The sequence below is a fragment of the Canis lupus genome, chromosome 9 (genome assembly GCF_011100685.1).
Source record: "Canis lupus familiaris isolate Mischka breed German Shepherd chromosome 9, alternate assembly UU_Cfam_GSD_1.0, whole genome shotgun sequence".
Lineage (NCBI taxonomy): Eukaryota > Metazoa > Chordata > Mammalia > Carnivora > Canidae > Canis > Canis lupus.
Genome location: NC_049230.1, coordinates 54,535,559 through 54,604,922, shown reverse-complemented (window position 1 = coordinate 54,604,922; position 69,364 = coordinate 54,535,559). Strand labels below are relative to the sequence as shown.

At 53.6% G+C, this 69,364-nt stretch overlaps 1 protein-coding gene and 3 long non-coding RNA genes across 5 annotated transcripts in view; 2 read left to right on the top strand and 2 right to left on the bottom strand.

The window, feature by feature from the left end:
- Positions 1-4,315: 4,315 nt before the first annotated feature.
- IER5L (immediate early response 5 like) lies at positions 4,316-7,029 on the bottom strand. Its single transcript, XM_038546175.1, has one exon. The coding sequence runs from the start codon at positions 6,818-6,820 to the stop codon at positions 5,591-5,593; it is 1,230 nt and encodes a 409-aa protein (XP_038402103.1). The 5' UTR covers positions 6,821-7,029; the 3' UTR covers positions 4,316-5,590.
- Positions 7,030-20,314: 13,285 nt separating this feature from the next.
- Positions 20,315-21,756, bottom strand: LOC111097494. The gene is made up of 2 exons (XR_005364941.1): positions 21,211-21,756; positions 20,315-20,820 (listed from the first exon to the last, which is right to left on the bottom strand). It is a non-coding gene; the product is annotated as an uncharacterized LOC111097494 (long non-coding RNA).
- A 52-nt stretch (positions 21,757-21,808) lies between these two features.
- LOC111097493 lies at positions 21,809-30,806 on the top strand. 2 transcript variants are annotated; one of them, XR_005364940.1, is made up of 4 exons: positions 21,809-22,209; positions 22,683-22,893; positions 22,992-23,137; positions 26,555-30,806. It is a non-coding gene; the product is annotated as an uncharacterized LOC111097493 (long non-coding RNA). The 2 variants fall into 2 exon arrangements; XR_005364939.1 differs by lacking the exon at positions 22,992-23,137 and having other exon boundaries at positions 26,555-27,871.
- Positions 30,807-67,608: 36,802 nt separating this feature from the next.
- Positions 67,609-69,364, top strand: part of LOC111097492 — a 2,534-nt gene continuing 778 nt past the window's right edge. The window contains exons 1-3 of the long non-coding RNA XR_005364082.1: positions 67,609-67,885; positions 68,011-68,121; positions 68,534-69,364. The exon at positions 68,534-69,364 is cut by the window's right edge and continues 778 nt beyond it. This is a non-coding gene — a long non-coding RNA (uncharacterized LOC111097492). The remainder of the gene's footprint in view (positions 67,886-68,010; positions 68,122-68,533) is intronic.

The following is a 69,364-nucleotide window of genomic DNA, read 5'->3' as shown; positions in this document are numbered from 1 at the left end:
ATCTGTAAAGTCCCCACCTAGTAATAATCACTAGCATTTCAGAGCTCGTAGTCAGCCTTTTTTTCACCTGCACATGAGAAGAGATGTTACCTGTACCCCAGATGTCCCCAGACTGCACCAGCTGGGGGTATGATTCACCTAGGCATGGCCCCTCCCTCTCCATCCCGCTGGCACCCCTTGATCACCCTGGCCTTTCTTTCCCCAAAGCCTTTGCTGTTGTATCTGGGAGTGCTTGGAGGGGGCACATATGAGCTCCAGCCAAGTCCTTCCAGTTTGGCCTCCCCGCAGCTTGCCCACAGCTCTTAGCCCCTCAAGGGTGGCCCTTGTCACTGTCTCTGTCACGGAGCCCACTGGCTCCCCCAAGACCCTGCCCCCTGCCCCGGGGGGCTGCAGGCTCCCCTCTCCTGGTGATTCCTGAGTGGCAAATCTGGGAGGCACCAGATGGCCCTTGGAGCCTCATTACTTTGGGTAGGAGCTAGGAGAATGTTCCTTCCTCAGGGGCAAGCCCTGAAGCAGCCATGCCTGTGCCCTGGGTCTCCCCAAGTCTCACGTCTAAATGCTTCCTTTAGCTTGGCTTGCAGCCCCTCTCTCTGGAGGACATCTTTGGTCTGCCACCCTGTGCCACCCACTTCTGAGAAGAGCACCCCTTTTCTGCCCAGGAGTTTCCAGTGGGGACTACCAACCGCCCTCTGACCCTAGCAACAGGTCCGGCACAGGACACAGGCTTGGGACATGATAGGATCCTTTCTTGAGATTTTCTGAATTAAAAATAAGAGGACAGTCCCTGTTGGGTGGCAAAGCTTTGTGATGGGAAGCCAGGAACTGCCGTCTACAGCCATGTTGACAGACCCCCCAAGAAGTGGGTCTGCAGTTGGGGAGTGGTAATCTTAGTGCAGAGAAGGAAGTCACAGGACACACACACACACACACACACACACACACACATACAGAAAGAGAGAGAGAGAGAGAGAGAGACAGAAGGGAGGCCATCCTAATGATTTGTCCCTGGATCCGGTTGTACCTGAAGCCAGATGTACCCCTGTCCACTGCGCAGTTTAGTTCCATCAGCCAAGAAATCCCACCTTTTACCCAAGCTGGTTCCAGTAACGTTGCTGTCCTCTACCATAAGCATCCTGAAAAGTACCAGAAATAGGTCAGTCTTTGTCCTGGGCAGGGTGGGATACAGATACCATGGTCCTGTGTGTCCCTCTGTCTATTGCCCAGGGTCCCAGAGCATGAAGCAATAAAGCAGTGGGAGGGCGGTGCTCCCAACCTGCTAGTTGAGGTTCAGCTGGAACTTATCAATATTACCATTTAGATGAGACTATTGCTGGCTCACATTGTGTCATATGTTACAAATTCCTCCCCACTAGACTCTGCATTCCAATAGGAAGCCTGGCCACTTCTTAACTGCGTGACTTTGGGCAAGTTTTCTCATTTCTAAAACAAGGATGCTAATAGTATCTATCTCAGAGAAAACCATATGAATGAATCCATAAAAAGGGACTTGCTGTTCTTTTATTTGCTGTATTTTTTGTGGTGCTTAGCTCAGTGCTCTGCACAGGCTAGGCGCCAAGTGGGTGCTCTGTAAATGTGTGACCAGTGAGTGGGGATGCAGAAAGACGCAGCTCCTGGTGGGCATGCCCTACACCGGAGGAATACCATGGACACTTACACACCCTACACCACGTCAAGGGCAATAAGACCTGCAGTGTTCTAGGAGCACAGGGAAGTGTGTGTGTGTGTGTGTGTGTGTGTGTGAGGGGTGGTGGTAGTGGCGATGATGCTGGTTAACCTGGTGGGGCTTGCAGGAGTTTTGGCTTCCTACTGCTCTCTGGAAACTCCCCCTCATCACTCCTTGGGTCCCCCAATCTCTTCTATTCTACTTCCAGCACCCCTGACTCCTGCCTGGGGCCTCTTGTGGGGTGTGGCTTGGTCTTTTGACTGGAGAAAGAGGGCGTTATCTGCAGATTTGGATCTATGGACTCCTACATGGACGGAGGGGCCTGCCCCCTTCCCCCTTTCCAAGGACTGTCATGGCCAGGCATCATCTGCCACCCCAGCCTTTCAGTTGTGCTATGCACCAGAGTATTAGTCTCTCAGGATGTTTGGGCCGGCTGCGTGCTGTGCGGTACCCTGGGGGACTGAGTGGAATGAAGATGCCGCTTAGACCTTCTGGTGTTGGGGACCGTGTGGCTGGGTGTGGCCCCCCAGCGTGTTGTGCAGCATAGCAGCAAGTGCTTGTGTTACTGTTTTCTATGGAATGTCTTAGGGTGAGGTGTAGATGGCCAGTGGGTTGTGTTTTGGGTCACTGCATATTATGGTCAGGGCATTAACCCCTTGCGTGGATGTCTGGGCCCTGAAAAATAACGGGGGTAGAAGGGTGCCTCCCTTCTGGGTGCTGTCAGAGTCTTCCGTTCCCATCCCTCCGCCAGTTAGATCCTAATGTGCCTGAGTCTCCTGGTATTGCTGAAGCTCATAAAATCTGGCAAAAGGGAAGGGAACACAGGTCCAGGGTCCTGCTGGGTTCCGAGCTCTTATTTGGCAGCTTACCACCCACATTCCTCTGCCGTAGGGAGCCGGGCGTCGTAAGGCGGGGACGCCGAGCCCCTTGGCCGGTCCCTTCCCGTGCCCAGGTCCGCGCTCCCAACAAAGGCGACAGGCCACGTGCCCCCTCCTCGAAGCGGGCCTGGAATGGGGACGCACGTGGCCCCGGGCTCCCGCTCCAGCCGGGGAGGGATAGGGACACTGCGCTGCGACCCAGGTGGGCGCTGACCCGGCCCCCAGCCCCAGGCCCGCGCCCCGGGCTGTGCCTCGCCCACTCCCAGGAGCAGCCGCCGCAGCGCGCGGGAAGTGGCGCTAGGGGGAGCTCTGGCAACTGGCTTGGTGGATCAGAGCAGAACCGTGCAGCAGCTCTTCCCCGTACTTGCAGGGAAAAAATGGGGAGCGGGGAGACACACTGGTCCCCCTCCCCAGCAGCTCCAGACTCTTCCCGTGGGAGGCCGAGAAAACAGCCCTCGGGGGTGAAGGTGCCGCTCCTCCCCCTCACTCACGCCTCAGTGCTCTCTCTTCCCCCACCCCCCTCGCGGACCTTCGCGGCCCCCCGCCCGCGCTCTGGAGTGTCCCCGAGTACTAAGCCTCGCGCCACCCGGGGCCCCGGAGCCGAGCGGGCCCCTGGGACTGGCGTGCGACCTCTTCTCGGAGCTTGGGGTGGGGCCTCTCGGCGGCGGCCCCTCCTGTCGCTGCTGGAGGCGTGGAGGCTGAGCGGGGGGCGCGAGTGGTCCTGCCGGGTGGCTCGCGCCGGAAAAGGGGAGAGCTGGGGTGAGAACACTGGGGAGACGGCCGGGGACGGAGGGACACCGAGAGCCACTGTCAAACAAACAGGAGCAAGCTGCCACTTTGCTTGTTTTTTTGTTTTCTGTTTTTTTCATTTTTTTCTTTTCTTTCTTTCTTCCCCCCCCCCCCCCCAGTCTTTCTTTCCTATCCCCTATTTGCAAAGCTGGAACCACCCCGCGCGCCCCCGGGCTTGAGCCGCGGCTCCAGATGTGAATTTGGTTCCAGTGGGGAGAATGCGAGCTTCCTCGGGGCCTTGGCACATTCTCCCACTCTGAGGTCATTCCGTAGGTGGTCAGAGGGGAGAGCGCGCCTGGAGCCTTCCTGCCTCCATCCACTGGGGAGGGAAGAGAGGCGGGCGGGAGGGAGGAGGGAGGGAGAGGGGAGGGGCCGAGGAGGGAGGGAGACGCCGCCAGCACACCACCAAGTGGCACCGAGCAGTGATAACAAACTCAACTTAAAAAAAAAAAAAAAAAAAAAAAAAAAAAAGGAAAAGGAAAAAACTTCCCCAAGTTGCAGCCCGAGACGTGCGGACTAGCGGGCGGAGGCGCGGGGCGGGGAGCGTGGGTGGCCCAGAAGCCCCCCGGCGTCCCTCGGCTGCTTTCCCCGGCCGCAGAGAGCTCAGACTCGAGGCCGCTCAGGCCCTGCGCCCCTGGCTGCGCAGGAAATGTGCTGAAGGCAGGCTCGGCTTCCTGCTGGGGTCCCCGGGCGGAGAGGGGGCGGCTGTTCCCGAGGGGGGCAGGCCCCTCTGCGGAGGGCGGCCGGGGAGGCGCACAGCACTGGCTTCATCCCCAACAACCAACACCCTCCCCCCTACAGAACTACCAATCCCGCTCCCACCCCCCGGCCCTGCGGATGTGGGCAGGTCCAGTCCGCCCAGGCCCCGGGGAGCTGGGATTTGCACGGGGGTAGGGGTCTCTCCCCACCTCCCCCAGTTCTCCCCATCACCTCCAGGCCTGTCTGAAAACAAGACACCGCCATCCTCTATAGCCGACTTTTTATTAAGATTATAAATTTAAACAAATCATCTGAACAGTTTTACCCGGTGATATACAATTCAGTATGCACAAAAATACAGAAGGACGAGGGAGAAGGAAGGGTTGGCAACTTGTTTGGGAGTCCACATGGGCCGCCGCCGAACCCCACCTTTTTACAACAAAAGGCTTTAAATTAAACAAAATCTATCGAGCCGAAGACACAGGACAGGGTTCTCACAGCCTCGAACAATGCTGGTTTCATGAGACGCAACCGAAGCCTCAACCAGGACAGTGCAACTTAGAAGCACACACACAAACACATCTGACCGGGAACTTAGTGAAAAGTCTCCAACGCAGTCGGCGGCCCCGGCCCCTCCCTCCCTCGGGGCCGCGGGGGATCCAGGTGAAGGAATCGACTTCCTTTTTTGTTTAGTGAGGACCGCAGTGCTGGGCATGATGGGAAATGTAGTCCGCCGTGCCCGCCCCCCACCCCTTCCCCAAACGGCGTCCGGGAGTGTCGGGGTGTCGGGCGCCACCCCCGAGTCCGGGAGACGGGTGGAGGAGGGGAAGAGGGCCAAGCCAGAGGGGCGGGGAGAGGAGGGGTTCAAGACACCCGCCCCGGGAAAGAAAAAAAAAAAAAAAAAGTTGAAGTGTTTTCATTTCTGCCTTCTCATTTTGAGAACTTTGGAGGCCGCCCCCGGAGAGGAAATGTGACCCAAACGTCCCTTTCGGAGATAGAGAGTTTGCCTTTGTTTTTGCTCGGGATTTCACAAGACCCAGTCCTCACCCCGCGGAGGGACTCGGGAGAGCCGAGCGCCGGGCTTTCCGGGTCTGACAACTGATTGGAATCGGCGTCCCGGGCCCCGCGCCCTCCTGCGCTGCTCCCCCGGCGCGCCCCGGCTGCCCGGGCGCCCTGCCTCGCCCCCCGCTGCCCGGCATCTCCTCCGGGCAGCGGCCCTCCCTCACGTGGCTGGCTCCTCGCTAAACACCACTGCAATCACTACAATAAAAAGAAAAAAAGAGTAGGAGAAACACAAAGCATACTTAAATAGGCGCTTTTTCTCTCTGCAAAAATAAAGTCCAACATCTTAGATTTCTTTCTTTCTTTTTTTTTTTTTTTTATTTTACAATTTATAAAACATCAGCCGCCTCCCCCGGCTCACCCCCAGCTCAGCCCCGGGTGGCCAGGCGCCCGTTCACTCCCTCCTCTCGCCCCTTGGCCGAGTCTTTGTCTGGCCCCAGCCCCGCGGGGCCCCGGGTCCCCGTGCCCTCGGGGGTCCCTAGAAGGCGACAATGGCTCGAGTCCAGGCGCCGAGGCTGGCGAGCGCCTGCTTGGCGCACAGCTGCCCGTTGAGCGGCGGCGGCTGCTCCGAGGAGTCCGGCTGTCGGCTCACCAGCCCGGAGAAGCCCGAGCCAAAGATGGAGATCAAGTTTGAGATGTTGGACGCGTCCGGGGACGAGTCCGGGCAGAAGTCCTCGAAGCGGGCGCGCTTGCAGGGGGCGAACGGGGCGCCCCCGGGGGGTTCGGCTCCCAGGTCGCCCGCGTCCTCCTCGTCGTCTTCGTCCTCCTCCTGGCCAGGGTAATACTTGCGCTTGCAGCCGGCGGCGGACGCCAGGCCGGGTCCTGGGGCGCCCTGGCCACAGCAGGGGCAGTGGGCGGAGGCGCAGCAGTCCTGGTGCAAGTAGCCGTTCTCCACCGTGGTCACCACGTGAGTGTCCAGGTCCAGCACGGTGGTCTGGCTGCTGCAGTGCACGCCGAAGTCCGAGGGGGCCGGGTACGCGCCCCGGTAGAAGCCTGGGGAGGAGGCGGGGGCCGGGGAGGCGGGCGGGGAGGCGCCAGCAGCGGCCTGAGGGGCGGCCGCTGGGGGCGCGGAGGGCGCGGAGCAGGCGGCGGAGGCGCGAGGGTCCCGCGGGCAAAGCGCGGCGGGCGCGGGCGGCGGCAGCGGCGCAGGACCCGGCTGCAGCGGCTCCAAGGGCTGCCCGCGGTGGGGCGCGCCGTGCGGCGGCTGGAGCGCGGCGCACCCGGGCAGCTCCGAGAGCGCCCCCGCGCCGCCCGCGGGCGCCCCAGCCGCCGCCGCCGCGCAGCCCCTGGGCGCCGGGTGCTGGTGCTGGTGCAGCTGCTGCTGGAGGTGCAGCTGGTGGAGCTGGTGGAGCTGGTGCAGCTGGTGCCGGGCGGCCGGCTCGCGCGCCTCCGCGTCCCCGCCACCGCCAAGTTGGAGCGGGCCGAAGTCGGCCGCGCTGGCCGGCATGCCGGGCGCCGCGTACGCGAGGTGCTGGTGCTGGTGGTGGGGCGGCTGCTGCTGCTGCTGCTGCTGCTGCTGCTGCTGCTGCTGCTGGCGCCGGTAGAGCTCGGCGTAGCGCTCGCTCAGGTAGAGCTGGCGCGCGTTGCGGAGCACGTAGGACACCAGGAGGTTCTTGTGCAGCTTGATGCCGCCGCGCTGGGTCCGGGAGCTGTGGATCTTGCGCAGGGAGATGCTGATCAGGCTCTGGGCGTCCAGGGCGCACTCCATGCTCCCGCGGAGACGGTGGCGGCGGAGCAGCCGCGGCCGCTGCTGCTGTTAGGGCTGCTGCTGTATCGGCCTCCAGCCGGTCGCCGGGGCGCGCCGGGCAGGGGAAACGGAGCCCGGGTCAGCGGGTCGGCTGCGCTCCGAGAGGAGCCGCCACCATGCGCTGCGCGCCACCCGCGAGCCCGCACTCCCCAGTCGGCGCCAAAGCAATGAGCCTCGGCCGGCCCCGGCCCCAGCTATTTAGCCGAGCGTCCGGGCCCCGCCCCACACCTCGTGAGCCAATAGGAGCGCCCGAAGCCTCCCGAGTGACAGGCGCTGCCCGCCCCGGGGCCACTCGGCTGGCCAATCAGACCAAGGCGGTTCCTTTGTGCTATTCAAATACCGAACGGACCCGGGGCCTCCAACGCTGCCGCTGCCTCGAATGTTCTCCTGGGGCTGCCGCACCGCGCGGGACTCGCAGCCGCTGGGGCCGCTGTGTGCAGCCCGGGTCGCCCCGTAACCGCCACGTTGGAGCCCGCTGCCGCCCTCGGCTTAGCTCCTAGGAGCCGGGGGTCGGCTCACCTGGGTGCTGCAGCAACGGCTCCTCCCCCTTCCGCACGGCTGGGCCTCACCTGCAGCAGGTGCGCACAACTCTCCGCTCCCGGCCACGCGGCACCTCCTCTCTCACCTGCCGGCCCCGGGTGACCCAGGCCTTGGCAGGAGACGAGTGGGGCCACGGGGCTGACTTTGGGCACCCCCAAGGGAGAAGGGTTTGGAGGTGCCTCAACCGCAGAGAATATTGGGCCTGACACCCTTGACTTTTTTGACCGAGGGGTCTCAGGAAATACTCAGGGAAGCTCTGTTCTCCCCATTCGTCTGACGGGAAGACCCAAAACGGGGTGAATTTTGGTCTTCAAGGCATGCCCCAGAGCAAAGAGCCTACGGCCTCGAAACCAGCTGAGGTCCGAAGACGAAGGCCTCTGAGCCCGTGTGTCCTTATCACCGGTTCTGTAACCTTTCCTATCCTTCCTAACTAATAATAATGACAATGAGGGCTATTATTATGTGTCTCATGTGGGACAGACCCTCGCCAGAAACAGCCTGAATCCCTCATGGTGACTGCCTGCAGAGCAGGGACCTGAGTCTCAGAGGAGTGGGGTGATGTGTGGAATCATACAGCTCCCAGTGTGCAGAGCTAGGATTTGTGCCAGGACTGTGAGCTCCGGACGGGAGGCGAATACCAAGGGCCCAGGAACTCACCAGCTTAACTTTTGTGAACACCGTTTCCCTTTGGCGCTGAACCATCCACTGGCCAGCTCCTCCCAGCTGGAGATTGAGAGATGGGAGAACAGAGGGATAGGATTGGGGGTTCTCCGTCTGGTTGGGGGGTGACTGCTGCTTGAATGTGGGGTCCAGAGGTTTGTCTGAGGAAGACATCCTTGGGTTGGCCCGGTGAAGGAGGACTGGGTTTCAAGGAGACTGTGAGAACCAGGCAGGCCTTGTGGGGGCAGGGGTGGGAGTGGGGGCCCAGGAGCAAACTTTTCCTGGGTGCCCTCTTTCCTTGGGCCCATTGTCCTCAGCACCTATTTTTGTCCCTTGGTGGGAGTGAGGAGACCCAGCTGGTCCATCCTCCAGCATCTGGATCTCTCTTCATTCTTAGGGATTCTTCAGATTTGTTTCCACAGACACTTTTCAGCATCTACTCAATGTCAGGCATCAAGGGTGAAAACAAAGTTAGGGAGCATTTACCCTATTTTTCAGGCAAGGGAACTTGGTGCTGACAGCAGACCCGACTTGCCTGAGGTCCCACAGCTCCTGGTGAAGACTCTGTCCTTTCTGGGCTGTCTCTGTCTGCTCTGAGCCCTTTGGCTGGTAGCATCTCTCCCCACCCCCATCCAGAGAAACCAGAACTGACATTTTAGGGTGACTGCGGAAAAAGGGCATTTTACTTCCATTCTATGGAAGAGGTGGTCTGGTGATGGGGACACGCAAGAGTGGAACTTGCCCATGAGATAATATGTGCCAGAATAAAAAATCCATTGCCCCTTACTTCCTTAGGGTCTGTCTTCAAGATACACACAAGTTTCATTCGTTTACTTTTGAGACATCACTAGCATAAGAAGGAAGGCGGGAGGTTCTGTCTGGTTTTATGGATGTGAGGACTCCATATGCAACAGTCATATCTGGGATCCCTGGTGTCTGGCCAGTTGCAAGAGTCCAAGAATGGATTATTAATGCTGATTTCAGGCCTTCCTTCTGTCCTCACTCAGAATTTATTAGAGGAAACTAAGAGAGTTTATGGTTCTTGCCCAAGGTCATATCACACAGCTAAGCAGGGGTAGAGGCAGGATTTGAACCCAGGTCTGTTCGTAGGCCTGGAACTTCCTCTGGTTTCTTCGAAATCAGTGGCTTACTTCTGCCCTCGGTGGATCCAAGTCTGATTCCCAGGCCTCAGCCGAGGGCGACACATGACCTTGATGTCATCAACATCCACTACTTCCCTGCCAACTGCTCAGAGACCAGCGTCTCCAGGAGTCACAGAGAAGTAAGTATCTGTTCCAGCCTCAGCTCATCATTCACAGCCAGGCTCAGAGCTGCACCCCAAAGCACGCCTCTGGGGGGGCGCCCAGTTGGGGAATCAGGTTAGGGATGGAGGTGGGTTCTCTAGCCACAGGAGGGGGCGGGGGCTAGGCCCCTCACTGGGGCAGCTCCCCTTGACACTTCCCAGTCCCCTACTCACCCCTGCCCCAAGGCAAGTTTGAGTTCTCCTAAGGCTTTTTCACTTCTGGGAATCAGCTAAGAGGAGGTCAGCCCATCCATGTGACCCTATTCTTTGGGCCTTCTTGTCTGGGGCCCACACTCACTTTGTTTCCTTTCCTTCTCAAAAATTGAGAAGGGCTAGTGGGGAGAGCGAAGCAGTTGTCTAGCTTAATAAAAACCCTTGATCTTTTTTGGGGTGGCCTGGGAGGGGGGAGTTGCCGCAGCTGTTGTCACCAAACAGTTGCTGAAGGAAGCAATGGGACAGCTGAGGTCTTTGGCGCCCCTGGGAGCAGTGGAGCTTGGGGCACACAGTAGGAATTCACAAATGTTTGTAGAATGGGCGGATCCCACCCAAAGCTTCTGTTCGGATGCACCAGGGATGGCTCAAAGCAGAATACCAGAGACTGCGAGGGCAGTGAGTGTGTACCTGTGTGTGTGAGCATCCATGTGCATCCATGTGGGGATGAGGGGCCTTCAGACCTGCACGCCGTGCAGGAGGGCAGCAATGAGTGATATGAGGCTTCTTTGGATGGAGAGCTGGCCTTATTTGTCTGGGCACCTGAAAAAGGTTCAAGTACTCACCTTTTCCCATGGAGCTGGGGGATTACATCTGGCACTGAGTCACTGCTCCCTGGAGGAAGTTAATTAATGCCTAAATATTTACTGAGTGTCTGCTGGGACAGCACAGAGCATGGCACAGAACCCCCATCGGGACCTGGGCTCCCATCAAACCCCCAGTGGTGTCAGCCCCATGCCAGGGCAGTTAACACCTTGTAAGTGCCACATATGCCTTGTGAGTCTTTTTGGTTACCCAGATCGCAGGAGGGAGACATGGCTAGGAAGGTTGCTGGTCAGCAGTGGGATTGCGGGATTTGTCTGGTGGGTTCCTAGTGATTGGCTTAGGAAAAAGGGATGCAGAGGCAAAAAGCTTAATGAAGGGTGTTGTGTTGGGGTGATGGGGGGGAGATTTAGAATTTATGCCTTTGTTGTTCATTTGCCCAAGAGGATTGTCCTCTGGAATCCCTATGAATGGGTCAGGGGACAAGATGTGGTCCTGTAAGAACAGGAGGCCACAATTCAGAGGGAGGCAGACAAGATAAACAGAGTGATTAGTCTGTGATAGGAAGAGGGACAGGGCTGCAGGAGGGCGAGGGACGGCCCCCAAAGCTGGTCTGGGAGGGCCTCCTGCAGGAAGCTGAGCTTTGGAAGCCAAAGATGGGGAAGGGCCTTCTAGCAGAGAATAGCTCAGAGTCTATCTAGTGTAGGGTCTGGTACCCAGTAGGCACTCAGTAAATGCTTGTGGATTAAATCAGTCAATGAACGTGAATATGCAGGGGCCCTAGAGACCAGGATCCCCCCCACATATACCCCACGCTTCTAATTTCCAAATGGATAAACTGAGGTCCTGCAAGGAGGAGAGATGTATTAAGAGTGGCAGACTGGAGCTAGGGTTGGAACTCAGCTGTCCCACCTCCTGGTCCAGCGCCTGGCTGCCACAGCTCACTGTCTCTGAGACTTGGAGTGTTGCTCCATGGGGACTGAGACTGGGGACTGCAGACAGTGGCAGAGAAGGCAGGAGGGGGGTTGCTGCTGACCTCGGGGATCACTGCTGAGTCCTCTCTGATGCTGAGAGGCTAGTGACACTTGGAGGTGAGAGCCCTGTACTGCATCTCTGGGGGGCGGGTACTGGGGAGCTCAGCTGGGGTCCTGGACCCCAGATAACCCCCACCTCCTGCCCCACAGAACCTCTACCCTGTCACTGTCCCTAGTGGATGCTAATGATCTACCAATGTCCGTGTTTGCCCAGCATGGTCCTGGGCATCAGGCCTGGTGCCCAGCAAGCCATCATAGTTCCTGGCTTCAAGGTCCTTAGGTGTGATGAGAAAGACTGATGGAAACTTGGCTTTTCAGAGCTCTTGCTTTGTGCCAGGCACCAGTCCCAGTGCTTTCCGTGGTGATATTCTTGTGTCCGGACCCCAGCCTGGGAGGCAGATTCAGGTAAAATCCCCATTTTATGGATGGAGCCATTGAGTGCAGAGAGCTTGGATGACTCGCCTGGGGTCACATACCTGAAAGAAGTGGCTCCAATCCCAGGGCTCTGGGGAAGTGGGAGCACCATGAGCAGAGCAGCAGGGGAGGATGGAGACCCCCGCTATTCCTCTTGGATTTATAGGCCTTTCCAACAAATTCTGTCCTTATTAATGGAATGTGTAGAGAGACGTGATTGGATCTCTCAACCAGGGTCTCTGCCCGAGCACCTGGGACAGGCCGGATGTCTATTTGTTCATGCATCCATCCATTCATTCATTCATTCATTCACTCAATAACTATGGAGTTTTAAAATGCTGGCCAGCGTGCAGGCGCTGTGCTAAGCCCCTGGGAGAACACCAGGCAGCTCGCACAGCCTGGAGCGGAGCTGAGGATCCTCTTAATCTCCCAGGCCAATTCCAATTGATTGGTAGTGTCTGCCTGGAGCTCTGGGTCGGAAGGGATTTGGCATGTGCCCCAATTGATTAGTGATGTCTGCCAAGGGCTCAGCTGGGAGCCTCTATGGCAGACCTGCTGGGTAGCTGCTCTTGGGATGAGGATGGAGTCTGTGCGTTCAGTTCTGGACATCTGAGGTGGTCTAGCTGGCCGGGTGGCGGCTGGGGGGAGGTCAGGAGAAATGGGAGCGAGCCCCAGACTGGCCTGTATCGCCTCGTTTTGGGGCTCAGTCTCCTCACTCAGCACCTTCCTCCAGGAGGTCCTGTAAGCAGCAAGGGACTGCAGAGTGCTTTGAAGAGTGGAAGGGATTAGTATTGAAATGAAACGCGAGACGTCCCCCTTTCCCTCTTTTCTTTTTTCTCAAAATCCTGCCAGAAGCTGAGCATGCTGGGCAGGCCAGAGTTAATCCTAGGCCAGCCCTGGGTGGGTGTGAGAGTGGGTGGGTGGGTGGGTGGGGGGCGGCTCAGGGGTTCCTGGCTAGGAGTTGTTTTTATAACTCACTTAGTACAGACCTTTGTCCCCTCACCCGACTCAGCTGGGAGTTTCTAAGGAGTGAGAAGCTCCTTGGATCTCAGGAACTGAATCTTCGAATTCTTTTTCATTTGAGTGGTGGGAGCTAGTGAATATGCTGCCTGCCTCCTCCACCCACTTCCCCACTCAGTGGATAAAGCTATAGATCATTGTGCTAGACACAGAATCATGTTTAACACGGATGTTTTTCTTCATTCATCTCTGAGCAGTCGAATGAGGTAGGTATATCATCTCCAGTTATCATCTCTAATTTACAGTTGAGGAAACTGAGGCTCTGAAAGTTGTTCTGGGGCCACACATATTCCCACGCCGCTGCATGGGTACTGGCCCTGGTCCAAGCTAGGGAAGGGCTGTCATCATCCGTTCTTGATGCCCTGTGCCTCGCCGTTGCTCTCTTGTCCATTCATCCGTTTGCTTATTTATGGACTCTTGCCCTTTGGTTCTTTCACAAATATTAAGTGCCTACTACGTGCCTGGCTCTGCATCAGCTCCTAGAACCACCGCAGTCCCCGTCCAGTCCATGTTACTTACATTCCAGACCAGATGGGAAGCAAACAAGAAACAAACAAGCAGAGAAATAAACAAGATTGCAATGAGGGTGATAAAGGAAGTAAACAAGGCTTTGTGATGGGGACTAGCAGGAGGGGAAAGTGAGCAGCCTCACAAGGCCTCCTGGGCAGAGGGTCCCCAAGACCCCAATGCTCTCCCCTGGGGGTCTCCCCAAAGCCCGAGTCCCCGAATCACTGGTCCAAACTCTGGCAATCTGTGCCGAGCTCAGCCTGCACTCCTGTCCCTCTCGCTCCCCACAACTGGTGAATTTTTAATGCTGCTTACACGGAACAAAGCAGAGTTTTTGTTTTGTTTTGAGAGCATTTCTCAAAAAAAAAAAAATCATTTCTCAAGTGTGTGTGTGAGTGTGTGAGTGTGAAGAGAGTGTGGGAGGGAGAGACAGCCCAGTGAGTACTGATCATCTGTCCTCAATTCATCTCGCAAGCTCCTTTTTATTTTTTTAAACATGGGGCTAAAAAGGATTTTAGTTCTGGATCTTGTGCTGGAGAACAGGCACCCGGCAGGACCCTGGACATCCATGTCGTCAGTGAACCCATCCAACTTCTTGGGGACCCAGGTGCTATCATCACCTTTGTCATACAGTTGAGGACACCAAGGCACAGAGACAAGAAGCTTCTGAGCAGCGTCCTCCTAATGAGTGGAGGAATAGGGGGCAGGATGCACACTTGGTCCTCTGAAACCCAGCTCTTTCCTCCCTTCCACCTGCTTTCCCCCACCCCCTCCCAGACACACACACACACACACACACACACACACACAGGGCTCTGGCTGCAGGAGGGGTGGAAATGTGAGCAGGAGCCCTGCCCGTGACCTCAGAGGAGCTGGATTAATTTGGCTGAGAGGGACAGGAAGGGGAGAGGCTTCCAGGTAGGAGGAGAGTGGAGCCTTGTGGTCTGTGCTGGGGGCAGAAGCCTTTCTCCAGAACTGACCTCCCAGGGGTGGGGGTGCAGCAAAATGGGTCTCTGCTTTGTGTTCTTGGTGGTGGCTCCCAGTGGCTCTTCTTAGCCTATTTATTGAGTACTTACTATGTACCGGTCATTAAGTTCTTTACACAAATCATCTTGTTGCATCTTCATGATAGCATCTATGACGGACGTACATTGATTATCATGCCCATTTTAGAGATGAGGAGGCTGGGGCACAGAGAGGTTAAGTGACTGAAATCTAGACTGGTTTGCCTCCAGGGTCGGCTCTTTTAACTCAACACCTGGGGAGGCACTTGGCAGGTAGATGGTGGTGCCCAGGTTTTGAGAGCTGAGGCTCGTGATCGTCCATGTGGACCCGTGAACCTTCCATGCTGCTTCGGTTCATATATTCAACTTGATTTCACTGGTTTTCAGCGTTCGGGGTTGGGCTATGCTCGGCTGCAGGAAAAATCGTTCCTGAAATCTTAGAGGCTAGACCCAATATAAGTTTCTTTCTTCCTCCCGTTGCAATCCAGCACAGACAGGTCAGACAGCTTTCCTCCAGGTTCCAGGCTCCTCCGATTATGCGGTTCCACCATCCAAGAAGTTTTCTTTGCTGGCAGCATCGCAGACAGAGGCGGTAGGACCGAGTGTGAGGACTCAGCAGGATGTTTTAGAGCAAAACCCAAATCATCATGCCTCCCAGTTTCTTTGGCCAGAATTGAGTCTCGGCACACCTAGCTGCAAGGGAGGCTGGGAAATGTAGTCCTTAGGTGGGCTCAGCAGGTGCATAGACCAGTTCAGTAAACGCACAGCTTTGTCACTGACAAATAGTCCTTGATGAAAGATAAAGGGGAGCTTTGGCCAATTCATGGATCACACATCCCACACTACCAAGAAAATGTTTGTTTACTTACTTTTTTTTTTTTTTTTTTTTTTTTTTTTACATGTGTATGTGTCTCTGCCTCTGGGCTGTAAACTGAGGGCAGGGACAGAAGTTTCTGTGCTTGGCAGCTCAGTGTCCAGCAAATAATGGACGTCCAATTAGTGTTTGTTCAATGAACAAATATTGCCTGTGTGAAAGGATCCTGATGAACAAGTGTTTTAGCTTTACAGATGTGAATAAAAATATATTTAAATATCAGTGTAGCCGAGAAGTCTCTCTTGAAAAGAAAAAGGTTTTAACCAGTCTTCCCTTCCCCTAGTAGTGAACACAGTTCCTGAATCAACAAGCAGTCCTGTTGATTCATCCGTTGGTTCTGTGATGAATCGAGGGATAGATTGATTTACATTTTCAACAGATATTTGTTGAGTATTGACTATGTGCTAAACTCTTTATGGGACAAAAGAGAAGGGGGAAAGGACAGTGTGTTCTCCAATGGTATGCATATTTTCGGGGAGACAAGGCTACTCCAAGGTAATGAAATCAGACATTATTCAACACGTTGATTTCTTACTGTATTATCAGACGCTGAACTAATTTTGTTTAAAAGATTTTTATTATTAAAAAAAGATTTTTATTTATTTACTCATGAGAAATACGGAGAGAGGCAGAGACACAGGCACAGGCAGAACAAGCTTCCCACGGGGAGCCCCATGTGGGACTCGTTCCCAGGACCCTGGGATCACTACCTGAGCCAAAGGCCGATGCACAACCACTAAGCCACCAGGTGCCCCTGAACTAATCTTTTCTAAGACACTCCCCATCCTATATCTTATATCTCTGAAACCTGGATATATGTTAAATTTTGACAAATCTGGATATTTTACTCATTGGACTAGTTAACGTTTATAAGCACATTATACGACATATCTCATCATTACATGTTTAGTGACTAGTTCTGTTCCATATTGATTAGGGCGAACAACTTGATATTTTGGGGGGTCATGAGAAGGGAGGGGAACCATTCTTTGTTGAGGACTGAGTGTGTACTAGGCATTGCACTCAGTGGTTGACAGCATGGGATCTCACGCATCCCATCCGGCAGCTAGTATCTTCCCGTTTTACAGATGAAAAGACCAAAGCCTTTCAGGAATTCTTCATCAGAAGAACTGAGAGTCTAACCCCATGCCGCCCCCATTCCAGAGCCAGTGTTCTGAATCATCCTTCCACCCTCCCATGCAGATGCCCACATGATAGTCAGGAGCCCCTTTTCCCAGATGAGGAAGCTGAGCTTCCCAGAGCTTACTTGCTTTGCTTAAATTTAGTCAGAAAGGGGCAGAGTGGAGTTTGCACTTGAGTTTTTTTCTTCCCCAGAATCCAGATGTTTCACTACTCTACTCTCCTGCCTTTGGCTTCCTCATGATTTTGAAGATAAGGCTGCACTGACTGGGGGAATTGTCCTGAGACCAGATGGTGAAGAGAGTCTGCATGAGTCTCTTTATCTTCTTGTTTCTGGGCAAGGACACCCACCAGGCTAGTCTTAGGCCAGAGGCACTCAGATACCATTGGAGCCGAAAAGGCAGCTGGGAAAATTAATGCTGCCAGCCTTGCTTGGAGCACCAGAAGGGGCCTGAGGATGGGAGGGGATCCCTGTTGTGGACGTGTTAGTAAGACTCAAGCAATTTGGGAAACTCAGCAATGAGATTTGACCGTTAACAAGAACATGTGTGGCACTGCTAGTGGGCTCTGTGGTGAACTTCCCAATATAGGCTCCGGCTCTTCTCCATCAAGAGACAACGCTGTGGTTTGGGTGGCATTGGCTCCAAGCCCAGCTTCAGGATTTGCAGCCCCATCCTCCCACTGGGCAGCAGTGGGACATAACCCAAGTCCAGTGCCAACCAGTGCAGGGTTCAGGTATGGTGAGCTTAGAACAGAGCTCAAGAGTTTTGTCCCTACAAAGAGGTAGGAATTTTCATCAACTTCATTTTATAGATAAGAAAACCGAAGCTAAGAAGGCAGGACAGGTTGAGTTATTCAGCAATTATTCAATCCCCTTCTTGAGGCAGAATAGATTTCCCTGCTCCCCTGACTTTGGCCTTGGCCATATGACCTGCTTTGGCCAATGGACTATGGGGAGCAGAGACCTCATGCTTATGAGGAGACCTGGGGAGGTACTGCTTGTCTTTGCTATACATCTTGCATCTTTGTGATACGTTATGACAAACTATGTCCCATTTAGCTTCTTATCCAAAAAGAATGAGGAGACAAATGGGACAGACTTGAATCCAACCCACATCCTGAGACCAAATTCAACTGATCCACATCATGAAACAGAACTGCCTGGTGGAGCCCGGCCTAGAGCAGCCAAATTTCAGTCAACCTACAGACCAGTGCATGTGAGAATAAGTGTGTGCATAGGAGGCCTCAGAGAGCTTGTGGTTGTTTGTTATACGGCATCATTGTAGCAAAAGCCAACTGCTGCATAAATGTTAGGTGACTTGATTAGAGTCACACAGCTAATGCATGGAAACACCAGAGCCTAGAACTTTGGCCTCCTTAGAGTCCTTATCCAGTGCCCTTCCGGAAGCTTCAGGCAAAGGCAGCCACTAATGAGAACAGAAGTGGGGGTGAGGGTTCTCTATAGGACTTTCTCTGGTTCACTTTCTTTTTCTGTCTATCACAGATAGTAAACCCAGAGCATATCTACACATCTCTGTTACTCCTGGAACTTCATCATCACCAAGTCTAGAGGTGGAGAGTTTCTGGAGAGGAAATCAAATATGAACTTTCTTGGGTTTTATGAGCTTTAGGGAAACTTGGCAAGACAATCTAGGCAGAAGTTTCTCCCCTTATTGGGGGCTGCTTGATGAATAAGTCACCTTTAAAAATTTTTATTTTAAAGGAATCTCTTTCTTAGGAAACCTTAGGTATATTTATGGATATGAATTTTCCTTTTGAGTATTGCTTTGGCTGCATCCTGTTTCAGCATTCAGCACTCTCATTTTATCTAATGTCCACACAGTATGAAACATCTAAATAGTATATAATGTCCTTTCGAATTCCTTTTTATCTCAAGAATTTTTTGGAAATCACTTTCCAAATTCCCACCAAGTTAGATTTAAAAAAAGAAAATCCTCTAGCTATTAATTTAAGATTTTGTTTCACTGTGTTGAGAATGTGTTTTACTTTGGAGTTTGTTGAAACTGTCTTTGTGCCCCAATACCACGATCATTCTTTAAATGTTCTGTGGGATTATTATTTTCCAGAAGGCAAGTTTTGGACAGCTCCGAATACCTGCAAGTACTTACAATCCTGGTAAATGTAGCCACCCTTCCACTCCTCGGTATCATACAAATAAAGTGACAGTTGGGTGCATTTGTTTTAAGAGAAAACTCTCCCAGGTCCAGCCCAGCCAGGTGTCTGTTTTGTTGGTGACTTTGGGCTCCTCCAAAGAGATGGTTTTGGGGGCTGGCTCCTGCAGCATTTGTTAAAACAAACACAAATAGATCCTGCAAACAGGGGGTTCGAGTGGAAGAAGCAATTAATATTTGCCTCTTGCTGGGCATATTTATGGGGTTAGTGGAGGAGGCTGATTTTTTTGTTTTCTGGTTTATCCATTTTTCTGCTTTTCCCTTCTGCTAATTACTACATTAGGCTCTCCTCTCTGTTGATCAGATTTGCATTTTAAAAATGATCTGGGAGATACTGAACGACTATTTGGTCACAGTGGGCTTGTCACAAACGAAATGATCCTCTGGTTCTTGCACAGTCTCTGGGCCATCTCCTGGGCTACATAGAGGTCAGGGCCATGGCCTCATTGCTGTGGCCGCTTACTGGTCAAATGTGTGGAATAGCAGTCACCACCATTTATGTGTAGGGCCCTTCCCCTGTGCTAAACGCTCCCAAGCACCATCTCGCTGTTTTCACAGCTATGCTACAGGGATGGAGGGGCCGGGGGGGGGGGGGGGGGGGGCGGCTTTCACTCCCCTATTTTCCAGATAAGGAAACTAAGACCCGCACAGGTTAAGTCAGAGGGTTTCAAACCTGGCCTGGCCTTGGAACCACCCGAGGGCTTGACAATCATGCAGAATTTGGGGGGAAGAGGGTAAGGTCACACTGACTCTAACAGAAGTCTAACCTCCCTCCCCAGACTCCTCTCTGGCCTCCCCTGTCAGCCAGCACTTCTGGCCCTCCCAAGCCGCCACACCCCCACTGCCCCATAGGGAAGAAAGGGAGGGCTGCAGTCATGGGAGATGTGGGAAAAAGTGAGGGCCAACCAGGGGGGAAGTCATGCTAGGACTGTGCAAGAGCTCCTGCCATCATTGCCCGCTCACCCTGGGGTGCCTGGGGGCACTGCTGGGTCTCATTCAGTCCTTCTCTCTCCCTCTCTTGGGCCCTGGTCTGTGATAAGTCCTGAGGAAGATTCTAGAAGAGCTCACGGACTGATGGGGAAAACAGTCAGTCATCCCCCACCTGCAGAGAACACAGTGGAACAAGTGCCCAGTGCTCCTGCCCAGAATACAAGCCTGTCCCTGCTCTACCCCTTCAAACTATCCTCATCAGTTCCATTCACTTCTTCTTCTTTTTTTTTCAAGATTTTATTATTTATTTATGAGAAACACAGAGAGAGGCAGAGACACAGGCAGAGGGAGAAGCAGGCTCCATGCAGGGAGCCCGATGTGGGACTCGATCCCGGGACTCTAGGATCATGCCCTGGGCCAAAGGCAGACGCTCAACCGCTGAGCCATCGACGGGCCCCTGTACCATTCACTTTTCTTTGTCCCCATGGCTCTGAGCATCTCTGCAGAGCAAACACTGCATGGTTCACACTGGTGTCTGTGCAATCTTCTGTCCTCCTACCCTCCATGGCCAACTCCTCCGGGGAGGGTGGTGCGGTGGTCAGGGGCACCTGCTTTGGAGGCAGAAAGACCTGGGACTGCCTGCTGACTTCCTTCCCCGGGGACCCTGGGGAAAATGACTTCATGCCTTGCGGGTCCTCCTCCCTCCCCCCCATACCTGGGGATGAGGCCTCTGTCCCATCTCATCTCTCCAGCTCGCCAGCCCTGGCCTGCCACACGCTCACCGGGCAGGGTGGGTCAAGCTAGTTAACCCCCAAGCCTCAGTGTCCTCATTTGCTAAACAGGGCTTAGGAGAGCCCGCGGGTCCCAGGGTGGTGGGAAGACTTGGTGGGGACGATGCACAGCATTTGGCACGGGGCAAGCTTCGTCAAGGCCAGCCCTTCCCAGATAGTAACCAACCTGGTAGCTGATTCTTTTTATTCTCCCCTCTATGGAATTTGGATTCACAGGTGAGAGGAGCTCCCTTCCTCTCTCACCGGCACAAAAAGGAAAGAACCTCAGGGGCCACTGCCCTTGCAGACCCACCCAAAGTCCCAAACATTTATTTTTCAGATAGAAAAACTGAGGCACAGAGATGGGTAGGCACTTGCTCGGGGTCACACAGCATGGCCTAGGGGAGGCTGGCCGGGACCCCAGGCCTCCTCGATCTGATGGGATTGTCCGTCACTACCCCCTTTATGTCTTTGCAGTTTAGGTGCTGCTGTGTGCGGCGCAGGGCACCTGGCAGGTCTGGTCTGCCTCATCCATCCATCACTGCAGTGCTCACTCATGTTTATTAAGCAGCTGCCCTGCGCTGGCCCTTGTGCGAAGCGCCACGAGTCTCCTGGGTGGCCTGGTGATGAGTCAGGGTTTGCTGTTAGCTTCATGGCACAGAACCCCGACTGAGATGGCTTAAGCACAGAACCCAGACAGTCCTGCAGGATGCAGTCAGGCCCGGGGCAGCCTCTCCCGATGCCCCTCGGGCTCCGGCTTCCTGCTCCACCAACCCAAGTGTGGGGCTTTCATCCTTAAGGTACAAAATGGCTGCTTCACCTCCAGGAATCATGACAGCATTCCAGGCAGGAAATTTAGGATGAAGATTGAGAAAAAGTGAAGGGCAAAGAACAAAAGCTGCCCCCCTCCCCCCAGACGGTTTTCTCTCTTTTTAGGAGAAAAACAACTGATTTCCTGGATGTTCCCAGCAGGAGCCTCCTCATTCTTACAAAGGGAGGTGAATATTTTATCTGAGCTGTAGTTGCCTACTTGAAAAGCAAGTTTCTGTGAGGAGGGAAGAAAAAGGTGAACCAGACACCCAGTGGGAGGCTAGGGGCTCTGTTCTCAAGGAGCCCACATTTGAGGGCCACGTGCATCCCGACCTTTTCACTCCAGCATGAAGCAGGAGGCAGCTGGGATGTGTTGTGCAGAGACCCTCAGCGCTCTTACCAGCTTTGGCCACAGTGTCCGGGCACACAGTAGGACTCATCAGCGTATGCTGGGACAGAGAGGAGGAGTGTCTAGATTGCTGTCTTCCCAGGGCTTCTACCATGAGCCGGTCTAGCTCTTGTGGTGGTTTCTGTGCACCTTCATTAAATGCCTCTCCTGTACGTGAGCTGGTGTGGGGCATGGAGGCAGGGGTGGCCAAGACCAGGCTCTCTCTCAGGGAGAGGAGACAGCCCCCACTTCTGCGGTAGGCTCCCACGTGCAGGCCTTGCCTCTGAAGCCCCTCTGTGAGCCCGAGCACCAGCCAGGCTGGAAACCGCACCCTTTGCGGAGAACAGGTGCTTGTCACGCACCATCTCACACTCCGCTCGCGGCCAACTCTGAGTGATGTGGTCCCCACACGGCCCCATTCTTCAGAGGGGGAAATGGAGCCTCAGTTGCTCACCCAGGGTCTCTGGGGTTGTAAGTGGAAGATCTGGGATTTGAACCCTACTTCCTTCACCCAAAGCAGCCACCCTCTGGACCAGATGGCTGATGCCGCCTCCCTCCTTTGTGAGGACACAGCGGTCACCTGCTGGCTGGGCTGGGGCTGTGTGCCTGGGTGGGGACAGAGTGGGTGGCGGAAAGGCAGACGTAGGGCAGGAGAGAGATGCCGGAAGAAGTGCCACACTGTGGGGGGCACACTGGGGCCCCTACCCCCCAGGGGCACTCCGGCTTTAGGCAAGGGCACGTGCCCGAGCTCTCCCGGTGCTGACACCAGGCCTGGCGCTCCGCTGGTTCTTGCCAGAGGCGGTGTGTCTCTCTTTCCTCCTTCCTTTTTTTCTGAGACACAGTGATCTTGGCTGTGGTGCCACATTCACTCTATGGGAAAAACTTGTTTTTGTCGGTAAACTCTGGCGCTATGACTCAGAAGACACCCAGGGAGCAGCCTCCTGGTGTCAAGGGGCTGCTCTGCTAATGAGCTCATGTTTATAAAAGTGCTTTGAAGACGAAAAATTCCACGTGAGGACGGAGGGTTTGTGCTGTTATTTGGGGGGAGAGGGTGAGGAAGGAGGATGGGGTGGAAGGAAGGGGCAAAATCTCGCTGAGGAACAGTCCTAAAGCCCTTTGGGCCATGCAGCCAGGCTGGCTTTGCTTAGCGTTGCTGATGCAGGCGCCCGTCTGGGCAGCTGCCCCTTTGTTCAGAACAAGGCAGATCTGATTTAGTTTTACCTGTAGCAGGGAGTGCGGTGGGGGTGGGGCCTGGTGGTGGTGGATGGGACTATAAGTGATCCCTGCCGTCAAGACCAAGATCTTGGGGCACCTGGGTGGCTCAGTGGTTGACTGCCTTCGGCTCAGGGTGCAATCCTGGGGTCCTGCGATCGAGTCCCACATCGGGCTCCCTGCATGGAACCTGCTTCTCCCTCTGCCTGTGGCTCTCTCTGTCTCTCTCTCTCTCTCTCTGTGTCGCTCATGAATAAATAAATAAAAAAAAGAACAAGATCAAGTACTGAAGTAGCCCCTTCCCCAGTGCTTGGCACAGTCAGCAAGTAGCTCCTGTCATTCATTCACTTGACCAACACATCCGCCTGTGCCAGGCATGGGCCACAAAACTGGAACCAAAGAAGATGGGTTCTGCCCTCTTGGATGTTACATCCTGGATGGGATATGGCATCTAACAGAAGGAGCTGTCACCTTCTTACAAACGTGAGTGAAAGGGCAGGGGAGGAGAGACACTGACAGTCACAGGTGTGGGAACCAGACCTGACCCGGGCCATGTCCGGGCACCAGTAAGGCTTTCCTAGGAGGAGACGGCTCTAAGGAAGGTGTGGAGTTCCCAAGTGAAGCGGGAGAGAGAGCACATGGGGCAGAGACAGCAGCATTAATTACTTAATGAATCCAACAAACCTTTAGTGAATGCCTACTATGTGTCCGGCACCTGGGATGCAGGGTAAGTGATACAGGCAAAAATCCCGACCCCCTCCCACAAAGCTCACATTCTGTATCATAAGCAAATGAAGAAATGAAAATGCCAGAGAGGATCAGCTAGCAATAAGGAATGGTGGTAAAAATAGGCAGGGTCACGCGGTAGAGGTGTCTGGGGGGACCCCCTAAGATTGTGCAGTGGGCGTGGAGGGCCTTTGAAGGTGGCACTGAAGCTGAGCCCTCAATGATGGAAGGTGCCAGCCATGAGTAGGTGGGGGGCAGTGCAAAGGTCCTGGAGCAGGAATGAGTTCAGCCTGGTCAAAGAACCCAAAAAGGCCAGCATACAGACTGGAGTACAATAAGCATCCTGTAGGATTTGTAAGGACACAAATAAGACCGGCACTAAGCAAGGGACACTCGGGCCAGGCTGTGTATTGTCAGCATCATGTTAATTGCAGATAAAGAAATTCTACTACAGTAGCCTAAACAGGCGAGGGATTTTGACTTAGACAGGGATAAGCCCGAGCTGAGCCATAAGGGGTGGGTGTGGTGGCTTACAGATGCCACCAGGCACCCTGGCTCTTTCTGTCTTCCTTTTTGCTATCTTCAATGAGGAGGTCTCACGTTGTTACCTCATAACCATAACATGGCTGCTAAATCTCCAGGCCTTGAGTCTGTGTTCCAGGCAGAAAGAAGGGAAAGAGCAAGAGGCCAAAGGCCTTTGCCTGCCAGACTCCATCTCTTTATTCACGAAGGAGATTGCTCCCCAAGGGCTTCTGTTCTATCTCATTGGCTGGAACCAGGGTACATGGTGACCTTGAACTGCAGGAAAGGCTGAGGAAATGGAGTTTTTAAATTTTTCTTGTCTCTACAGCAGAGGGAAGAAAGGGAGAAGTGCCTGTTGGGTTGCCAATTCATAGCTTTGGCCAAAGGTCTGCTAAGGCCCCCTTGGAGGGAAGGGCTTGGTGAATTCTGAAACAGAAGGCCAAGGAGTGGGCAAGGGTCAGGCTAAGGGTTGTGGACGTCATGTGGACGGCTGATGGGAGCCATGGATGGCTTTATAGGAGGGGTGACATGGTCCGATGTGCACTGAAGCTCTGCGGTTTCACCTAAACACCTGTGACATGTCACTGGGAACATAACATTCCATGCTTGCCTTAGAGACTTGACTGGGTTGTCCTCAACCTCAGGGCTCAGATGAAACTTTGGCTCCTCAGAGAAGGGCTTCGAGCCATGAGGGTCTCCTTTGCGGACCTCCAGCCCTGGCAGCCTGTCCCCTGGCTGGCACCTGGCGGCAGTCTGTAGATGGCTCCTGGCTGTCCCACGGCATCACATTGGGGCACAGAACGGAAAGTGACTCACACTGGCACCTCTCCTGCTTGTAAAACGCTGGTTGCATATCCATCATCTTTGGTTTTTCTGCTAGAATTACCCCATGAGGGTCACTGAGGGGGAAACAGTTTCAGGGAGGTGAAGACCTTCGGCAGAGTAAGGGCTGGGCTCTGCCCAACGGAGGGAGGACTCTGGGCATTAGATGTCTGTGCCTGGAACTCTTCCTCACACCCACTGCGTGCAAGGCTGGGTGAGAGGCAAGTCCCCTCGTCTCTCTGGGACAATTTCTTCTTGGGAATAATGAAGAAGTTGGCAAGGATGGGACTTGATTTTCTCACCCCACCCATCAAATTCACCCTTTGAATTGCAAAGATTCCAGCCCATTGTCTATTCTCTGCGTCTCTTTGGCTCAGAAAATAGTCACCACCACCCTCCCTGTCACTCCTGCTATTATAGCCTTATGCTGTACTCCTCTGGATCCGGCACAAGTAATTAAGTACTTGTGCAATTAAATGTCCCGTGTCGGCCTCCCTGCCTGGACTGGGCGCTCACAAACACGGGGACCATGTCTGTCTTCCTCTATCCTCCCGGAGATTGGTACTGGGTCCAGCACATAGTAGGTGCTCACAAAATTGAGTCGCTGTTATTGTTATGAAACAATGCTGGGAGAGAGGCTGCTGGAGAGAAAGGCCCTGCAGCCAGGCCAGCAGGCAGCCTGCTCCCTCAGCCCCTCCCTTCCCGCGGGAGCTGCGTAGCCTCCCCATTTCCCAGAGCGAGCGCCTAGACGCCCTCGTCCTCAGGCCGCGCTCCTCCGGGGAGAACTACAACTCCCAGAAGGCCGCGAGGGGCGGTGCCGCCGGCGTTCGCTCCGCCCGGGCCCGCCGCGGAGCGGGGCATCATGGGAATTGTAGTTGAACCCCTGGGTCCGGGGCGCGCCACCGCGGGCCCGGACCTGCAGGGAGCCGCCGGGAGCGCTCGGGCGCGCTGTCGGCGGGGAGCCCAGGTCCCCTGCCCTGTGGGGTCTGGGTGCGTGGAAGGCCCTTTGGGTTAAACCTCACGACGTCGGGGACCCCGGGACGGCTCCGTCGAGTTCTCCAGGACCCTTTAAGGGGCGGGGCCGGGCGCCTGCCCCAGCCTGGACTCGTTCACCCTCCGCTCTGTAACCTCAGCCCCGCGGCGTCCGACTACACCCCCCAAACCCCCCAAAACCCGTGATCTGGCGGGAATCTTGCCATTCTCCGCTGGCTGAGCACTTACTGTGAACTGTGTCTGGCCCTCTGGGTACACAGTGCTAACGGTCAGGGTGGGTCAGGGTGGGGGCGAGGGGGAATCAGAGCCATTCAGCCATCAGTAACACATAAGCTGACCCTAACAGAGTTTGGGGCGGGCACAGGGGTCGGAACGAGACCCCAGGTATGGGCAAGCCTTCAATGGACAGACGCCAGGCTTGGCCAGGTCAGGACCAGGGAAGGGTGTTCCAGTCTGAGGGAACAGCATGGGGGGAGGCCCTAGGGCCAGAGGGGACTTGGGGCTTTTGGAGCAGTAGGAGAGGGGTGTCCAGAAGGCAGAGGACAGTGAGGAGGGGGCCAGTGTGAGAGGTGGTGAGGTACGTGGGGGCCTCTGAAGGAGCTGGAACCGAGGAGAGGAGTGTCTGTTTAATCTCAAGTGAGTGGGTGGCTTTTTTGGGCAGGACCCAGAGCCCAGGCTTGGCTGGGGCTCAGTGCCGGGCCTGGACTCAGCCCCCTACCCCCTCCTGTTTCAGGGTCCTGGCTTGTCCCAGGAGATGGGCAGGGAGATGGGGGATGAGGGAGGGTTCGGCATCCTTGTTACTTAGAAGGGAAACTGAGGCTCTTTGCAAATATCTGCTGAGTGAGCCTCTGTGAGATCCCAGACAAGCCTTTCCTACATCGGGCTCTTCAGCTGTCAGAAGCCAGTGGTGGGAAATTGGGGCGGGGGGGGAGGGTCGTTTCTATGCCCCCATCCCAGATGTGACAGAAACAGGAAGGATTCAGGCCAGATGTTGGGGGTTCTCAGGCCCAGTGCGTTCTGGGGGGGGGGAGCATCTTTGCAAAAGTGGGCTTTAACTGGGTTGCTGGTCTTGTTTTCCCAGCTCTGGTGCTGTGGCCAAGAGACTCCCAGGGATGGGGACGTGCTCCCAGGCTCTGGTTACATCTAAGAGAAAAGCAGGAAGCCCCGGCCTCAGCTGACAGCACCTGGGCTTTGCCTCCTCGGTAACCTTGGCAGATTGTTCTTGGCCTACTCATCCCTTCCGCTCAGCACTCCCTGCCGGGAGCCCCAGCTTCCTACCTGGTGTGCTGGGCCCTTTGGCTTCTGGGGAGTGTTCTGGACACTTGAGGAAGCTCAGCGGGAATGAAGGCCCCGTGCCCCATCAGAGGTGCTGGGTGTCCGCGCCCCGGGCAAGAATGGCACCCTCTCCGTGTGGCCCCGCTCCCTAGATCAGAGGCCCGGCTGGCTGTGGTTTGCCTTTGATTAATAAAGAATGGGGAAGCAAATCGATTACCTCTTCACACGCGCAGGGAAGACTCTCTCCAGGCTTGGCGGACTCTTCTTCATGAAGAGGTTGGAACACGCAGAAAGACTTGGCCGGAGGACCCCCCCTTCCCACCCTGCTGCCCCAGTCCCGGTGGGAATTGTACATCTGTGTTGGAACCCGAGAAGGGACTGAGTATCTCAGTTAAAAGCTTCGGGTATGTGGGACCACGAAGGATGGGGAGGGACAGGGGTGGCACCTGTCCCTCAGAGGTCCTCTCACCAGTGGGATGCTTGGGCTTCTGAGGAATGAGAATTATCCGCACCTGAATCCCCACCCCTTTGGCGGGATTTCTGAGCTGATATTCTGGAAACCAGATGGTGTTCCCAGATGCCTGCAGGTCTGGCTGTCTCGGAACCTCCAGGAGGGCGGTTAATGCAGATTCCAGGGCTGCAGCAGGTCTGAGGAGGGGCCCGGGGAATATGGGATTTTCAGCAGCTTCCAGGGCAGAGGCGCCAGGACCGAGTTCGAGGGCCATTGGTCTAGAGTGGAAGGAAGCAGCAGGGTGTCGGGGACACCGCTCTGCGAGCACCCAGACCCGGGGGCCAGTCCCAGCTCACATGGTGAGAACCATGTGACACTGGGCGGGTGACACCCCTTCTCTGATCCCAGGGTCCCTGCCTGTAAGATACTGAGGATGCTAGCTGTGTCGTAGAGTGGTACAGGGCCTGCCCAGTGCCCAGTCCGGGGCAGTTCTTGTTGTCACTGTCCTGTCCTTGTCCTTGGGAGGGAGGAGGGGAGAACTGCTTTGGAACACTTGTGTGGTCTCTGACTCCAGTTATCACTGCCCCCTCACCCTGAAACCCTCCACCGGAATCAGGACCAAGTCAGGCCTCCTCTCTCTGAGTCTGGGTTGCTGCCCTGTGGGGGTGGTGGGGGCCAAGGACCCCTGGGGGAGGAGGGTTGGGAGGCAAGTCACCCCCCGCCCCCTGGCCAAGGGGCCAGCCTCCTCCGCGGACACCTTCCGTGGGCCATCTGCTCTGGCTGACGTGGTGAGGCTCCCAGTGATGTGTTTACGTGTGGGTTTCCTCTTGGGGCTCAGTTCTCTGAAGAGGGCCCCTTGTCTACCCTTCACTTTCCCCCAGAGCAGCCTGCAGATTCACCCCAGGAGGTGACACTGGGAACGTTGAGGTGGGGGGGGGGGCGGCGGCTGTTGTTTTTACCTGCGCAGCACCCAGCCCTCCCCCTCAGTTCCCTAGGTCATGTGGTTCCCCATCCTCTGTTGGGGACAAGCATGTGATCCTGGCCTGGCCATCCTTCTGGCCACAGGGCTTGGTGGGCGCCATCATGTGAAGGTGAGACTGTCTTTCTGCTGGCAGTCTGGGCTGGTAGGGTTTATTGCTGGGGTCAACCACATGGACACCTGTGCGAAGATGAAGCCAGCACGGTAGAGGGAAGGACAGAGAGGGAGAGAAAAAGAGATGATAGTATTTGAGCACCTGGATCCAGCCTTGCCTGAGCCCGCTATCTGCTTTGGCTTACGCAAGTTTGAGTCGGGTTTCTATACTTGTTTCACCCACTTATCTGTCCACCTTCTACTCTTCCATCCCACATTTGTTCAACTCTTGCTTCATACCAGCCTCTATGCTAGGACCTCAGCCCTCTTGGCTGGAAGGGGGAGGTGACAAGGTGACACAAGCTTTTCATGGCTAGGGAAGCTAGGAGCTGCCTCAGAGGTGAGTGCTGGGGGCTGTGGATGTGAGAATTTCCATGTTGTGGGGAGGGGGGAATCCTGGCAGGCTTTCTGGAGGAGGTGACTTTTGTGCAGGGCTCTGAGGCAAGGCAGGATTTCACCGGTTAGAGAATTGAGCAGAAGGAGTCAGAAAAAGGCAGGTCAGAGAAGACCAGGATCAGTTGAACCCTGCTGCCCCGTGGTGGAGGGGTTGGGATTTTAGGGACTGTTGGGCTGTATGTAATAGTAATACTCACTGGTAATCAGTCACCAACATTTGTCCAGCAAGCGCTGTGCTAGAACTTGGTGCTTATTTCTCATTGGTTCTCTTCACCTCCCTGAAGGGGGAGAATGTACATATGCCCATTGATAGGTGAGGAAACTGAGGCCCAGTGGTGGCAACCTTCTTGAGGCTTCATGAACACCAAGGGGCCAGCATGGCTCTCTGACTTCCATCCCAAGTTCTTAACTGCTCAGGCCCACGTGAGTCCTTCTGGGGCTCTGTGTCTTTAGCTGCGTCCTTGGGAGGAGGTTGGGGTGGAGGCCAAAGACAAAGCCCTGGAGAGTTCTGGAGTTTCCAGGCTGTGTGTGGGATGGGGGCTTGCCCTGCAGGTCGTTCCCAGGACTGGGATGGAGACACTGGGTGATTGCTGTGGGACCCTCAACCCCTGTGCCCTCCCCCAGCCTGCCCTCTCCCATCTTCACCCTGGCAGCCAGAGCGATGGAACCTTTGAGGGCATTATCTGCTCAGGTATCCCTTGCCAAACAGTCTTCAATGGCTCCCTATTGCCCCAGACTCTCTTCCTTTGCTAACAGGCTTTTCATTCTCTGGCCCTGCCCCCTCCCCCAGCCTCTTTTCTGAGGCTCAGACTCACACTGAACAGTGGCCACCCTCCCCTCTGAGTCCCTGGAGGCCTGGCACCCTTCCAGCCTCTGTGAGTCAGTCCAGGTACCCTGTTTCGGTGGAGACTGGGGCCCTTTCTGGGCCTGCCGCTCACTCTTCATGGCACTTACTGCTGAACTACCAGCGGGTGTGTCTGAGTCTCCAGCTTGACTGGATTCCCCCTGAGACCAGAAGCTCAGGTCTTGGCACACGGGGGCTCACGATCGGTGCAGGAAATGCATGGGTCCAAGCTTTCTTGGCTTCTAAAGAGAAGCCCTCACCACTCCAAGAATCACCTCATTTCCAGGGCACTGAGTAGAAAAATGAGGAGAGAGAGACACCCCCACTCACCCCAGAAGTTTGCCTGCAGGCTTAGCTTCCGTTAAAGCAGACTGGACCCCTGAGCCTCGCTGTGCTGTGCTGACAGCTGAGGCTTCCCCTGAGATTCCAGAGTTCCAAGGTGGGCTGTGGAGAGGGAGGGGTGGAGGGGCGGAGAGGGTCCCTTCCTGGATGGCTGTGGGGTGATGACTTCAATAGGCTGGGCGGAATGGTCCTGCCCCTGCCCTTCGCTTGGCCGGTGAATGTGATACCCCCTGGTGAGCACGGTCCCCTTTTGGCCCACCACCACTCAGCCAGAGCCCCCCTGCCTCGAAGGCCCTGAGGCTGGCTGGACCCTGTGGGACAGGGACTCCGTGGGACAGATGGCTCTAGTAGTGCCCAGTGCATCCACCTTGCTCGCTTCAATGTCCGCGCTGTCTTAGCAGGTGCTTGATACATTTTATTTTGAGTGTGGCAGGAATGATGGTTCCCGAGTTCCCACTTCTGGAAAGGGGGCCGCCCCTAGGATCTTCTCAGAGAGACTTAGAAAAAACAGACACCTGTACTGCCATGTTCATAGCAGCATGAGTCACGGAGTTATAATGTGGAAAGAGTCCATGTGTCCACCGACAGATGGACGGACGGACGGACAATTGGACATGATGTGGTTGGCCTATCGGAACAACAGAATATTAGTTGGCCTTCAAAAGGGAGGTGATGTTGCCTCCTGCTGCCTCCTCGGGCAAAGCCCAGAGGACATGGTCTAAGCCAGGGAGGCCAGTCACAAAAGAACAAGTCCTGTGTGATCCCACTGGTGTGGGGGACCTGGGGTCATCCGGGGTAGAGGGTGGGACCAGGGGTCAACGGGGACAGGATCTCAGTTTCGCAGGAAGGAAAGAGGTCTGGAGATGGACGGCGTGAATGTACTTTGTGCTGCTGAACCGTGCACTTAAGAGTGGTCAGGATGGCCAATTTTACATGATCTGTATTTTACCACAATAAAAAATATCAGAAAAAAACCCCGACAAGCCCTTTATACATTTTTTTTTTTATGGTGGGAGCTTTCACCTTCTCAGATGGAACTCTCCAAGCACTTAGCAGAAATGGAGAGAATAGGATAATGAACACGGGTACCCATTGCCCAGGTGCGCCAACAATCACAGTCGGGTCACCTCACCTGTCCCCACCGATTCCTGTCCCTATTTCCTTTGAAGCAACTCCCAGCCGTGATATATATATATATTTTTAATCTGGAAATACTTCAGTATGCAGCTCTAGAAATCAGGGCCTTTCAAAATGTAACACGTAGCTACGATACCTCCCAAACTCGAATCAATATCATTGCATTTCTTTTAAGTGTAAATATATTTCACATATAATTATATATGTGGGATGCATAGGTAGTGTCATCAAATTTCCAATGGCCTCCATTTATATTTAAAATATAAACACATATCTTTTTTTGTGTAGTATTTAGCGTATTCACACACTAGGCATTTAATCTATAATTATATTTATGTATTTAATATGTAATTGCATATTATGTGACATATATACCACATGCATTCCTACAGAATTATTTTCATTTGAACCAGGATTTAAATTAAGGGCCGCACGTTGAGATCGGTGTTTTAAATCGCTTCTTAAATAGGGTCCCTGACCCCGTATTGTCTTCCTTGTGATGTATTTGTCCTGGAGAGTCTCCCTCGGGCTGGACTTTGCTGGCCGGGTCCCCACCGTGTTTTCTCACCTAAGTCTGTGCTCCTTGTATTTTCTGTAAATTGCCGTTTGGGTCTAGAGGCTGGTCCTGGTTCGGGCTCGCTGTTTCTGGTGGACAACCTCACAGGTGCAGAGTGTTTCCTCACTAGGCACAATACCCTCTGTTTTCTCTTTTTTTTGGTGGGGGAGGTTGGCAACCGGTCACCCAGCACTGCTGGAGCGCATTAATTCATGAGGGGCTGCCCAGTGGAGACAGCCCGATGCTGCCACTGCTTCACCCATGAACTGGGGTGTCCCAGCTCTAGGTTTGGGCACCATGTGATACCGTGTCTAGGAAGATGCTCAAGCCTTACCTTTTATTGACCATCTCCCCGCCTCCTCCTTTTTTTTAGAGAGGCAGAGGGAGAGAGAGAGAGGTGGAGAGGGGCAGAGAGAGAGAGAGAGAGAGAGAGAATCCCAAGCAGGGCTCCACGCCCAGTGTGGATGCCCAGGAGTTGGATGCACTTCACCTTCTCAGATGGAACTCTCCAAGCACTTAGCAGAAATGGAGAGAATAGGATAATGAACACGGGTACCCATCACCCAGGAGTTGGATGCACTTCACTGACTGAGCCACCCGGGTGCCCCCACTTTTTTAATTGGGAGGAAGCTGAGGCTCAGAGGCACTGTGTGACTTGAATTTTGGGTCACAGAGCAAAGGGCTCCAGTGGGCAGGACTAGAACCTCACTATCCACCCACCGCCGCCCCCACTGCTCACTTCTGCAACCCAAAAGATGAAAGGGCGGATGTCATGTTGGAGCTGACCTTGGACCACAGCCTCGACCCTGAGTCCCCCGGACCTCCTGTGCTCACTGGCTGGCTCGAGTGCCTCACCTAATTTGCTTTCGTGGGAGAGGTGGCTGGTGCAGGTCCCAGTGAGCAGTGGATCCTCCTTCCCCGTAGACTCCGCTGCTCCATCTTCAGGCTGGCCGTTCTCTCTCTCTCTCTTAATCTCAGCCTTTGGTTCTTAAGGAGAGCCAGGCCTCCCTTTGGCCTCTTCTTCAGGGGCAGCCTCCATGTGGGCCTGACCTCCCCTCTCTGTGGCCAGCCCCTGTGGAGCTCCCTTGAGCCTCCCAGGTTCTCGCTGTGGATGCTAAGCTCCTGCCCCGGCTGAGGCTCTTCAGAATCAAATCTTGTACCAGGTACCAACATTTCATTTATTGACTGATTTTTTTTTTCTTTTCAAAAGATTCTTTTAATGGACATGCAAGAAATGGCACCTGTTTGAAGTGTGCACTTTGATAACAAACCAATAATTTACTGAGCACCTATTATGTGCCAGGGATTGCCTGACAAGCCATGGAACAGAGGGGCTTTGATGTCAGACAGCTTGGGCCAGAATCTCAGTTGGAATCATGGTAACAGTGGTGTCACCTTGGGCCACTTGTGTCCCCATGTGAGGCCCTGTGTTCTCACTTGTGAAACCCCTTGCAGGCAGATTGGACATCATTCTTTTTTTTTTTTTTAATATTTTATTTATTTATTCTTGAGAGACACAGAGAGAGAGGCAGAGACACAAGCAGAGGGAGAAGCAGGCTCCATGCAGGGAGCCCGACGTGGGACTCGAACCTGGGACTCCAGGATCAGGCCCTGGGCCGAAGGCAGCCTTAAACCACTGAGCCACCCGGGCTGCCTTGGACATCATTCTTAAATTTTCACTCTCTCCTGTAATAGAGTTATACATCCATGCTCTTCGCCATGTAACTCTGTGGTCCCTGCTTCTGGCATAGGCAGGGTCTGTTTCCCCAGCCTGCTGAATTGAGGCCTTGGCCACCTGACTTGGTTTGGTTGATCTGCTATTAGTGGATGTGACAAAAGCATTGGCTTGAAATATGGTTGGGTTTTCGGCCTGGCTGCTTAAGCCTCTGCCATGTGCTATGAGGCACACAGGGCATAGGGAGCTGATGGTTCTAGAAGGAGACATGCACTTAATGTTGACCTGAATCTGAGCTGTGTCCTGTTGCTGAATCCAGCCGACCCACTAGAGCCAGCCCAGTTGACCTGCAGACCTATAAGAGAGGAGGAGAAATGTGACAAGCCAGTGGATTGGTGGGGTTGTTCGTTACACAGCAGTGTTGTAGCAGAAGCCTGACCGATCCACATGTATGATGGTAGTACCCCTACACAGGATCACTGGGAGGATTAAACAAGATAACATTTAAAAATACAAATTTAATATATTAAAATATTTGTTAGAGTCTGGCATATAGTCACTCTAAAAATATTAGATATTATTAACCAGAGATTTTATTTTTTAATTTAATTTAATTTTTTAAAAAAGATTTTGTTTATTTATTTGAGAGACAGAATGGGTGAGAAAGAGAGAGCACCAAGCAGGGGCAGAGGGAGAGGCAGACTCCCAGGTGAGCAAGGAGCCCCATGTGGGGCCCGATCCCAGGACCCTGAGATCATGACCCAAGCCAAAGGCAGACGCCCAACTGACTGAGCCACCCAGGCACCCCACCAAAGATTTTCTCATGTAAAAATGTGTTTCTCAATGCATACCATGACATGCTGATACATTTATTTAACTTACTAGCATTCTTTTTTCTTTTCTAAGCCTCGAAACATAGAGTAACTCTGTTATTTACGGACACTGACCACAGTTCCCAGCCTGGGGTATGGATTTCCGCAGAGGCCCTCCAGTCCCTCTCTTCACTCCCACCCCCGCCCAGTGCAGGAACCCTGTCCCCCTGTCCCTTTCTAAGCCTTGCTCAGCGTCTTCTTGAATTCTCCCTGCTTCACATCCAGCCTGTTTCATTTCTGATCTCCCTCACGGTGAAGAAGGTTCTCTCTCGATGCAGGAAGACTCTTTTGGACAGGGCTAGAGATTTTTATTTTCTTTAAAGATTTATTTATGAGAGAGAGCGAGAGCGAGAGAGCACACATGAAAGTGGGGGAGTGGCAGAGGGAGAGGGAGAGAGAAAATCCCAAGCATACTCCTCACTCAGTGAGGAGCCTGACATGGGGCTTGATCCCATGACTCTGAGATCATGACCCGAGCCAAAATAAAGAGTCAGATGCTTAACCAACTGAGCCAACCATGCGCCCCAGGGCTGGAAATTTTTAATAGATTGTTACTAGCAAGAGTACAGTCTCTCTTGGTGCTGTGTGGCCTTGGGCAAGTGGATTCACCTCTCTGGGCTGCAGTGCCCTCTGTAAAATGGGATGGGGAGATAACAAAAAAAATCCACCTCCCAGGGTGTTGGGAGGATCAAAAGAGAGACACCGAGTGGGTTCTGCAGAGGAGGGCGCGAGGTCACGTGTACACTGAGGTTCTTAGGGTACAAGACATTCCCCTTGCTATGCAGAAGTATTCTCTCATCTTTCCCTCCTGTTTCACGTTTCCCTTCTCGAAGTTTGAACATCCCCAACCCACAATTTTCCAGGTTGCTTTGGCATGTGCCTCGGAGACGCTGTTGGCTGAGGTGCCCCTCAGGGCACATTCTTGCTCCCAATGTGCCAGGCACCCATCTAGACCCCGGATGTTGCAGCAAACACTCCGTCCTCATGGAGCCCACATTCTGGGGGTGGAGGTGGGCATCAAACCGGCCCATACAGCGTTGAAGGTTAGGGTCATGGAGGCAATTACAGCAGGGAAGGGCAGAGGGAAGGTGCGGTCGGGCAGCCTTGGGGAATTCATTCTTAGGGCGCACAAAGAGAAACGCGATGTCCAGAGCAAAGAAGGGGGGCCTCCTCCTCTGTTTTCTCTGCTCAGGCCCAACTGGCAGTGCTCTCTGTACTGAGCATCAGTTGCCCCTTAGTGATGACAGAAGCAAAGGGCAGGGGGCCGGGCGGGGGGACAGGATGGTGGAGACACAGAGAGCCACATAACTGCAGTGATGGTAAGAACGGCTGCTGCTCCTGAAGGCTTGTCCTCCACTGAGCACCCTGCACTCCTTTCCCCCTCTATTCTTGGCGTGAGGTGTGTCCGGCTACCCTCGTGCCCACTTTACAGAGGAGCTAGCGAGGCTCGGCATGGAGGAGTGACCCGCCCAAGTTTGCACAGTGAGTTGCAGAAGGGGCAAAGTTGGAGCCTGGGTCCCTTGGACTCCAGAGGTGATTCTTGTGATGTCTGCGAAACCGTGGGTGCCACTGGGTGCCTGGGCCTGGACGGTGGCGTGCATGCTGGTAGATGGACAGCACCCAGCGCCCCCAGGAGAAGAGAAGCTCTGATTTGTAGCATTTGCCCATTTCCATGGGGTCGGTACCCCCATGATGGTCAGTGTCAAGCTACGAAAGGGAATTTTGGGGGAACGGAAGGGGCCAGGACGTGGTGTGTGACTGGACGGAGAGCAGTCCAACGGGCTCCAGATCCTGCGGCTACAAATATGAGGGTCTAGGGGATGCTGGAGGACCCCTGGGAATCCTAGCCTGTAGCTGCCATTGCCTTGCAAATGTTACCAGAGCTCCTGCAGAGACAGGGCTTGTCTTCGGCCCTTGGGGGCCTCTGCCCTCCTGGTGCACCTATCTGGGAGCACTGGGGTCTTGGAAGCCATCACCATCACCCCTATCGTAGTGGGCTCTCTCCAAGGTCAGAAAAGGGCAGGTGGCATTGGGAGGTGGAGCCTTGTCGCAAGGAAGAGCCTGGTGCTGGTCATACCCGCACACACCCGGGTGGGGTCACAGCCTTCCTGCTCACAAGCCTGTGATCTGCGGTGTGACGTCCACCCTCTGGGGGCCTCAGTTTCTCCCTCCCGCAAATGCAGAGGCGAGAAGGATCAGCCCTGAGGTCCTCTGGGCTTGGCCCTTCCTCCACCAGCACCGTGTGCGGAAACCCAGCCGGAGCTCCTGCCTGCACGCGCTAGCCTGCCTCTCCTCCCTGCTGCATTGCTATTTAAAGTGGCGGTGGTTTGGCTCACTCTTTTTTTAAAAACCATTCCCGTACTGGAGCCGAGTTCCACAAGGCCAGCTGTCACCACTAAAAATGTCTGTCGTGTGACAGTCACCAGTAAGGAGGTGGGAGGAGGCGGGAGGCCCCGGACAGGACCACACAGTGGCTGGATTTGAAGCAAAAAAACAAAAAACAAAACCCCCAAAACAACACTGCAAGGCAGAAAGAAAAGATGGGAGGGGGTTGCTCTCCTGTCTTTCTCCACCCCTCCTTTCGAGCTCTGAGCTCCTCGTGGGCTCTGTTAGAGGATGGAGGCCGCAGGCACCGCGTCGCCGTGGTGACGAGGTGTGCAGGGGCGCAGCAGATAGGACCAGTCTTTGCCTTTCTCTTGCCCCAGCCCCTCCCCATGCAGGCTCGCTGAGCCCTGGACCCTCGCAGGTCCTCCCAGCAGCCCCATCTGTGCCTCCCGGGCCATCCTCAGCCCTCCTGGGGTGACCGGGGAGGTGACCTGTCCAACACTGCTGTTCCATGAGGGGCCGAAATAGGGCTTCACCAGGGAGGGAAGGAAACCTCTGATGAGCCCCTTCCTCAGACTCTTCCATGAGTCAATTTTCAAACAACGAAGTTTTCATGATACATTTGAAAAGAAGACTCTAGCCCCCCATTTTACAGATAGGGAGACTGAGGATCACACGGTAGAGCACCCGCATAAGGCAGTGAGGAGTGCAGACAGGTTGATGTGACATCGGACTTGGGACACTCTCACAATGTAATCGTGAACAAGTGATTCTCTGGCCTCAATCTCCCCAGCTGTGAAATGCAGCAGGAATAGAGCTGCTTCCCAAAGATGTTGTGAGGATGAACCTAAAACCAGGCATATCAAAAAGTAGGTAAGGTGACTGGGGCACAGAATGTGCTGGAAGGTCAGGAGCTGGGACAGGATCCAGGGCTGTCAGATTCCGGAGGCTGAGTTCTTTCTACCACATGTCTGTGGCCTCTCAGGGCTGCTGGGAGAAGGGCTTGGAGGAGGCCTAGGGTGGGTGGGGAACGGGAGGGGGTTACCCCCTGCTCTCTCCCACGCCCTGCACCTGGGTGTGGCCCCCTTGGACTGTTGGGGGGCTGTGGGCTTCCTGACCACTGGTCTGAAACTGTAGCTTCTCCGATGGGCCCCCTGGCCCTCAAACTGTCTGGGACATCTTATAGCAGGGAGGGTGGGCAAGCAGAGACCAAATGGCAGAGACTTTTTGAAAAGTAAAGGGAACTTATACAATTAGTGGGGGAAAAAAAATTCCAAAGAAGAATTTTGTGTCTCTGGAATTGTTTCATCTTTTCATCAGGGTTCTCCCGGCTTCACTTCTTGCTCACAGGCCCAGGTAAGTAATTTATACTTTAGTAATAATTATAGTAGCTACCATGTATTGAGCATCTACTCTGTGCCTAATACTTCTAAGAGTTTTCCTCTTAAAAAGCTTTGCTTGTCCCTCTGAAAGTTATGTATTCATCTATTAACAGGTCTTTTATTCATTCAACAAACATTTATTGAGCAATGATGGTATGCCAGCTTCAATGCAGCGTGCAACATCAGTAGGCCCTGGAGTATGTGTGAAGGAGTGCACAGTTGGGCAGGTGGGAGTAGCTCTGGGATGATTTTCACTCCTTCCACAGGGATCTATTAAGCACCTCTGACACGGCCCTGGGATGGGACATGGCCCTGTGCTCACAGGGTGATGTTCCAATGGGAGGGACACACGATCAAATACACACTTTGATTTGAAAAACAAAGCAGGTGAAGGGTGAAGAGTGATGGAAAGGGGGCGGCTTTAGTAAGTTTGGTCAGGGAGAAGCTGTCTAAGAAGGCTGAGATGCCAAAAAACTACATTTGTCCATTTATTAATACATTTTTTTGTGTGAACATAAAGAGTACTCACGTGATTCAAATCCCAGAAGATGAAAAGCTCCTCTTCTCTCTCCACCTCTATCTGCTTGGTTTCCCATCCCCAATAGTCACAGTTCTTCATTTTTAAATAATCTTTCAGAGTTTCTTTAGAAAGATATAAGCAAGTACAAATATTCTAATCAAACACAAAAGTCAGCACACAATAAGTATTAACATTTGGACTGAGACTTGAATGAAAAGGAGCCAAACCAGGGAGAGTTTCTGGTAGAGGGTGGACAAGTGAGCCAGGGGCCAGGTGGTGGACAGGCTAAGGGCACAGACATGGGCTGGACTTTGAGCAGCTGGGGGCGGTGGGCCGCAGTGAGAAAGAGGCCTACCAACCAGGAGGCTGCTGTGGATTGTTGATTGGAGTGTGTGCCGATGGAGCACAGGCTTTAACAGGATCCCTTTGGCTGCTGTGGGGGTGAGGGCAGGTGCAGAGATATGGCTGGGGAGTTGAGAATTCATGCACAGGAGCCACAGTGGGTGCCAGCACACATGTATTTTCCATTAACAGTCCAGGGAGGTGGGTGCTATTATTACCTCACCTGTGCAGGGGAAGGAGCTGTGGCACAGAGAGGTTAATTAGGCTGAGGAAGGTCACACAGGCAGTGAGCAGCAGAGGTGGGACAGAAGCTCCGATGGCCTGACTGGCGAGCCTGAGCTTTTAAATCCTGTACCCACCAGCCTCTCCTAATGGCTACATGAGGCACCAGCATAAAGAATGTTGAAGGGCCACCTGGGTGGCTCAGTCTGTTAAGTGTCTGACTTTTGATGTTGGCTCAGGTCATGATCTCAGGGTCCTGGGATAGAGCCCCACTTTGGGCTACATGTTGAGCAGGAAGTCTGCTTGAGGATTCTCTTTCTCTCTCCCTCTGCCCCTCCCCCTGCTCACATTCTCTCTCTTTCAAATAAATAAATAATTCTTAAAAAACAAAAAGTTGAAGGCCACACAGCAAGGAAGGGATGGAGGTGGAGCTCACCCTCACGTTTGCAGGTGCCAGATCTTCCAGGCTCTTCCAATGCAATAATGGGCAGTGGCGCCCCCCCGCCCCCCGCCCCGACCTGCTGTACCAGAGTCACCTGGGCTGGTAGTCAAATGCAGGTTCCTGGGCCTGGGCTAGACCTACGGAATCAGAGCCTTTGAGGATGGAGCCTAGGAACCCACATTTTAAACCAGGAGTTCCCTTGTCACCCCACCTCATCCCCTTATACAATACATATCTTGAAATCTGGGATTCCAGGTGGTTGGGGGTGGAATCCCCCTCATTCACCAGGGTCAAATCGTTCCCCTCTGGGGTCTAAGCCGAGCCCAGCCCTTGCTGAGAAGACTGGTAGCAGCTGGCCGCCGCAGCCACGCTGGTGCCTTGAGGCCAGGATGGAGTTCTGGGTCTGGCTTTGCCCCTCTACGCAGAAACTGGGAGGGCAGCCTCCCCTGAATCCACCCTGAGTGATGCTCCTTGTCTCACCTCTGCCACGGCAACTCCTCAAGGGATGGGATCCCCACCCTGACTCATGCTCCGAACCCCACCCCCAGCACGGAGCCTGGCACACTGCAGGGCCAGCACAGCCTGAAATGAACCCGTGCCTCAGCGGCTCCCTGTGTGTGAAAGCCTGTCGCCAGCTGCCCCCACGAATTAACACCCATGACGCTCCCTCTGCTCCCACCCACAGGTTGCTTTTCCTTTACAGGAGAAAATGCAAGTGAAAGCACCTAGCGTGGGGTGCCCAGGCTCTCACTCAACACGTCTGCCCACCTCAACACGTCTGTTATTCTGGTTGCTAGGGTCATGGGTTCCTGGGGCCCCCAGGGCAGAAGGCACCGCAGATCCTCTGGAAGCCCCACACCCCAGGGGGGTGGCTTGCTCTGGGGTCAAGGGCAAGAAATGGCAAAAGGGGACGCCTGGGTGACTCAGTGGTTGAGCATCTACCTTTGACTCAGGTTGTGATCCTGGGGTCCCCGAGTCGAGTCCCACATCATCGGGCTCCTTGCATGGAAACTGCTTCTCCCTCTGCGTGTGTCTCTGCCTCTCTCTCTCTCTCTCTCTGTGTGTCTCTCATGGATAAATATACAACGTCTTTAAAAACAAAACAAAACAAAAGAAATGGTCAGACCAGCATTCAGAGCCAGGCCCACCGCCCAGGGCTTGTGTGCCTTCCTGTGGTGCCAGAGTCAGAAGGGACCTCCCCTTCATTCAGTGAGTGTTTGCTGGATGCCGTTCGAGTGGCCTTCTCCTGGTGGGGACAGATGACCCGGAGCCAGTCACATGCTCCCCTCCACACGTGGGTGAAGCGCTGCAGAGACACCTGCATTGTCAGCATCCCAGGGCCACAGCGGGCCCTGGAGGGGTGCCGAGGACTGACCTCTCCCTGGGCCCCTGTGGCGGCCCCTGTGTGCTCAGGGTGGGCTCTGTGTTAATACATTGGTCCCGCCATGTATGTATTTGTACGCTCATCCCTTTCTGGGTTGTGCCTTTCTGATGAATCCCCGTCGCACATGCTTCTCCAGCACACACGAGTGCGGCAGGCTGCAAGCGCACAGGCTGAAGAGCCAGCTCTGGCCCTCACTCTGCTTAGGGAGGCAAGGAGGCCTCTGGACGATGGGGGCACAGGGGACAAGGGCTCTGCAGTTGGGGGGAGCCCCCCGGGGGCCCCCACTTCTCCCAGGGACAAGGAAGGCTTCGCAGAAGAAGTGACATTGGGCTCAAGCCTTATAGGAGGAATAAGGCCTGCCTCATGCCCCATGGAGTGGTGAGAAGTTTCCAGGGCCTGGGGTTGAGTAGAGGAGGAGGAGCCTTTGAAGGAGGTGGGGCTGGGGAAGTAACCTAGGGTTCTAGGGAGCCACTGAAGGTACTTGAGGATGGGGGTGACCAAGCAGAGCTGTCAGCTGTGACAGAGTAGACCAGAACTGGAGGCCCGGAGAGATGGGAGAGGCCTGGGGCCACCTGGCTCTGGTTCTGCCCTCTGGTGGGCGCCCCTCTGCTGCCTGGGCCTAGGGGCTCCCGTGGGTTCCCTCCCCTGCTCCAGCTGCATAGCTCACCCTCCTCCTGCCCCTGAACCACAACTTTGGAGCAGGGCAGGGCAGGACCGGGGTGGGGGACGGCGTGGGAGAGGGGGTGGCCGCTGCTTGATGACAGGCTCAACCCCTCTCCTCTGGGTGCTCCCCTAAATCTCGAAATAAATGAGGCAGAATCAAAATCAGACTCTCTTCATCAGGAGAAATTACTCATTTCAAATATTTGCAGCCGCTTGAACTGAAATTTAGCGAGATGAGGACTTAGATGAATAATCTGGGGCCTTTTCAAAGACAGTTTTTACTCAGCAGTTTTCCTGATTCCTGAGCAGCCCCCTTCCCTGCTGAGCCCCCTCCCCGGCAGGAGCCACCCTCCTGTCTTCTTCCTCGGGCTCCCTCCCTTCACCCCCAGCCCTGGTCTGTGTCTCCCTGTTTCATTCGTTAAATCTGCAAATATTTGCTGAGCGCCTCCTCCTGCCTGGCACCGAGCTTGGCCTGGAGACCCAGTGGGGACAAGACCGTGTAGCCCCTGCGCCCCCCACCAGCCTTAGGAGCACCGGGGATTCCTGGATTGGGACCCGCCTTGTCCTTTGAGGGGCATTCGCCCCCTTATTTGCTCTGAGTGGCCCTCCTTAATATTTGCAAACATTTCCTTTCCACCCTTTTAAAAAAGAAACTTTATATAACCAGCTCTCTGGAGGCCCTTTGGAGGCTGGGAGAAAATCTGGAGAATTCTTCCTGCTCCCAGGGTCCCAGGCTGTTGAGTCTGCTCTGTCGGCTGGTGGGGCTGGTGGGGTGGGAAGAGGGTGTGCTCATCCTGTCTTCCCTGTTCAGTGGAGAAATGTGTCCACGTCGGAGGGCGGGGGCAGGGGAAGGGGGAGGATGGGGATAGGAAGGAGGAGGGCAGAGGCAGGGGCAGTTCAGGCTGCGAGTGCAGGTGGGGCAGAGGCATAAGCCCCTCTTGCGAGCAGGCATGAGGCCTGTGTGAGTTGGTGCCTGTGGGGACACTGGGGGACCTAGAGTCAGATGCCCATGGGCATTTGTGCCCGGTGGCCTTTCAGATCATGCCCCTGCACAGTCTCAGCCACTTCACATCCTCCTCTGTGCCACAAGGAGCTGCTTTCAGTTCCTGGAATGGATCAGGGCCTTAGCACATGCTGTTTCCTCTCCTATAATACTCTTCCTTGACCTGGTCATCTTGCTGGTGGCACTGGATCCTCGGGTCTCAGCGTGGCTGTCATGGTGGCCCCAAGAAATCTGTGCTGTGTGCTAGGCAGCTGGACTGGCCGGGGCTGGGAATAGACTGGGAGTGGGTACTGTGTGGATGGGGCTGAAGCTAGGCTTGCAGGGATCCTCCCACAGGCGTGCATGGAGATCACCCAGGCCAGAGCCCCAAGGGGCAGACATTTAGAGGACCTTCAGAAGAGGAGCAGATTGTAAAGGAAAACCTGACAGGCACATGGAAAAATTTTTACCTTTATTTTTAAAAAATATTTATTTATTTATTTATTTATTTATTTATTTATTTATTTATTTCAGAGGAGAGAGAGAAAGAAAGAGCAGGAGTAGGGGCAGAAGCGGGGAGGGAGAGGCAGACACCTCGCTGAGCAGGGACCGCCCCCCCCCCCCCCCCCAGTGCAGGGCTCGATCCCAGAACCCTGAGATCATGACCCGAGCCGAAGGCAGATGCTTCACCAACTGAGCCCCCCGGGTACCCCAACAGGGAAGATTTTGGAGAGGTCCTGAACCTACTCTGTCTCCCTCACACACACACGGAGATGTCGATCCAGTTAGGGCACAGGGTGCTGCCACCAGCACCCAGAAGCTCCTCGTGTATCCTTTACTGGTCATACTCTTTTTCCCCCTTTACTGGTAATTCCCGTTTTGACTCTTGAAGAAATCGCTTCCTTGGGACTCCTGGGTGGCTCAGCGGTTGAACATCTGCCTTCAGCTCAGGATGTGATCCTGGAGTCCTGGGATCGAGTCCCACATCAGGCTCCCCACGGGGGGCTTGCTTCTCTCTCTGCCTGTGTCTCTGCCTCTCTCTCTCTGTGTTTCTCGCGAATAAATAGATAAAAATCTTAAAAAAAAAATCACTTCCTTGTCTTTCTTTAGCATTTGATGCACGTCTAAATACCAAGGTTCAGGCAGAACCTGGGGGGCTCAGAAAGTGAAGCTTCTGCCTTCAGCTTGGGTCATGGTCTCAGATGTGGGACCGAGCCCCACATCGGGCTCCCTGCTCAGCGGGGCGTCTGCCTCTCCCTCTGCCTCTCCCCCTGCTTGTGCTCTCTCTCTCTCTCCCTCTCGCTCACTCTTTCTTAAATAAATAAATAAATAAATAAATAAATAAATAAATAAAATCTGTAAAAAGTACATTCATACATACCCGGGTTTAGGTTTGCTTTTTGTGATGAGAAAGCAGAGTGATCTGTGCAGTGGTCCCAGCGAGGGCCACCATCTCAGGAGGGGAGGGGGAGAAACAAGTGAACAAGATTCTGCTTTCCTGACGGTTCATGGGTTAAATTCTAGGAGCTAATTTTATGGCGCTGACGGAGGGAGCCCTTGTTGCTCCAATGCACCTTGCACCCTCCCGGGGCGCACACACACACACACACACACACACACACACACACACTCACACACACAGAGCCAGCTGGGCAAGGCTCCTGCTCTCATGGAGCTCATGACCTTCCTCCTCCTCCTCCTCCCTCCTTCCCACAAACATTTGCTGAGCACCTACTGTATGGCAGGTGCCGTCCTGGGCACTGGGGAACAGCCTGGCAGCGGAGACACAGACCCTGAGTGCACCCATTCCCCAAATAAGTAGATGAAATGGACCTGCCCCAGGTGAGGAAGGCGCAGGGCGCTCGGGCTGCGTGTCATCTGGGGACCTGGCTTGTTCTGGGTGGGGGTGAGGAAGGTCTTACTTGGCACAAGTCTTAAGTGATGGGCTGTGAGTGCTAAGCACGTGGCACCCCAGAAATGCCAGCTGTTGCTCTTCCAATCTTTTTATTTCCAGGGTCCCTGGAAAGTGGGTGTCTGCCGAGCTCCCCCTCTCTGCGTCTAGGGTGGAGGCTGGTATGAGGCCTCAGGCAGGCAAGCGGCTCTGCCTGGAGGTGCTCTGGGGAGCTCTCTGAAGTCAGTGGTTCAGCTGTGGGTTCAACTTGAAATGCCATGTGAATTTTTGGGTCCCTTTGATCTGAAATCAGGGGTTTCCCACCCATAAAAGAGAGGAAATGGGGAGGCGGCAGGGGCTTAGAACAACAACAACAAAAATGCCTTTTAGTCTGAAGCCTGTGATGGGGACAGGGTTCATTCATGGAGGGAGCCTCGGGCAGGCACAGTGGGAGGGTCCACAGTCCCCAGCATGGGGCCTGGCACAGAGCTGTCTGTGAAATGCATGGTCGAGTCGGGGCTCCACGGCCTTGTCCTGCAGAGGCTGGCACAACAGGAGCCACCCCACATGAGCCTCTGCTGTCATGTGTGCAGCAGGCTGCACTTTGACCTCAGGCACCAAGGAGCCACGGATGACTCTTAAGGAAGGGCATGACATAAGGACATCATGGAATTGGGGTTGCCTCATAAATAGAGCACATCCAGTTAAATTTAAATTTCAGATAAACAGTGAATAATTTTTTAGTTCAAGTATGTCCCAAATAGTGCGGGACGTGCTTGCACTAAACATATTATTTGTTTATCTGACATTCAGTTGTAACTAGACATTCTGTGTGTTTCTGCTAAATCGGGCAACCCCGGAGGGAATGACCTTTCTCCAGCCTTCTCTTGACCTCTCGTAGTCCAGGGTGTGAGACGCAGACGGCCAACAGAGGAGGCCACAGGCCAGCTGTGGGGTGACAGCATGTCCCGGGGGCTGCCTTGGCCCTGGCCTTGGCATCAGAACTTCTTCCTGAAATGGAAGGCAAACTGGAAGGGCCACGGAGGTGTGAGCATTGCTGGGTAGGGGGGCTGGGGTCCGGGGTAGGAGCCCACCTGGGTCTGTCTGACTCTGGGGCCTGGGACTCTCAACCCTGGGACCGTCTGCCCCTCCCAGCCTTGGGCTCTCCCCTCTGACCCCTAACTCCTGACCTCCCTTTGGCCTGGCTTGGCCCCTGCTTTCCCTCTCAGCCTGCCTGCCCTGGGCCTGGGGCTTTGTCTCCCCACATCCTGCCCCCTGACTTGGCCGAAGGGTGCCTCTCATTTCCTGAGGGTCAAACAGGAGAGATGGCACCCATCACTCCATGGTCCCCCGAGCCCACAGATACTCAGGCAAAGGCTGTTTCTCCAGTTAGCTTGTCACAAGGGGCCAGTAGACCCCCACTCTCCCTGAAGAGTAATGTGTTTGCCAAGCTCTTTTTTTTTTTTTAATTTTTTTTTATTTTGTTTATTTATTCATGAGAGACACAGGCAGAGGGAGAAGCAGGGTCCACGCAGGGAGACCGATGAGGAACTTGATCCTGGGACTCCAGGATCAGGACCTGAGCCAAAGGCAGATGCTCAACCACTGAGCCACCAAGGCGTCCCTGTTTGCCGAGCTCTTAACACACTCAGGCCTGGGCCTCGCCATGGGATCCCACTGGAGCCCCACACTGACCCAGGGAGGGAGGCCTGCCAGGAGCCCCGTTTCACAGAGGTGGAAACTGAGGCTCAGAGAGGCCCATCACCTGTGCGCCTCAGCCAGTGCAAGAAGTTCAGTGTGCCCTTTGTGTCTCAGTCTAAATGTTAGGTTTCTGGGGAGGTTCTCTCCTACCCCCCAGGCTGGCTTCCCCATTGCATGCTTTTTAGGCATCTGACGTTTCTTCCTTTGCCCCAGTTAATGGGGTAGTTGGTGAATTGTGGGTGCTGGGTGGATGTCTGTCCCTCGCGTCTTGTTTGCAGCTATAACACCAGTACCAAGCTCAGTGCTGGGCATGAGGCCGGAGCTGGAGACCCAAGAGAGGCTTTGGATGCAGCCTAGGTGGCGAGAGGCTGGCGCCCAGGCTTGGGAGGGCCTGTGGCCTCTGTCTGGACTCAGAGGTTGAAACACTGACCCCCTAAGGTGACAGTATTGGAGATGGTGGGGCCTTTGGGAGGTAGTGAGGCTTAGACCAGGCCATGGGGGGCCTCAGAATGGGATTAGTGACCTCTTCAGAAGGAAGAGATAGACCTTTCTCCCCACGGACACATCCAGGAAGGCGGCCATCTGAGAGCCGGGAAGAGGGTCCTCACCACACAGCCCGACCACACAGAAACCCTGATCCCGATTCCAGCCTCCAGAACCGGGAGGAGTAAAGTATGTGCTGGTGAAGCCCCGAGTCTGTGGGGTCTGTTGCAGTAGCCCGAGCTGACCAGGGAGGGTAGTTGTCGGGCACACCAAGTGGGGCCCTGGTGACAGAAGCTTGGAAGTGGGACATAGCCTGGTGTGTCTAAGAATCGTGTGTCGTGGAGGAGGGCAGTGCAGTGGGGGTGGGGGACAAGGTGCAGGAGAGAGAAACTGGGGACAGTATGGGGTCTGGCCAGGGGTCCCAGATGCCTGTGAACTTGGTATCATTTAGGGACACTCTTGGTTCTGTTTTCATATAATATAATGAAAACATCCTTTACCTGAAAGGGAATTTATGCACATTCCTGGGCTGGCTTCTAGAAGCAAAGTCTGCTCATTGTTTGGAGTTTCTCATGAGGCAGGACCTTGTATCCTTTAGAAACGCCTTTAGCTTCAGGTATCAGAAAACATAACTTCCAGGGGCTTAAACCATTAGACTCACTAAAGTTTACCTTTAAAAACAAGACCAGGGGCAGCCCCGGTAGCTCAGCGGTTTAGCGCCGCCTGCAGCCCAGGGGGTGATCCTGGAGTCTCAGGATCGAGTCCCACGTCAGGCTCCCTGCATGGAGCCTGCTTCTCCCTCTGCCTGTGTCTCTGCCTCTCTCTCCCTCTCTCTCTCTCTCTCTCTGTGTGTCTATGAATAAATAAATAAAAAAACTTTAAAAAAAATAAAAACAAGACCAGGAATGATGTCTGCAGGTTTATTTAGCCACAGGATCAGACTCTAAGTTGCCTCTCTGATTCTCTTCATGGTGATAACAAGCTGCCATAGCAACAAGCATCAACCTCATGGTGATAAAGTGGCTGCCACAGCCCCAGGACTCCACGTCTTCATGGGGCCACATCTCCAAGTGGGAAGGGAGAAGGTGTGCGTGATGAGAGGCATAGTGAAGGTGTGAGAGAGTGCTCTCCTCTGGGACTTCTCCCCTTTAATCAGGGAGGAAAAGATCTTGAGGCCCCTGCAGATTTTGCCTTGTATACCATTGGCCGGAACATGGCCCCATGGCCTCTTCTGGCTCTAAGGGATGCTAGGAAAATAAGCACATGGCTTTTTAGCCTCTGTAATGGGAGGCAGGCAGGGGAACAGGGGTTTGGGAATGGCTGGGGGCAAGAGGATCTTCAGTGTCTGTTAGTGTCCCTTTCTCCAGCATGTGACCCTGTTGCTCTCGCAGGCCAGCCCCAAATGTTATTACCTCTGTGAAGTCAGCTTCCACTGGAGCTGGTCATCACTTCCTCTGCCTCCCACCCCACAGTGCCTGGGGGGACATCCTGTGACAGGAATCCCTTCCTTTCAACATATATATTCCTGAAGCCAACTCACGGCGAGCGAGTGTGGGAACGTGTCGCAGACTTGAATGTGGTAATGGGGCTGTTCTTCCCCCGACATGGGAAAACATACAAAATCCCCTTGTCTTTTTAGGAACAGTTGTCAAAGTGCCAGGTCCAGGATTTTGTGTGTGTTTCAGTTTTGTCATTTCACTTCACGGTTTCCACCCTGCTTGTCCGGAATTCATCTGGAGCACTTCCAGAGGAGTGTCAGGATCTGTGGCTCTTGGAGGGTCTCGTGATGTCTGCCCTCGGTCACGTTACCCTGACGACACCCGGCCCTCCTCCCTTTTGGCTTGTGCCTCTGCCCTTGCATCTTCCAGCTCCTTTTTGTAAAATAAGAGAAAATGCAATAAAATGTTTCGTGAGTTCCCACTTATAATCGTTGTAGTCTGAGGGGGTGACGAGGGGCACCTGGGTGGCTCAGTGGCTGAGCATCTGCCTTTGGCTCAGGGTGTGATCCCAGAGTCCCTGGATCGAGTCCCACATGGGGTTCTCCGCAGGGAGCCTGCTTCTCTCTCTGCCTATGTCTCTGCCTCTCTCTGTGTGCCTCTCATGAATAAATAAATTAAAATTTTAAACAAATAACAACTACAAAAAACAAAGGTGGTGATGAAGAACCACAGACAGGACATCCGCTCATAGGCCGGGTGCGGGGGGATGCACTGTGCTGATATGACCTCTCAACTAAGCCGACTCCAGCTCGGGGAGGTAGAGACCACCCTGGCCCCTACTCTGCCACAGAAGAAATGGAGACTCTGGGAGGTTGAGCTGCATTCTACCCCCCACCCCTGTGGCCACTAGGGCTGGGGCCCAGCCTAAGGGGTCACATTGCTGTTGTGGTCGAGATGATCCGCACTGACCCACCGAACTTCTGCTTGACTCCTCACACTCCCTGGCCAATGGGTGGAGAGGTGAGGTGACAAGTGTCCCCTCCAGGCTGGGGCTCCCATTTCCCTGTTGTCTCTTCTCCTATTTCAGTGACCCTTGCAGATGGGGAGCCGTCAGACTGGGGAGCCCCTGGTGGCCTGGGTTCCTGAGCGACTGTGTGGAGCGGAGCCCCAGCAGTGGCTGAGCAGTTAGTGGGAGAGGAACTCCTATTCTCCGCCACTCACGCTACACGTGCAGGTGGGTGAGCGCGGCCCTGCATCCCTGCCCCCGGGGGTGCTCTGTCATTGCTGCTGGACCCTGCTGAGCCAGGCTGAGCCGCACAGCTGCACAGGGTATTCTGGATGTGGCCTCTCATCCACACCAGGGCGTTGGCAGGGCCTTTGGCTCTGGCTGGCATGGGACAGCCTCCCTTTTCTGTCAGGCCGTTCGGAACCTGGCAGCGTCGCGTGGAACCTGGGCACATCTGGGGTCCCCCCTGCACGCACCCCTCTGAAGCCGGGCACTTCACAAAAGCCCCAGCTGCCACTGGCAGGGCAGAGGGACATCTGTGCTGCACTGGCCCAGGTGCTTCTGGCAGCGAAGGCTGGGCTGGCAGGGACATGGTCTGCTGGAAGCTCAGGGCTCTGGGCCTCTCCAGCCTTGTCCCTGCCCTGCCCTGACCCCGTCCCCTCCTCCCTCCCCACATCTGGACCCTTCTCCACCACCATGCTTAGGGGGTTCAGGGGGCTCAGGGGGTACCCTTCTGTCTTCTCTCATTGCGCCCACTCACTTTTGCTGCTTTGATATCACCACCGTCACTTGGCTTTATATCCCCGCCCCCCCGTTGACTTGTCTGTCTGCCCTGGGAGGCTGTGGCCCTCGTGGGTGGCAACCGTGCCATTTCTGAGCCAAGCCCTGGCTCGGCACAAGACTGGTGCTCTGTCAACCGTGCCTGCAGTGAATGATGGATGCCTCCCTGGCCCTGGGAAGCCGCACCTGTTCATTGAGCACCTGCTATATGCCGGGCCTGTCACATGTCTGCCGTGCTTGGACTCCAGTTGTGCCACCATCCTCTTGCGTCGTCACCACATATGCTCGTCAGGCCATGATTAGCATTTGCCTCGGTCTTAGCCTGAGCTGCCCTGGAAGCAGAGCCTGGTGAGGACCCGGGTGTGCATCCTTTGCTGGGGAGTGCTCCAAGGGGGCAGCAGGAGGGGACAGGGGAGTGAGCCCACCCAGAGAAGCCCACACAGGGCTGGGGGTGACAGGGCTGATAATCACTACAGGCAGCTAGGCCTCTATCTTGCTGGGCCCTCTGCTGCCATATGGGAAGCTACCCAGCACCTTCTACAGGGGCACTGATGGAGGACGGCCCTGGGGGCTTGAAGTCCCCTGCACTCCCTCTATGCAGGCCTTTGGGATGGCTCCCCCTGGTGCCCCACGCTGCACAGAGTGAGCAGAAGGATGTGTGGGTGGGGTGGGGGGCACAGGGTCTGTGTGCAGAGTCTGAGCCTGCCTGCACCTGTCCCCACCTGGAGCTCACCTGGAGCAGAGATGAAGCCAGAGGGATGTGAAGTGGGTCCAAAAGGCATCTGATTCAATTCCCACTTGACAGACAAACTAGGCCCAGAGATCGCTTGCCTCTTTCCTACTGTCACCTAAAGGATGTGCCAAACACTTTGAAGACTGTAAAACTCACTCTTTCATCCTTCCAAACGACATCCCTGGTGCACCTGCTCTGGGCCCTTTGCTGCCCATGGGACATAATACGATGAATGAGAAGCCTTGCCTGGTGGCTTTGGGTCTGGTGGGTGGGATTACTGGGTCCTAGCGATCCTGAGGTTCTGGGTGGCCCTGCTCAGGGGTTCGGCAGAGCTGTGTGGAATCCTGGCTCAGTCATGGGCAAGTCATAGTCTCCACCTCAAACGGCTGTCTATGGGGGTAGGTCCCATGAGCCAGGTCACAGATGCCCAAGAACAAGGAAACTCCCTATGAAGCATGCAATTATGACCCCATTTTACAGATGAAAACTGTAAGTCTCAGAAGGATCAGCCACTAGCCCAAGGTCATGCAGCTGGCTGTGGCTGAGCCGGGGTCAGAGCCAGGTCTGTCTGCCTTTGACCATTATGTGGCAGACAGGACCATGAGCCTGGTGGTGGAGGCCCCAGCCCCCAGCATGATTCCTAGAACACAGTGGATTAGGAATAAAACTGTACCTCCTTGGGGTTAGGGTCCTGGTGGCAGAGGGAAGCCCCTCACCAAGCTAGGCTTGTGTTCTGATGCAAATGGAGGACCCTGAGTTTCCCCCAAGGGCTCTCACTCCGCATCCCTGGCTCTCATCTGAAGTGCAAACCACCTCCCTCCATCTCCATCCTCACTTCCCCACCTGCCATCCAAAGAAGCAGCAAAGAGGCCGCTTCTGGCTCTGTGCCCACAAGGGCAGTGTTTGACCGGGACCCAGTTTGGGGGCATTGCCAGCTCTCTCCCTCAGAAATTGGGGTTTCTCTTCCGAATGCTGGCTGGGTCCTGGCTTGGCAGTGGGGCCCAGACGGCTCTCCCCCTTCCCCCACCCCTGTCTTTCCAGTCCTTCCCTTGTGCAGGTAGTGAAATTTTAAACAGGCACACTCCTGCTGCCCGATTTTCATTAATTGGATCTAAAAGGGTTTCTATTTTCTCCCCGAACGCTGATTGATCCAGCCGAGGTAAACAGCACCACCAAAAATGAGGGGGGCTGTTGCTGAGGGAGATGGGGTAGCTAATGTTACTTGACATTTACTCAGGGAGAGGAGGGGAGGGAGGTGAGTCACACGCCAGAGTCTCAGCCCACAGATTCTGTGGAAATGAGCAGCCTCGAGGCAGGCGGGAGCAGGAGGGCTCCGGGAAGCATCGGTTCTCCCACTCTCGTGGGCTGTGGGGAACCCTGGGGGTTCTCACTCCTGGAGGACAGGGTCTCTGTCCTTACATGGCTGTGCATTTAGCTCCAGAGGTGGCACTCTTGAGGATGCCAGCCAGGCTGGGCTCATGCTTTCCTCTTCGTGACAGGGAGAGATGGGAATGTAGGCACCTCCCTCCGTGGAAGGCCTTTGCAGGATGGGAGGCGGTCGGGGTGGTAGGGAGCCAGATAGGAGGGGCTGGGTACTTGTTTTTCCACCCACCAAAACCAAAACAAAAAACCCAAAACAAAACAAAACAAAACAAAAAAACCCAACAACCAACAACAACCAAACAATCTTTTGCCAAGCAATCTTTGCTTGTGACTGCCTCAGTTTCCCAACGTTGTGCTATTCCCACTGGTGTTTGCGGGAGGCATAATTATGGTTAGGGAATCCCGGCTGAAGGGGAGCAGGTGTGGCTTTCTGCACCAGGACGGAAGAAGGAAACCAGCTAAGTGCTGGCCTCACCACTGACACCAACCACAACCACCGACTGTGTGCCGGCACCTCTCGCTTGGCTTGCTCAGCACGCGTGGGCCGAGCACCTGTTACGGACCAAGCTCTGCGGGTTGCTGATGCTCCTAGGGAGCGGCCTGCCGCTGTGTCTCCCTGCCGGGCCTGGCCCTTTCCCATGGCCTCCCGTCACCCTTGCTGCCTTCTGGAGCCGTGGGTGCTGTGCTCTCCAGGCTGCCGCCTCGCAGATCTTCCCCTTTCTGCTGCCTGCCCTTAAGAGCTGATTGCACTACCTCTTCCCCCAGGGAATCCTTCCTGTCTCCTCCTGCCCCAGGAGCCTCCTATCCCTTGGGTACCAATGGACTTGATTTTCTGCGGCGACCACATCCCAAACTAAGCCCACCAACCCCCTAAACCTGCTCCTCCTGTTTCATCTCATGGCAGCAGGGCCCGTCCAGCCAAGCAGCCCCCTTGCCAGACTTGACCTTCACCCTGCTTCTTCTTGCCCTCCTCCATCACAAAAAGTCATCACCAAGTCACCCCAGTTCTGGGTCCTCGGCCTCTCCCAGATCTGTCCACCTATCTCCTTCCCTGTTGCTGATCTGGTCCTGGCCACCGTTGTCCCAGCTTCCAGCCGGTTGCTCAGCCTCTGGTCTGGCAGCCAGAGTGTCCTTTCATTGCATAGGAGACTCCAGGTGGGTGCTACGTCCCAGGGCTCCCGACTTCCATGGCTGCTGTGGAAAAGTCGGCTGTCGGCCCAGCCAGACTTCCCTGGAAGGTGAATCTGGCTTTTTCCCTCTGACTGCTGCTAGGTATGTTCTCCCCTTACCTTTGGATTTCTTTCTTTCCTTTTTTTTTTTTTTTTAAGATTTTATTCATGAGAGACATAGAGAGAGAGAGAGGCAGAGACACAGGCAGAGGGAGAAGCAGGCTCCATGCAGGGAGCCCGATGGGGGACTCCATCCCAGGTCTCCAGGATCACACCCTGGGCTGAAGGCGGCGCTAAACTGCTGAGCCACCCTGGCTGCCCTACTTTTGGGTTTCTGCGGATTCGCTATGTTGGGTGGAAGTGTGGATTCTTTTTATTTATCTCTCTGGGGACTTTTTAGGTGTCTCGAATCTATGGTTGGGTGTCTTTTTCTTTTTTTAAGATTTATGTATTTGTTTTAGAAAGTGAGAACACTTGAGCAGGGGGAGAAGCAAAGACAGAGGGAGAGAAAAAAGTCCAGGGTGACTCCCCACTGAGAGTTGTGCCTGTTGTGGGCTCAGTATTATGACCCTGAGATCAGGACCTGAGCCAAAATCAAGAGTCAGATGCTTAACCGACTGACTCACCCAGGCGCCCCTGTGGTTTGGTGTCTTTTATCAGTCCTGGACATTATCAGCCACTGTCTCCTAAACACTGTCTCTGTTCCTTTCTCTCTCTTCCAGGGCTCTGATCAGACTTTATCTTGCCTACCCTCTCTGTCTCTTACCCTCCCCTTTTGCCCATCTCTGTGTCTCTCTGCAGTGCATCCAGGATATTTTCTTTTGACCTAATTCTTTCTTTGGCTGCATTTAATCCATTCTCAAACCCAGCCACTGAGTGCTCTCTATGCCTCATCAGTTTGAAATACAACACACATGCAGGAAATGCATAAATTATAAAAATACAGCTTTGTAGCACAGTGAAAAACAAACATGCAATTTAATATTTAATGAATGATTAGAAACCAATGTGTATGAGACATACAGGTTCAAGAAATGAAGCCTCAGACTTTTTTTTTTTTTTTTTTTTTTTTTTTTTTTTTGAGTAATCTCTACACCTGCAGTGGGGCTTGATCTCATGACCCCTAGGTCAAGAGTCACACTCTCTACTGACTGAACCAGCCAGGAGCCCCTAACGTCTCTGAGTTTTAAATTTCCATTATCATAATGTTCATTACTAGGGCTACTGTTTGGTTCTTTTGTCAGTTTGCTGTGTCACTTTTTAGAGTTTTATGTTCTCCGGTGATGTTTCACACTTACCTTTTAATTTTTTTAAATATCGTAAGCACCATTGTTTTATGTTAATTCCCACACCTGAACATCTTTGCAGGTATGTCTCTAAGTGTTTTCATTCATTTGTTTTCTCATGGTGTCTTATTTCCTTGTATGCCTGGTTTTCTTGGTGCATTGATCACAGTATTTGAAAAATTAAACACAGGGACAGTCTAGAGCATGAGACGAAGTTGCTTCGCTTCATAGCAGGATTTTGTTTGCATCAACCACGCACTTGGAAGTACTACCTGTCCGGGCCCACCTAACAAGCTGGAGCTTCCCTGAGATGCCTGAGTCATTCAAACCCAGCTGTTTCCTCAGAAGGTACTGGTCCACTTCTTATCACCCTCTCCCCAAGGGAGACCCTAACCCTCTCCCCAGGAGACCCTGGGGGTCCCAGCTAACTGTGGGAAAGTCTTTTGTGAGACTGTGGGTCCTGGGCTTTGGTTTCTGTTCTCCCCACCCCCACCCCCATTTTTCTGCAGCTGGCAAAGGCAAGGCTTCTCTCAGCTTGGAAATTTTCCTTAGGCAGAAGAAGCCTCCATGTGCACTCCTGCTCTGAGTTCCTATTTTTCCTTTAGGTTTGGTTGGAAATTTCTCATTCTTTTGTAAACGTTTGAGGCTATCCCTAATATATCTGTATCTCTGCGTTAGGTATAGATATTTCAACTCAAGTTACTATATAGAAGCCTGGTCAGAATAACCCCGCCTATCCTCATCAGAAGCCCGAGTTATCTTTCTAAACAGGAAATCTAGCCACATGTCTCCTGTGTTAAGAAGTATTGACAGGCTCCTGCTGCCCTTGTGTAGAGATCCACTCTTAACTGTGTCTCCCAAGGTCCTGGCAGATCTGGCCCCAGACACCCTCCTCTGAAAATGCACCCCTCCCCAGTCCATCCCCTCCATGCTGCCCTGCTCTCTGCTTCAGCCACACTGAGCTGTTCTGGTCTCTGAAGGCCGGAACCACACCTCTGGGTGTAGGTAGGTGCTGTTGGGTTCCTTCAGTCTGAGCTGCTTTTCCTCACCTCTTAGTCTGGCTAAGTCCTGCTTGCCCCCTAAGTCTCAGGTTAGACATTACCTCTTCCAGGAAGCCTTCCCTGACTACTCCACCCCAACCTCATGCTAGATCGGGTGCCTTCTCTGGGCTCCCCCAGTGCTTTGTATGTCCCCTGTCACAGCACTGGATTGTAATTACCTGCTTCCCTGTTTGTCACTTCATCAGACTGTGGGCTCAGTCAATGTATTTGTTGAATGGATGGATGCATGGATGGATGGATGGATGGATGGATGGATGACTTCTCACTCCTGCCCTGACATTGTCAATTGTTCCAGCTCTTTGGGGATCCATCTCCTACCCCCAACTGAATTGGTGGTGCCTGGACAGGATTGTCCTTTCTTCATTCCCCCTCCACCTCACCTGCCCTGTCCTCAGCACGGAATGGCTCCAGGCTCCTTCTAGCACACACTTCCTTTGATGCTCAGGCCCTCTCTTGATCTCAGGCCCGAGATCAAGAACTGGGGCTGCACGTCCCAGTAATAGGAGAATATACCAGAGGGGGAAGTTTTAATTCAGACTACAGGAAACCCTATTTCATGTAAAGTTCATTCCTGTGCATACAAATTCTAAACCCCACTGCTAAGAGAAAGCCAGGTGGGGAGGTGTTCAGTTCAGCGATGATCCAAGGGCTCTGGGCCTCTGACTCAGGTTAGAATTTCTGACTGTAGGACCTGGAGGGAAGAATTTAACCATTTATTCTACTCATCTGTAAGAGACAGGAAGCCGTATTATTTATCTGAGAGCACTGAGGAGGGGCCAGGCTGATGGGGCCCTCTCAGGAGATCCACATTCCTTTCCGCCCTCTGTCTTTGCTGACTCTGTGTCCCTTTCTAGAATGCCCTTTTCCTTCCCACACTAGTCACATCTGCCTCGTACTGTGAGGCCAGGAGAGCTCATGCTGACCCCTGGATCCATGCAGGCCTTTGCTGGCATCTCCCTCAACCATGTGAGGAGGCAGCTGGATGGGATAAAGCATCAACATTCATTAGGAGCATCACTTGAGCTCCTCCTGTGTGCAGGGCCCTGTGCTGGGGACGCAGTGATGAGTGAGCACTGCAAGCCCCATTTTCCTGTACTTGGGGTGTGCCGTTCCCATCGGTAGAACGAGGGCTCTCATTAAAGCTGTTTGCCTGTCTGGGCTGGTGGTCTCTTCCCATCTCCCCCGATACCTGGCTGTCCCTCGGAGGAGGGTGGTGGGACTCAGGTAGGGGGTGCATGGCATGTCCATCTCCCCCTGGGGAGTCCCATCTGCTGAGGCTGCAGAGCAGGGGCAGCACTTTTGAGGGCTGGAGATGTGGTCTCCCCAGTGCCCAGCTTGGGATCTGGCACCTGGGATGGGAGGGGGATCATTTCAAATACAGGGGGAGTCATGGAAGAGTCTAGAGCGGGAAGTGTCTGTGAGGAGGCTCCAGGCTGTGGAGCTGGGGCTGAGGAGGAGGCTGTAGAAACAGAAACAAGGGGAGACATTTGAGGAGTGTCTGGGGTCGGGTGGACCTGGTGACGGGACGAGGGGGCTTCGGGCAGGGTGGACCCAAGGTCCTGAGAGGACAGCTGAGAGGATGAAATCATTTGCAGAGGGAGGGGTCCCAGAGAAGAAACGTGTTTCTGGGTGGTGTCAATGGGCAGGGCAACAAGGAACCCATTTTTGGCATTTGGGGCATCCAAGTGGGAACATGTACTAAGGTGGCTGGGGTTTGGGGGTGAGCAATGACCGGTTGAACCCTCTCCTCCAGCCCCTGCCCCTGCCTCCAGCAGCATCGGGACTTGGGGCCTGTTCCTCGGGGTTCTGGAACATACAGACCTCATTTCCCTCCTACTACCTTCCCTGGAAGGAAAACACCCAGGGACTTGGTTGAACCTTGGAATTAATTTCATTCAAAGTGTAGCCCAGGAGTCTGATCATGTGGGACTTTCATAATAAGATTACTTAATCACATGCTTACTCCGGGACGAGGGAGGCACTGCTCGGGCCTGTGGGAGAGCTCCCAGGCCCACCTCTGCTTCCCACACCTGCCCCGCCCCCAGCCATTGTCAGATGGAGCCCCATGGCATTCCCAGCTGCCTCAGTTTCTCTGCCTGTCTCGAGGTCCCGGACAATCACGGCAAGAGGGAAGACGAAGCAGGAGACGAGGATGACCCCGATTGCCCAGTAGCAACAGTGGCGAGGTGTGGACTGTTTTCATCCCAACCACGTGGTGCTTGGAGCAAGATCTGTGTAGCTCATGCATCTTGGCGTCCATTGCACGGCGCGTTTTTCTCACTTGCTGTCAACTCCCCCCTAGGATGTGTGCCCCATGAGGTCGGGAGCTTGTGGCTGTTTCATCAGTGCCTGGGACATGCTGGCACCTGATGGGGCTCTGCAGGCACCGAATGAATGAATGATTCCCCGTTTGTCTTCAGTCCAGGTCGGGGACCTTCTGCTTAATTCTGTGTCTAAGCTGAGGGCCGTGACGGGCTGCTGACCACCCACCTCCCCATCAACCGGAGCCAGTGGCCATAAAGCTTTCCGGGCAGGACTGTGGCCACCCAAGGCCTCACAGCTAGTTGGTGGACTCGAAGCTGGGCTGCCTCCCCGCCTCTCCTGCCAGGCAGGGCAGCAGGAAAGAGAGGATGAGTGGAGGGTTTGCCTGCCTCTTGAACGGTCCCACCTTCCTTATCATGGGTGGACATGGCTTGGCTTGAAGCTCTGGAAGCATCTCTGACCCAGAAAGGAGAAGTAGACAAGATGGGAGCCGAGAAGTCTGTTTTAGGATTCTGCCGTCACCCTGGACAGGGGCCCGAGGGCCATCTCTGCTTCCTCTCTTTTCCTCTCTATGTGCTTCCAACCATAGCCTATTGGCTCTATCCACGTCAATCCACATCTCTCTCTACCCCTGACCACCACCCAGGGAGGTCAGCGTCATCTTCCTCTGGAAGATTCTATAGAGGGGCCTGAGTGATTGTTTTAAACACATAATGTGGAGCATGTCATGCCCCTGCTTAAACCCTCAATAGCCTCCGTCCTCCTTCCTGCTTTTGGCCAGGGCTCCCCAACCTGTATGATCTGTCCTGACCCTTCTGGCCTCGTCGCCTCCATGCTGCACCCCTGCTCATTGCACCTCTGCCACCCCAACCTCTTGTCCAGCCCCTACCTCAGGGTTATGTGCTCGTGGTTCCCCTACCAGAAATGCTTTACCACGCGTTCTTTTTCCACACTCCTTCTCATCCTTGGGGTCTTGGTGGCAGTATGGCCTCCTCAGAGGGTCCTTTGCCAATTAACATACTTGAGGTAGGTCCCTCCTGTTACTTTTCTCTTCTGTTTTGTCAGCTATGGTGTTAACTGCGTGCTGTGACCCTCCTTCCCTTGTCTTTCTTGTTCTACGTCTGCCTCTCCTACTGGGGACCATTTCCAAGGAGGCAGGGACCTGAGGAGTCTTTGTCAGCATTGAGCATCCACCCCCTTGCACAGGCCACGCACTGAGCAGCTGCTCAATTAATATTTTTTTGGATATAGATATAGTAATGACAACAAATGCTTCATGGTGTTGTACTGAACTTTCAGGGGAACTAGGCACACATCTTTAAGCCCAGAGGCTTAAAGATGGCGGCTCTTGTCAGCCCCCTGGTCTGGGAGTTTCTGGATGCAGGGTCCTGAGTCCTCACTCCCCACAGTGCCCAGCACAGCTCAGTCATAGACCTGCTGAATAGTTGAATGAGAGATTTACAAGACAGAGAAATAGGGTTGGGATCATATACTCAGTGATGGTTTTTGTTGCCTGGGAACCCTCCCACCCCCACCCCCGCCACTCCTCAGAGATGAGTGACTTTGTGGGTGAAGAACAAGGACTAAATGACCCAGAAAGTAGAACAGGCTCTGCTGCAGTCAGATAGGGAGAAGGACTTGTGAGGGCTATCAGCTCTGTTGGGCCTCAGCTGGGGGAGATGCTGGTTCCCTGCTTGGGCAGAATTAAGAATCATGAAGATTTCCCTGGCCCTGGTATCCACAACTTACAAAAGGAGTTTAACATAAGGAAATGTTAACTTCTGCATTTTGACTCCAAAAGTCAACTGAAGGATGGGGGTAGATGAGACCTAACAGCAGATTGCCTGGAAGCTCTCAGGGTCTTGGGTTGGCTACAGAAACATATGGGCCCTGCAGCCCTTGAGAGCTGCTCAGGGCAGGGGCTTTGTGGATGCTTGGGGTCAGAACTCTAGATCATTGGGGTCCAATACAATTCAAAGTTTACATTTAGAGTTGGCAAGTCCAACAAACAGATGTATAGAGTTAATGAAATTCCTATCAAAATTCCAATTGGCTTTTTTTGGCAACAAATTGACAAGTTCATCTTAAAATGGATACAGAGATGTGAAAGACCCAGAAAGCCAAATGATCTTGACAAAGAAGAACAAAATTGGAGAACCCATACATTCTGATTTTAGTAGTTATTACACAGCTACAGGAATCAAGACTGTGTGGCACTGGCATAAGGATAAACTATAGATCAATGGAATAGAGTTGAGAGAGTCCAGAAGTAAACCCATACATTTATGTTCAATTGATTTCTGACAAAGGTATGAAGCCATTCAATAGGGAAAGAATAGTCTTTTCAACAAATGGTATGAACACCCGGATACCCACATCAAAAAAATGAAATTGGATCCCTACCTCACACCATATACAAAAGCTCTTAAATGTAAGAGCTAAAACTACAAAGCTCTTTTTAAAAAAAAATATTTTATTTATTTACTCATGAGAGACACAGAGAAAGAGAAAGAGAGCGAGAGCAAGAGAGGCAGAGACACAGGCAGAGGCAGAAGCAGGCTACATGCAGGGAGCCTGATGTGGGACTCAATCCTGGGACTCCAGGATCATGCCCTGGGCTGAAGGCAGGTGTTAAACCTCTGAGTTTTATCCCTAAAACTCTTAAAATAAAATGTAAAAGTAAATCTTCATAACCATGGATTAGGCATAGGACACCTAAAGCAAAGGGATAAAAGAATAAATAGATAAATAAGAATTCACTAAAATTTAAAACTTTGTGCTTTTAAGAACACCAAAAGTGTAAAGATAACCGACAGAATGAGAGTAAAATTTTGTATATCATGTGTCTGATGAGAGATCTGTGTCCAGAAGCTATAGAGAGTTCTTACAACTCAATAATAAAAAACAAATAACACAATTTAAAAACAGGCAAAGGATTTGAATAGACATTCTTCCAAGGAGGACATACAAATTACACTAAACATATGAAAAGATGCTCAACGCCATTAGTCACCAAAACCACGAGATGCTACTTCACCCCCACTAGAGTGACTAAACTAAAAAGATGGGCAATAACAAGTGTTGGCAAGGGTGTAGAGAAGTTGGGACCTTCATGCATTGCTGGTGTGCTGGTGAACTGGCACAGTTCCTTTGGAGTACAGTTTGGTGGTTCCTTGAAATGTTAAACACAGTATTATGTATGACCTGGGAATATGTATAAACACCCAAGAGAATTGAAAACATATATTTACCCAAACACACATGAATGTTTATAGCAGCATTATTCATAAGGGCCAAGAAGAGGAAGAACGCTAATGCTCCTCAGTGGATAAATGGATTAAAAAAATAGGCTACTTTCAAATGGAATATTATTTGCTGATAAAAAGGGATGGAGTGCTGATACATGGTATAACATGATGAACCTTGAAAATATGCTAAGCAGCCAGTCACAAAAGGCTTCATATTTTCTGATTCCATTTATATGAAATGTCCAGAGTAGATAGGTGATCCAGAGAGAGAGAAAAGACTAGCAGTTGCCAGGAGGGCATAATGGGGAGTGACTGGTAATGGGGATGTGGTTTCTTTTTGGCCTCATGAAAATGTCCTGAAGTTGAATATGGTGGTGGTTGCACAACTCTGTTAACATACTAAAAACCATTAAATTGTCTACTTTAAAAGGGTGAATTTTATGGTGTGTGAATTACTTCTCCATAAGACAGCCAGTTAAAGAGGAAAGGGGCTCACCGTCTAGTTCACAGGAAATATGTGGACGGAGAAACAAGTTAGATGACACCATGAGAAAGAAAACAGATAAATCTGTCTTCTGTGGCCTTCTAACAGGACAACAGACTCAGTTTCTTCGGTAAGTCAGTGCGAGAAAATAAACTTCCGAAAAAAGTAATGGGATGTTACAACCAAATGCCATGTGGAGACCTTACCTGGATCCTAATTTGAACAAATCACCTGGAACCTGACATTGGTGAGTATTGGGAAAGCCCCATTATGCCCTGGGTTTGCGACAAGGCCTTGGAATTGCTCTTAATTTTGCCAGATGTAGCATTGTGTTTCTATGAAAACGGGTCCACATATTTAGAGCAACAGTGAAGTGGGTTGGGATGAAAGGGCATGTCCAGGGTTGGCTTTCAGCTTACTTCAAGCAACAACAGCAAAATAACCAAAGGCAGGGATAGAGCAGGTGTGGCAAAATCCCAATAATGATTGAATCTGAATGATAGGATGGGGGATTTATAAGACTCTTTACTTTCTTTTTTTAAAGATTTTATTTATTTATTCATGAGAAGCACACAGAGAGAGGCAGAGACATAGGCAGAGGGAGAAGCAGGCTCCCTGTGGGGAGCCCGATGCAGGACTCCATCCCAGGCTCCTGAGGTTATGACTTGAGCCAAAGGTAGATGCTCAACCACTGAGCCACCCAGATGCCCCCAGACTCTTTACTTTGGTGTATTTTTGAAAAAGCTCCTAATGGAAACCTTTTTTTTTTTAAGATTGTATTTTTAAGTAATGTCTACACCCAATATGGGGCTCTAATTCACAACCCCAAGGTCAAGAGTCACATGCTCTACCAACTGAGCCAGCCAGGTGCCCCAAAAACCTTTTTAATATATATATATATATGTAGAACTCCTCCTTGTGTGGACTCAGGCGAGCCACTTCTCTGAAGCTGGGTTGGCACATCTGTAAAAGAGGGGCAGTGTCTGTCCCATTTTATGGAGGAGGAGACCAAGGCTCAGAGAGGGAGCATGACCCACGCGGGCCTCAGAGCCAGCCAGTATTAGAATCCCAACCCACTCGGCTCTAAGTCCCTGGTTCTTACCTCCTTGCTGCAGTTGTCACTTCTTGGGTGTGTGCGTGTGACCTCAGGGCCTGTCTGAGGCCAGCCTGAGGCCGGTGGAGTCTGGGATATCCTTCAAGTCGCCTACGGCTCTCACACAGGCCCTTCGGCCCACTGTGTCCAGGTCATCCTCTGCCCCTGCTCCGGATGTCCAAGAGCCAGGCTTGGTGGCCCAGGCAGCCGGACAATGGGCCCTTTGGAGGCCCAGCCAGGGCCTGGCCCTTGGCCGTGGGCTGTGGCTGAGGCCACGACAGAAGGCCGCTTGTGCAGCCAGAAATAGGTCCTGCTGGGCGCGAGCTCCTGTGGGCCCCCGCCCTGGGTTCGGCCTGGGAACGTGGGTATTTGTGGAGCTGAGGGGAGGAGACCTTCATCAGGAAAGTAGGTCTATTTTGGGGCTTTCAAGAGGTAGGGAAGAAAACTGACCCCCACCCGTAGCTTCCACCTTTAGCTCATTCCTTTAGTGCAGAGGTGGGAGCCTAGGCTCCTGAGTCCCCCTGGGTTCACATCCTGGCTCTGTCCCAGCTAGCTGGGTGGTTGGTTACTTGCCTCTCTGGGCCTTACTTTGCTCATCTATATGATGGGGACAAATGATGATAAGTCCCTATGGGGTTGTAAAGATTCTGGCTGTAAGGATTCCAGGTGATGCACGCACACCCCTTGGAATAGGCTGTGCTCATAATGTGCCTGTCACTAGAACACTCCATTCCCCTCAACCTCCTGCTCTTGCCTGGCTTCAGGATGGGCGCTGCAGGGCTTGGAAGGTGATCTGGGGCACACATTTTGCATCACCACTGTTTGAGGAATCAAGCACTGGAGACTGAAGATGCTTGTGAGCCCCTGCAACTGGGCAGCCCCCTCCCCTCCCACCCTAGGCATGCTCCATGGTTATCCCAGGCTCTGAGCTCAGATGGCAGCTTCTCCTGTCTTTAGTCATGCACCAGAGCCCTGCAGGAGTTTTGCTCTGAGCTGGCAGTGGGAGGGATTTCAGATGCTTTTCCTGTACAACGTCTGCGTCAGCCTCTCTTTGCCCCAAGCTGGGTGATGGGGGCCGCTGACTGAGGAGCTAGGCAAGTTTAGGCATGAGGTCCACACATACCGACCCAGGTTCAAATCCAGATTAATATGGGCAGCAGGGGGCCCCTGGACAGTGAGAGATGGGAGTGTGTATCTAGTTCTTCTGGAAGTCAGGGACCAGGGCTACCCCCTCCCGCCCCCTGTGTGTCCTTGAAGCTATTTTTATGTGTTTCTGGAAACCAGAATTACAGCCAGAGCCAAAAGCACTGGGAGGTTTCCCGTGTGCCGTGGGTCTTGCCCAGGGCAGCACGGGCCATTCCCAGCAGACTGGTGGAGCCAGTCCAGATGCTCCACCATTTGGGAGGGGGAGCCTGGTCCTCTGTCTCCCAGGAGCCTAGAGGTCATTGTCAGGAGGTCCCAACTGGTTGTCATAAAGGTGAAGAACAGGGACTTCAGGAATGGCGGTGAGGGCGCAGTCATCCTGGGGCCCTTGAGGGGCATGAAAATCCAGAATGCTCATGAAGTTCAATATTCCATTCATTCATTCATTTACTCATCACTGAGCTTTTCGCTTGTCACCCATTTAACCAGGATCTTCCGAGTGCTGGTGGAAGATCAGCCACAAAACACAGAGAGCCTGCTTCCATGGAAGATTTGCTCACAAATCTGACCGCTTTACTCTCTGGCTCAAAACCCTCCCCTGGCTCCCCAGTGCCCGATGGAGATGGTGCAATCTTCACACTATGACAAGTCACAGGAACGTTCCCCCACTCACCTAGGCCTCATAAAAGAGAATCTTGACCTTGCCTATTCAGCTCTTCCTTCTGCCCTCTGCAGAGCACTCTCTCCTTCCCAAGGCTGGTTCTAGGCAGAGGTGAGAGTGCGGAACAGGGGAGGGCGGGAGGGCTGTGCACTTGCTGGGTCAGTTCTAGGCTGTTCCTTACTGGGGGCTCTGGGGAGTGGGGAGAACAGAGAGGGAACAAAGAGAGGAAGCCCCTGAGGCCGAGTTGAATCTTATAGAGAAGAACTGAGTGAGCACACAGAGGGCAGGAAAGCCACATTTCAGGGGGCTGCAAGGGAGAGATTCTGGATTAGAACACGATCCAAGAGCCCTAGAGGAAGGGGTGATGGGACTGAGCAGTGTGGCTGTGGTGTAGGAGTCAGACCCTCCTTGACATTCTTTGAAAGACAAAATAATATTAGAAACCCCCATGCATGATCTGTGGCTACCGTCTCAAGCTTCTCCGAATGAGACTCTGCAGGGCCAGAGCCACGTGCACCCCAAGAACTACGTGGGTTACATGTGTACGCTCTGTAGTCTGCCTACCTTCTTAACCTCCACTGCTCCTCTGTCACCTTTTCCCTCCCCCAACTCCTCATCCAAACCCCACCTTCCAGCCGGATCTAGTTCCCTGACTCTCCCTCAGCCTGGCTGGGACTTCTGCAGGAACCCACTTCCTCTTCCCTCCACCAACCTGGACTTTTTTTGAAGTATTTGGTCCCCTAAGCTCTCTGTTCCCCTGCATGGGTCACCGGAGTGACATGCACAAGCCATTCCCCCCTTGTTTCCTACATAGGAATGATTTTTGGGGGGTGCCGTCTTAGAAGAATAGAAAATTAGTGTGTGGGTGAGTTTTACCAGTCTGTTCACAATATACAGACAAACAACCAGGAACCCACAGAATGATGCTGCCTGGCCACTTTGTCTTTCTGGGTCACAATAAACCACAGTAATTAATTCATCAAAAATATCCATTGGGCCCTTATTATTTATGTCCCAGATTTTCGATTGGGCGCTAGCGATAGAGGTGCATGTGATGGAACTCGAATTCACAATCCAAACCCTGACCCAACCCTAATCCTGACCCCAACACTAGTCTTAGTCTAACCCCAACCCAAGCCTAACCCAAACCCTGTACCAGCTCTATCCTCAGCCAAAACCCAACCCCTAATTCTAACCCTTGTGTTAAACATCTTTCCATAAATGCGTCTCCTTTTCTGTCGTAGTCAGTGAAGTGTGCTGAGTAATAATGAAACTCATCTGATTCTGAATCATCCAGCGCCTTCAGACTGGAAAAGGCAGAAGGCAGGTGAGACCAGGTTGAACACCAGCTGAATCCAGGGGGTGACTCTGAAAAACAAAAAAGTATATATATATTTTTTAATTTTTAAAAAGATTTTATGTATCTATTCATGAAAGACACAGAGAGAGGCAGAGACACAGGCAGAGGGAGAAGCAGGCTCCTCACAGGGAACCCGACCTGGGACTTGATCTCAGGACTCTGGGGATCGTGACCCGAGCTGAAGGCAGACGCTCTACCACTGAGCCACCCAGGTGCCCCAATAAAGTATATTTTAATGTAAATCCCCATGAATTTATGTTGTGGCCATTTTCTAAAGTTTAGATCCTTAGCATGACCCTGCCTGACTGAGCCAGCCAGTGTCTGTGGGCCACCCCACTCCCCGGCCCCGGCCCGTGGTCTCCAGCCCACAGGATGCTGTGCTCCCCCGAATGCCTCAGCTCTCCCTGGCCTCAAGGCGCCGCACACCGTTCCCTTTGCCTGGAATACCTTTCCTCCCTCCTCGCCAGGCTGACTCTTGTTCAGTCTTCAGGGCCCTCTGAAATGCCACTTCCTCAGGGAGACCTGTCCTGACTGCTTCTCTCCCCCAGACTCCTTTTTATTTTCTCCATGCTCATGGCTCCTGTGCTTTTCTTTCAGGGCATTTATGGATATTCGTGGCCACGTGTTTATTTCCATGTTTATTTCTTTAATGCCTGTCACCCCAGCCAGACAGTGACCTCTTTCAGGGCAGGGCCGTGTTTTGTTCACTGCTATAGCACACAGCAGTCCCACAGAAAACTTTGTTGAATGAACAAATGAATGAATGAATGAGCACACAAAAGAATGAATGCACACATGCATTTTCCATTTCTTCATAAAAGTGATAGAAAGATTCCTGCTAATTGAAGCTCCTGGCTAGGGATGTTTGTCCCATGCCCTAGGCTGAGCCTGGGGAAGCCAGGGGAGAGGGGCTAGGTCTCTCCCAGTGCAGTTTGCTATCTACCACTGCTTCTGTTGGACTCTTCCAGGCTCACTTGGAAACAGAGGGTTGCTTTTTTTTTTTTTTTTTTTTTTTTTTTTGAGAATCCATTTCCTCATTTCAGATTCTCCACCACACTGAGGGGGAGGTCAGCAGGTATCATCCTCACTGTTTTACAAGATGCTTTTGCCCAGAGAGGTAAAAACACTTGTGTGGGTCATCTGGTTGGTTGGCGTCAGTGCCAAAATCTTTTCCTGGCCCCCAGCCCTTGGCACTGAACCTTCCTTTCTTTCTGCCCTCAGCCCCCCCACCCCCACCCCCAATCGGGAGGTGCTCAGCTCTATGGCAGCCTCCAGGGACTTGGCAGCCTGGGTGCTGCCAAGGGGACTGTGAGAGACCCCAGGCCCATCTTTCCATTTTGTTGACAAGCACGTTGAAGCCATAGTTGGAACCAGCCTTGGGCAAATGAGGCAAAAGTCGGCATCTGGGGAACCTCAAGCTGAGAGGGTGGATTTTTCACACCCAAATGGGGTCTTCCTTTCTGGAAGATCAGGAAAATGACGTCAGTCATAAGGGTCACTGCTGTTTGTTGAGCACACCCTGGTGCCAGCCAGACTGGGTGAATTGCTTGTTATCTGTTCACAGGTTTGCAACGCCTCAGTTTACCAAACGAGGAAACTGGCACAGAAAGGTCCAGCCACTTGTGCAAGGCACACAGCTGGTAGGTGTTGCTGGTCGGATCTGAACCCAGATCTACCGCAGTCTAGCCTCTTAAACTTCTACTTCAAGGCAAAGAAAAATCCCGGGAGTGCCGAGGAAACGCATGTGAAATGTTACCCAAGCTGCGCGGTGCAGACAACCCAGGGAGCGCCCCGCACACTTTCGCCGGCTGGGTCAGGCAGGTGTGACCCGGGCCCCGCCCTCATCTTGCGTCGCCACCGCCCCGGCCCCGCCCCGGCCCCGCCCCCGCCGGCGGCGCTCGGCTCCGCCCCCGGGGGCAGGCGGGCTTCCCATTGGCCGCCGTTTCCATGGTTACGCGGGGCCGGCGGAGCTGCAGCCTTCCCGACACGTGCCCCGGGAGCCGCCCGGAATTTGACAGGCGACCATGTGCGCGGCAGCGCGGGAGCCAGACAAAGGGCCGGGGGAGGCGGGGGACGAGGCCGGCGGAGAGGCCGGGGGCCGGGACGGCCGGGCAGGGATGAGCCCGGTGCTCCGCCCGAGACCAGGAACATCCCCGCCCCCTGCCCCCGCCTTCTTGTATTTAGAAGGAAAGAAAAAATACAAAAAGAATTGCTGTGGAGAGCGAGGTGGGAGAGGATTCCAGCCAGTCGCACCTGCGATCCCTCCTCCGGAGGAAGCCAGGTACAGGTACGCAGGCATCATCTACCCACTGAGAGCCCTCAGCGTCATTACTTAGGCCACCTGGCCCTGGGCTTGTCACCCATCTTGACCTCCGTCCTGAGGTTTAAATGCTTTTTCTCTGGCTTGTTTAGGAAGCGAAAGCTTAAGAGAGTGGTTGTTTTGATGCCTGAGAAATGAGACCCAAGGAATTGTGGGGGATCTTGTTCCTCCTGCAACAGCCACTTCCCTCCAGCAGCAATGATGTAAGGATACATCCATCCCCCGCCACCCCCCCACCCCCGCCAGCCCAGTTTTTCACTGAGTCCCTGGGCTGTGTGCCCAGCGAGAGCCTGGGCTGGGCTGATGGGTCAGGGCAGGAGACAGACTCCTCCTGTCCCCATGTGTTTGTTGTCCTGTGGCCTCCTTCAGTTGGTGGCATTACCATCTTTCCAGTCCCCAAGCCAGACGTCCTTGAGGTCCCCTCTCCCAACCCCCACTCCATCAGTAGTTGCACCTGTGGCTGCTGTGACGCCTAACCACAAACTTAGTGGCTTGAAACAGTTTATGGGTCAGATGTCTGACTCAGGTCTCACCGGACTGAATCCAAGGCCGCAGTAGGCAGGGCTGCGTTCCTTCTGGAGCTCTAGAGGGAGAATCGTTTCCTTGTATTTCCAGGTATAGAGGCTGCCCATGCTGCTTGGCTGGTGGCTTCCTTTCATCTTCAAAACCAGGAGTGACCAACGGAGTCTTTCCTCATCCGAGATACTGACCCTTCTTCCCTCTTCCACATTTAAGGATGCTTATGATTACAATCACCACTCAGATGATTAGAATAATCTCTCCATCTCAAAGTCAGCTATAAGCAATCTTAATTCCATCAGCAACCTTAGTTCTCTCTGTATGTAACCTAAAATAGTCTCATGCTCGGGGAGTAGGATGTAGACATCTTCGGGGGACATTGCTCTGCCAACCACTCTGGTCCTAAGAGTTTCACCTTGGAGACCTCTCTGGGTCCAGCTCCTCCTCTCTGGGCTGCCCCCGAAACTCCCCCAGGATGCCTGTGGTAGCCCCCTGTCTGTTGTGCTCATCTCTCTCACCCCGCTGTATTCACAGCCTCCAGGGTGAATGCTCCAAAATACAGATGCTGCCATTTCCATGGCCCCCTCGCCTGTGAGTCAGAGTCCAAACTCTGTACTGGGGCACACAGGCCCTCGACCTGCCCCCTACCCTCTCTGCCCTGCTGGAGACCCATCCCCTCCTCTCCACCTCACACTATTTGCTCCTGTAATACAGAATCATTTCTGATTCTCTTTGTACCCCTAGAGAGTTGACACCTCCTGGCCTTTGCCTGTGTCGTTTCAGCTCTCTGGACCATCTACCCATCTTATTCATCTCCTCCAGGAAGTCTTCCCTGACCTTTAAGTCCAGTTCAGGGTCCCTTCCCCAGAACCTGAATATACTCATCACTGACTACCTTGGCTCAAGAGATCCAGACACATGTCTGTG

Bases quoted from the DNA above. Each gene is read 5' to 3' on its own strand.
- IER5L (XM_038546175.1), bottom strand. From the start codon at position 6,820: ATGGAGTGCGCCCTGGACGCCCAGAGCCTGATCAGCATCTCCCTGCGC.